General features: G+C 44.2%; 1 protein-coding gene across 1 annotated transcript; it reads left to right on the top strand.

The window, feature by feature from the left end:
- Positions 1-13,838: 13,838 nt before the first annotated feature.
- Positions 13,839-67,581, top strand: NCF1 (neutrophil cytosolic factor 1). The gene is made up of 11 exons (XM_075334234.1): positions 13,839-14,002; positions 16,291-16,371; positions 21,234-21,309; positions 26,682-26,847; positions 28,045-28,103; positions 40,424-40,546; positions 43,063-43,170; positions 49,371-49,488; positions 57,330-57,431; positions 63,579-63,715; positions 65,316-67,581. The coding sequence occupies exons 1-11, from the start codon at positions 13,931-13,933 to the stop codon at positions 65,432-65,434; spliced, it is 1,161 nt and encodes a 386-aa protein (XP_075190349.1). The 5' UTR covers positions 13,839-13,930; the 3' UTR covers positions 65,435-67,581.
- The last annotated feature ends 4,508 nt before the right edge of the window (positions 67,582-72,089 follow it).

The raw sequence follows: 72,089 nt of genomic DNA, 5'->3' as shown, positions 1-72,089 counted from the left end.
CATGCTATGCCCTCATACTGGCCACCATGCTGCCCTTTCTCGATACTGCCTACCTCCTTCACTACCCAGTCACTATACTGCACCTGTCTCTCATTCCCCCTACTCAGCATACTGTGCCCTCCATACTGTGCCTTCACACTGGCCACCATGCTGCCCCTTCTCTATATTGCTTATCCTCCCACACACTACTCAGTCTATATACTATGTCCCCTCACACTTCTCTCCACCAATACTGCCCCCTCACACTTTTCTTTCCCAATACTGTCCTCTCACAATTTTCTCCCACCATACTTCTGCTTCACACTTTCCAATGGTACCCCCCTGATTGCTGTGCAGGGGCAAATGTGCCGTATGCCTCCCAAAGGTACGCCCCTGTACAGTGTACAGGAGAATACATGACTGGTACACAATATACTGTGATACAGGCACCAGATGTTAATGTCATATAATATACACATTATTATATACCATCTGATGTGTGTATACAGTATATCACACTACTCTGTACACTGGATGTTGTATGCCATATACACAGATATACAATGTCCTGCACCGATCACACCCGGACCTACAGGACCTCCCATATTCTATATGTAATATGGGCCATATAGTATAATGTGTGATGTCCTGCAGGCTCAGATGTGATCAGTGCAGGATTCTGTGCAGTGATGTCTGTGCTCTCTGCTGGAGCTCAGTGTGAGTTATTGCAGGGGAGGGACGAGGCCGGAGCCGATGACCCGGCACTGACAGCCCGACCTGATCTGCAGCAGTTCAGACTCCTGCAATAACTCACACTGGTCCCCGGCAGAGTGGCCACTGAGGTGACACTATGGAATCCCTTCTGGAGGTATCAGGATGTGAGCGGCGTCCTGCTACCTCCTCACTGCAGCCTCCTGCCCGGCACCATGATGGATGACCTCATACTTACTGTGATTCACTGAGGCCTCTGCTCCGGTCCTCCCACAAGCTCCTCTACGGCAGGAAGAAGCAGCATCAGGCGCGCGTTGACGTCATCCTTGCAGACGCAGCTCACACAGCGTGCAGTGGGTGTGTCTGCAGCACAGTGACGGCCGGTATTGAAATACATAAAGGCTATGTGCCCACGTTGCGTATTTGCATGCAGTTACTCTGCGTATTGCACTGCAGCGTAACTGCATGCGTCCTGCGTACCCAGCACAATCTATGAAGATGTGCAAATTCCATCCTCACGTTGCGTTTTAGAATGCAGCGTTTCAGCTGTTGCCAAGACGCTGCGTTCTAAAAAGCAACATGTCACTTCTTTTGTGCTTTTTGGTTGCAATGTCGGTCTCTTTCTCTGTCTGTTTGTCGGTCTCTCTGTCTCCCTGTCGGTCGGTCTCTCTCTCACTGACGGTCTATCCCTCACCCCCCTCTCTCATACTCACCGATCACTGACTGGACATCAGCGCGGCGCTGCACGGCTATCACACTGCGGTGACTTCTCCAGCTTTTGAGAATGCCGGCTGCTCATTATTCCATCTCGTATTCACTGCTCCCCCGCCCACCAGCGTCTATGATTGGTTGCAGTCAGACGCGCCCCCATGCTGAGTGATAGCTGTCTCACTGCAACCAATCACAGCTGCAGGTGGGCGGCTCTATGTAGTGCAGTAAAATAAATAAATAATTAAAAAAAAACAGCGTGCAGTCCCCCCAATTTTGATACCAGCCAAGATAAAGCCACACGGCTGAAGGCTGGTATTCTCAGGATGGGGAGCCCCACGTTATGGGGAGCCCCCCAACCTAAAAATATCAGCCTGCAGCTGTCCGGAATTGCCGCATCGATTAGATGCGACAGTCCTGGGACTCTACCCGGCTCATCCAGAATTGCGCTGGTGCAGTGGCAATCTGGGTAATAAGGAGTTAATCGCAGCCCATAGCTGTCACTAAGTGCTATGTTAATCATTGAAGGCGTCTATGAGACACCCACAATGAGTAACCTGTAAGTGAAAGTAAATAAACACATACACCCAAAAAAATCCTTTATTTGAAATAAAAGACAAAAAAACACCCTCTTTCACCACTTTATTAAAATCCCCAAATACCCCTCCTGGTCCGGCGTAATCCTCACGAGGTCCCACGACGCATCCAGCTCTGCTACATGAAGCTGACAGGAGCGGCCGTAGAACACCGCCGCTCCTGTCAGCTCCACGCAGAAACTGAAGTGAGTCGCACTGTCAGCGGAGACGTCACTCATGTTACTCGCGGCCACAGGTCTCGGGTGGAGGACTCGAGCTGGCCGCGGGTAACCTGAGTGACGGCACTGGTGATCGCGCGGCTCACTTGAGTCACTCAGGAGATTTGCGGTCTCCGGTGAGTCCTTCACCTGTGATCGCAAATCAAGCCGCGGCACACGCACAGAGTCGCGCGATCACAATGAAGGTGAGTAAAGTTCAGCCGAGTTCATTCTGATTGCTCAGCTCAGACTCGCAGCTAGCCATGCTCTTTTTGACAGTGTGGTCCCACTCAGCTCTGCTGCAAGTCTATGGGGATGCAGCAGAGCCGAGTGGGACCGTCAAAAATGTGCGTTCTGGATGTTTTTCCAATGGCAGAGCAAGCATCCAGAACGCATGAATTCTGCATGAATTCAGCAGGAATTCTGCAGTTACAATGCGTCTCAGAACGCAGCTTTTCAGCTGCGTTCTGAGATGCACATGCAGTGACTTACACGCTGCGTAATAGAACGCAATGTGGGCACAGCCTAAAGGTACAGTGCGGTCCTCTGGCAGCCCTGAACCACTGCTAGGGGACCAGCCTCTTGCTCCAAGGGCCATTCCGCCCCTACCTGCTACGGCGCCCGGCATTAATAAAATGGTGGCCACACAGATGGTGGTGGGGGCCCCCTCAGAAGCTCTTGTGGTGGGGGCCCTGGGGCTGGAGCGCCGCTTGCCCCACCTATAATCCGGCCCTGTGCACCATACTGTATTAGGTCAACATGCACCAGGCTGTATTAGGACAATATGCACCAGGCTGAATTATGGCACTCTGCACCAGGCTAGGCAGTATGCACCAGAACAGGCTGTATTAGAGCAGTATGCACCACGTTGTATTAGGTCAGCATGCACCAGGCTGTATTAGGACAGTATGCACTAGGCTTTATTATGGCACTATACACCAGGCTGTAATATGGCACTATGCACCAGGCTGTTAGGGCAGTATGCACCAAGCTGTATTAGGGCAATATGCACCAGGCTCAGATGTTCTCAGAATGGCAGTGCAACCCATGATCATGACTTTATACGGGCGGGGTCACGTGGTCCACCGGTCAATCACAGCCATGCCCACAGCCGAAAAGATTGTTCACTTTCTGCACTGCAGCCTTTCAACAGCTTTATTTGGCTGACAAGCTTGAACAGTAACACCAGGTGTCCGGTACCAACCCTGAACTTTACAATTCGGATTCGCTCATCCCTACCAATGATAATAAATGCATAGCAACCAACAATGTTGTTAATTTATAAAAACAGTAAATTAAGGGAAATTCAGCAATAGCATAACTTTCCAATGTTACATCATTTCGAAATAAAGAACTGAAAAGCATTGCTACTCACCAACTCCTATACACAACTTTCACTAACATTATGCTGTGTCAAAGGAATATTTTTATTGTTAGCTTTAACAATACTGATGCTACTAATAGAACCTTTATAAAGCTCCAAGATATTACACAGCACTGAAAAAAAATGAAGACTGTATTAGTGTACAAAATAAGATCAGAATTGGTGCCCTATTCTACTGTATTCTGTAAATTAAAGAATACATTTATAAACATTAGATTTGTTGAGAATTGATATGCACGTCCCAATCTATCACCCATGTCATTGGTCGGTGGCTAATGGACCGCCTCTTACCACAGCTCTTATTTTGATTAACTGACATTTACGTGACATGAAAGTTATACCACGACGTTGATATTACGCAGGCCGTTACGCAGAGGTCCCTGCCCGCGAGGGCTCACAGTCTACAAGGGATAGATGAGGATACAGTAGGTTAGGGTAGAGCTGATTATAAAATGACCCTTAAGAGCCGTGGATGCTGTCAGGTAAGAGGTAGTTCTCCCCTTTCTTGTCAATCGGCCAGAGACAATAAACAATAATTTGTATTGCGCTTGTGAAATGGACTCACTGAGCTAACTACTACCATGGCTGATGATATTGGACGGGCAAATCAAAACTCACTAACTCTAATAAATATAGTATTTTCACATCATCATACAATAATTTAAACCCTATACCGTCAAAACCACATTTTTTACTTTCCTAATAAAGCTACATTTTTCATTACACTTTGAACTTTATGATAAATTTAGGTCAATAAAACTTGTGTTTATTTATGAAAATATGTGATATTTTCCCAAAAATGTAAAAACATTTTTGCAATTCTCAGACTTTGTGCCATTAAAACAGATAAACATAACACTGAAAATAGTTAATAAATGACAGTTATATATGTTGTCTCTACATCTGCCTCATTCCTCAAACATCCTTTCATTTTGTTAGGATAATAGAAGGCTTAAAACTTTAACAACATTTTTCAAACTTAATTTTTTAGGGGCCAATTCACATTTAAAGTGACTTCTAGGAGCTAACATGTCAGAAACACCCTCCAGTTAAGACCCTATTTTAAACACTGCACTCCTAAAAGTATTGAGAACCACATTCAGGAAGATTGTAACTCTTCAGGTGCTTCACAGGAATTAACGTAAACTGAAATGGGAAAAAAATAAACATTTTTTTTCTTTTAAAATGTTACTTTAGCTTAATTTTTTTCATTTTCACAAGGTGTAATAGGAGAAAATGGACCACATAATGTTTACACAATGTCTTCTAAACACAGCAATACTGCATATGTGGTCATAAACTACTGTTTGGGCACACGGCAGGGCTCAGAAAATAAAGAGTACTATTTGCCCGTAATATTTCTTATTCGCCATGTCACATTTGTAGATCACCTAAGCTGCCAAGACAGCAGTAAACTACAAGCGACTTTATCTTAAAAATTACACCTTAGAAGAATTTCATGTGGGGGTGTAGTATTTTTTTTTTACTTCACAGAATTTTATCATTTTGGGCTGTGAAGCTGATAAAAAGAAAAATTTTCCCACTAAAATGTTTGGAGGCAATTTTTTCAGTTTCATTAATGGTAATAGAATAAATTGGAATCCATTGTTTGCTATTCTTTTTCTTCCGAATGCAGCAATACCCCCTATCTAATTGGATACAGCTGTTTGGGTACATAGAAGGGCTCGGAAGAGAAAAAGCGCCATTTGGCTTTTAGAGCACAAGTTTGGCTGGATTAGATGGTGGACGTTGTGTTACATTTGCAAAGCCACTGAGTGGCTGAAACAACAGAATCTCACGAAAGTTACCCCATTTTGGGAATTGCACCAGTCAGGGAATCATCTAGGAATGTAGTGCGCATTTTTACCCTAACAAAATAAGGCATTTAATTAACAATATACATATCAGGCCCCCTTCACACGTCCGTGAAAAACACGCACGTGTGTTATGGGCCGTTTTTCGTGTCCGTGTCCCGTTTTTGTGTCCGTTTTTATGGTCCGTGTGGCACCTGTGTGAATTGCGTATGCTAGCCGTGTTTGTGTGTAGAACGTCCGTGTGTGCGTGTGGAATTAACGTGTATGTGTACGTGGAATGTCCGTGTGGAATGTCCGTGTGTGTGATGCACAATGTCGTTTATAAATGTCGGCTGACAGCAGACAGAGTTGCGCGATGAGAATGAACTCGGGTGAACTTCACCCGACTTCATCCTCATACCGCGGCTCTGTCTGTGTCGAGTACTGATTAGCGGTCACCTGTGAAGGATTCACCGGTGACCGCTAATCCCCTGAGTGACTGAAGTTTCCCCCCCTCTCTCATACTTACCGTTCCTCGATCCCCGGCGCTGCACGGCATTCACACTGCTGCGGCGGCTTTTACTATTTTGAAAAAGCCGGCCGCTCATTAAACAATCTCCTATTCCCTGCTTTCCCCGCCCACCGGCGCCTATGATTGGTTGCAGTGAGACACGCCCCCACGCTGAGTGACAGCTGTCTCACTGCACCCAATCACAGCAGCCGGTGGGCGGGTCTATACTGTGCAGTAAAATAAATAAATAAATAATTAAAAAAAAACGGCGTGCGGTCCCCCCCAATTTTAATACCAGCCAGATAAAGCCATACGGCTGAAGGCTGGTATTCTCAGGATGGGGAGCTCCACGTTATGGGGAGCCCCCCAGCCTAACAATATCAGTCAGCAGCCGCCCAGAATTGCCGCATACATTATATGCGACAGTTCTGGGGCTGTACCCGGCTCTTCCCGATTTGCCCTGGTGCTTTGGCAAATCGGGGTAATAAGGAGTTATTGGCAGCCCATAGCTGCCACTAAATCCTAGATTAATCATGTCAGGCGTCTATGAGACACCCTCCATGATTAATCTGTAAGTTACAGTAAATAAACACACACACACCTGAAAAATCCTTTAATAGAAATAAAAAACACACACATATACCCTCATTACCAATTTATTAACCCCGACAAACCCTCCATGTCCGGCGTACTCCACGGACCTCCAGCGTCGCTTCCAGCATGAAGGTGACAGGAGCTGCAGAAGACACCGCCGCTCCGGTCACCTCCAAGCAGCAACTGAGGTGAGTAGCGCGATCGGCTGAGCTGTCACTGAGGTTAATCGCGGCCACCGCTGGATCCTCCAACAGTGACAGCGGGTAACCTCAGTGACAGCTCAGCCGATCGCGCTACTCACCTCAGTTGCTGCTTGGAGGTGACCAAAGTGGCAGCAGCATCTGTATCGTGTAAAGAAGCAATGTCTGCAAGAGGGAGAAGGGACTGAGAAAGTAAATGTAAATCAAGGTGTTTGATATTTCTGCAAGCGTGTGAAAGTTTATGGAGGGGGGGTTGCATACTTGAAGAAGAGAGGGAAGAGAATGTTAGTAGGCTGTGGTCAGACATGGGGAGAGGTGAGTTAGAGAGGTTAGATAGGGAACAGAGGCGAGTGAAGATGAGGTCCAGTGTGTGGCCATCTTTGTGAGTAGCTGCAGAAGACCACTGGGTGAGGCCAAAGGAGGAAGTAAGTATTAGAAGTTTAGAGATGGATTGTTGTTTGTAGGCTCAATTTATATAACCGTGATCTAAGAATTTTTATTTTTTTTTTTATATAGAGGAAGAACCTGATTTATAGACAACATATGTTTTTTCAATGTACACCTTTACTAGTTATATAAGATGCAATATATTTTCTCTGTATTGATTCCTAATTGTTTAATAAAAAAGATCTGATTTAAAAAGAAGTTTAGAGATGGATGAGTGGGAAGTGTCAATGGGGATGTTAAAGTCACCCATGATGATGGTGGGGATGTCGGTGGAAAAGAAATGAAGTAGCCAGGTGGTGAAGTGGTCAAAAAAGGTGGTGGCTGGCACTATTGGGTGGTAAATGATAGCCAATTGGAGGTTGGAGGGGGAGTAGATGCGAATAGAGTGCACCTCAAAAGAGCGGAGAGTAACAGAGGGTGACAGTGGAATTGGTGTAATGGAGCATTGGTCAGACAGGAGCAAACCAACTCCTCCACCATGCTTGTTACTGGGGTGAGGGGTGTGAGACAGATGGCGACTGCCATAGAAAAGTGCAGCAGGAGAGGCTGTGTCAGAGGGGGTGAGCCAGGTTTCAGTGATGCCAAGGAAGAAGAATTTTTAGTGAGGAAAAGATCATGGATGTAGGTGTACCATCCCGGTGTTGGTCGGGCTGCTCGGATCCGGGATCGTGGTGGCTCGAGGGGCCCGGACCCGGGTTGGTGGACACTTTGATCCGTGAAAGGGGGGTATTTACAGGGGATAAGTTTGTGACGCCACTTGTGGGTTGCGGTAATGGGAGTACCGCCGCTGCTGTAAGGAGTAATGGGGCAGATGGAGTTAAGCAGCCTGATGTTAGTCCCTCCACAGGTAGGGATGGCCCCGGGCTCAGGAGTGTTGGTGATTATTTGGGAGAGCAGGGTGCAGGGGACCAGAGTACTCACTGTGGGTACTTGTGGTGCTGGATGAGGATTATAAAGGAGACACACACGCTGCAAGTAAACCAAGTTCTCTGTGTGCTGCTGCGGCAGCGGGAAGCCCGTCCAAGTACCCGGTCCCACCGATGTCACATAGTAATCCGGAGCCTGCCTCCGTGCACAGTTTCGTGTCCGTGTGGGTCCCTATAGCCTGAAACTATAAGGTCCCGCTTCTTCAGTTTTTAGGTGAAGATGTTCTCCCACTTGAAGCTTTAGTGAGTTACTTTCGCTGGAAAACCCTGGCCCCCATGGTGTGCTAATGCCCTCACTCTCTGAGCTCTCTGAGAAGGTCCCTGAAGGTCCCCTTCCTCTGCAGGTTAATTACCAGGACGTTGAATCGACTCCTGACCTAGCGTCCAGTACCCCATTGTTCTTGGTACCGGTCAGTTTCTTTTGGGCTTGCTGGTGCCGACAGTCCTCCTAGACTATGTCCGTCGCACCCTTTTCCAATGTTACTGCTACCGGTCCCCGACTCCTCTGGTCCCGGATTACTGTCTGCATCCCAACCATGTTATAGCTCTCCGGGAGCTCACTCTCCAGCTCCTCTCTCTTTGAGGGCTCTCACTCAACCCTCTCACTTCCCTCCCACCAGTCTGCCTGACCCCTAGGTGGGTGTCCCTTTTCCACCTAGACCAGTCCACTGGTGTGTCTGACAGGTCATGATATGAGGTGTTGATTGGGATTTGTGGTGCTGATGGAGGTGACACTGGTTTCTGGGAACTTGTAATCATGGGGGGTAGGCCCTGCACCCTGGGTAAGGATACAGTACCCTGTGACAACCTAATGTACTCAGGGGTGCCACATAAGCAAGTTTATTGCAGACACAGCGAGCGTTCCATAGCACTCCTGTTAGTGGGACTGGGGAAACGGGATGGCTATTGGATGGCTGCCGTGTGACGTCGCTGTGACGCCACACGAACCGCCCCCTTAGAAAGGAGACAGTTCGCCGGCGAGAGTGACGTCGCACGGAAGGCAAGTCCGTGTGACGGGTGTTAGCGATGTTGTGCACCACAGGCAGCGATTTGCCCATGACGCACTATCGATGGGGGCGGGTACGCTCGCTAGCGATATTGGTATCGATATTGCAGCGTGTAAAGTACCCTTTAGTGATCCACACGCCGACGATGTCTAAGCCGACAATGTGATGCAACTATATAGTGTTGGAAAAGCACTCAGGTGGATCACAGAAGGGAGGGGCTGGTACTCATCCTTATTACTTAAATCAAAGCTGAGCTCAGTTATAGGATAGCATGGGCAGAAATATCAGGGGGTCATAAAGAAAAGTGAGAAGGGGGGTTCATGGAGCGGTCAGTTACATACATACCAGATACAGAGAAAACAGGGTACACAAAGAAAGGGAGCTCATGGGAAAAGATGGGTAGTTGTCACACATACATGTGAAAAGAGCAGACACGATGATTAGATGATGGAGAGTAGAGATGATGAATGAATAAGTGCATAATATACAATTCAACCTAATTCATTATCTGCCCACTTATAGATCCACACTTAGTGATCCACACACCGAGAATGGAGTAAAATTTAGGAGTAAAATCAAATTTAATTTCGGACTAGTCCACTTCACAACATCAAGTGTATTTTCCAACCTTTACAGTTTCCTGTCTTATCCTTAGGACAGGCCATTATCAAATATGTGGGGATCCATCTATCGGCCAACTATATAGCAGTATTACAGCATTGTACCATTGATGTGAATACAACAATGCGGTAATATCTTCAAGAACCTCTTAGAAAAGTACAAATCAGAGGCAGCCAAAGTAATAATGCCTGATGCTCGCTGAGCACCACAGTGCCTGACGCTAGCTGAGCATCATAGTGCCTGGAAACAGTGGAATCAGCTGCTGCCAGTGAACCACAGGGCGCCAGAGTAACAGGACTAGAAAATAGTCTCCTCCACTCACAACATAAATTTTTACATCTGTTCCTCCCATATACTGGTAACGATTATGACCCCCTTTATAGCCTTAGGAACTAAAATAAAATTCAGTGATGTCACAGCACAGTACAGGGATATAATACACACAGTGATGCCACAACACAGAGATAATACACACAGTGATGTATTATCGGCCAACTATATAGCAGTATTACAGCATTGTACCATTGATGTGAATACAACAATGCGGTAATATCTTCAAGAACCTCTTAGAAAAGTACAAATCAGAGGCAGCCAAAGTAATAATGCCTGATGCTCGCTGAGCACCACAGTGCCTGACGCTAGCTGAGCATCATAGTGCCTGGAAACAGTGGAATCAGCTGCTGCCAGTGAACCACAGGGCGCCAGAGTAACAGGACTAGAAAATAGTCTCCTCCACTCACAACATAAATTTTTACATCTGTTCCTCCCATATACTGGTAACGATTATGACCCCCTTTATAGCCTTAGGAACTAAAATAAAATTCAGTGATGTCACAGCACAGTACAGGGATATAATACACACAGTGATGCCACAACACAGAGATAATACACACAGTGATGTCCCAGCACAGAAGTAATACACACAGTGATGTCACAGTACATGTGTAATACACACATCGATGTCACAGTACAGGGGTAATACACACAGTGATGTCACAGTACACACAGTGGTGTAACAGCGTAGGGGTAAAACACACAATGATGTCACAGTACAGGGCAGTTTCTTTCTTTAGTGTTACAAGCAGACATTTGTACATTATAATATTCTTCTGCTCTTGTGATGTGACAGATCATGCTAGTGGCTCTGGAGACCTGCACTTCCTGTGGTGCATCCTAGCTGTGTTCAGATCCTGTCCTTTGCTTTCTGTTTGTTCTGTTCTCCCCTTCTGCTTGTTAGCTCTACTATTTGCTCTGCTTTCTGTTTGCTCTGCTCATTCTACCCCTTCTCCCTCTTTGCTCTGCATTCTGTTTGCTCTGCTCATTCTGCTCTCTGCTCCTTCTCCCTCTTTGCTCTGCTTACTGTTTGCTCTGCTCATTCTGCTCTCTGCTTCTTCTCCCTCTTTGCTGTTACGGTTCAGTGACTGAGGAGGATCAGAAAAAGGACAAAAAACTCGGAAACCCAAAAAATAACCAGAGTGGCTGGAACCTTAACGGACTGCAGACCTAATACTGACACACAACTAGAAGTAGCCGTGGAGCGTGCCTATGATGACCTGGTTTCCTTGACACAGCCGGAGAACTAAATATTCTTACAGAGAAAAATATTAGAAAAGCTAATCTGCCTCGGAGTAGTCCCCAAAGTTATAGATAGCCCCCCACATGTAAAGACTATGGTGATATAGGAAAACACAATACGTAGCTAGAGAATAGATTCAGCAAAGATGAGGCCCAAACTATCTGCATAGGAAAGGATAGAAAAGAGCACTGACTGCAGCCGTAAAAACCCTAGTAAATACCAGCACGCCTGATATGGAAAAATACTGAGCCTACACAGGCTCTCCTCCACTATATCAGTACTCTGGTGTTACTGGGATCCAAGAAAAACACTGATATAGAGGAGGGACTGAATTTAGTACCAAGCATGACAAAACACAATACATAGCAGAACATGGAGCTAGGTACACAGATACTCCCAGCAGGGAATGATCCAACTCCACCAAGAACTCCACACAGGCAAAATAACAAGAAAGTGAAAACCATAAGCAGAGGTACAAAGACCAACTTATCTGAGAGAAGTTCTGGTAGACACAGAGAAAAGGGCTGGTTTCAGAATGTCCTTAGCACACAGGAGATACATTGAGCACCGGCAAGGAACAAGAGAACACTACTCAGTTATATAGGCCCAGTCAGAACACCCTGATTGCCAATCCTCCCCAGCTGTCTGGTTTCTATTCTGCAAGCCAACTTCACTACCAGCACTGACCACAATAGGGAGCTCCAAACTGGAACCTAGTCCAAATGTATTCACAACACTTTAGTCTGCTTTCTGTTTGCTCTGCTCTCTGCTTCTCCCTCTTTTCTCTGCTTTCTGTTTACTCTGCTCATTCTGCTTCTTCTCCCTCTTTGCTCTGCTTTCTGGTTGCTCTGCTCATTCTGCTCCTTCTCCCTCTTTGCTCTGCTTTCTGTTTGCTTTGCTCGTTCTGCTCTCTTCTCCTTCTCCCTCTTTGCTTTGCACCTTCTCCAGCACTGTTTTCCATTTCAGCTTTTCTTTTTCCCGTGCTGTACAGAACAAGCTCTTCCCCCACTCCTGATTGGCTGTTCTCTTCCTGGTATTTCTCACAGCTCTCAGATTGGAAAAAGATGCTGCCTGGCCACTCCCTCCTCTTCAGCAAAGGCCATGCAGTGTATAGGGTGGGCGAGTTTGCATCTCTCTGTGTTGCGGCCAGCCTGCAGGTATACAAAAAGTGCCGGTCCCCAGTGGCCTTAATCAACTGTTTGGTGATCGGCAGCCAACCCCTGCTGGGAATGATGAAAGTGAAAGCGTATACACCGCTGCCAGCCACTGCCCAGGCCCCCCAGCTCACGGGGCCCATAGCAGTGGCGTGGCATGCCTCTATTGGCAGTGCGCCACTGGAATCACTACAAAAGGCAAGATTTGCATTTGGGCATGCAAATTATCAAGATCCGTTGCTGACAGCTCACTTTGCAATCACTGCTAATGATATCCTAGATGTATGTACTTAATAGAAAACAGGTGGGAAGACGCTGCAGGTTAAGATATCATGTTTAGGCCAGAAAGGCTGATCGCAGAGCAAATGCTGCATGGAGTCATGTTGAAAAACAGCTCATGAGACACTTTGGCAATATTGTGATATTACTGGTTGCATGATTGTTTCATTTTGTACTGGAAGTGAAATTGGACCCATCATTAAACATGAACGGACCCCTGGAAGTTTGGTTCGGTTTGAGACCCAGACTTGACCTGAACCCCAATGGAAGTCACTAATTGGGCAGTTTGAGTCTCCAACTACATGCAGCCTGTCATACGATCACTTATGGGGGAGTGTGGGAGGGGTTTTTCCATTTTTTTTGTTTGATGATGTATCCTGGATCACAGACTATTCCTTTGTGAGTAATATCACTTTATTTTGATGGATTGTGCTATATTTAATTGTGGCAAGGTGGCACTGCCAGTCGGAATACTGAACAGGCTTCTCTTACACCCATCATCCACAGAACACGAACACCTTTCATCCACAACCAGGAAATCGTCAGCTGAATGGCAATTATGTTTTACTCTCCCTTCTTCGCTCCCTTTATTCTAGATTACAGACACATCTGAACACATTTACAAGCGGACACTAATCCAACTTAGGTAGGATTTAATTTAATTTATATAAGGGATTCATGGAAAGAGGTATGTAAGAATTGATTTTAGCTTAGTTTGACTATATATTTTCCTTGGATTTTGCAAGTTACAGCAGATAGCTTTGTGCTTACTGCAGCCTTACTTACCAAAGGGTTGGGAGAGCCAGTATATTTGTATATATAATTTTATATATCTGCAATATTTGCTTTAGCTTCAGAAGATTATCATTGCCGGACTAGGTGTGCTAGAGGTTACTTAGTCTGGCACACCACCTTCTGTGATTAGAAGCTCACTGTCTATAGACATTGACTTTTCTGAGCCCAGTACTTTTTTTGTTCTGTGTCTCTTAAAATAATCTTGATTGTCCAAATTGTCCCCATCATGTACAGTTTCATCTCTTTTGCCTTTTTTTATATCAGGAACTTACTTTGTAAAGGAATAATGCAACATAAGGCCAACCAATTGGCTCTGATACCTGCTGCGTGTCGTCTCCACCCTCCTGTATATAGAGGAACTGTTGCAATTTTACTGTCTTATACTCTTAGCGAAGCCTGACTCTCACATTTGTGAAGGAACTCAGCATAACTCTACTGAACGGATTAGTACAATGGCAGAGCCTTACATTAGGCATGTCCAGCTCCTTGGCTTCGAGAAAAGATTCTCTCCCAGTCAGCATTATGTAAGTAATAATAATAATAATAATAATAATTTTATTCATTTATATAGCGCTATTAATTCCACAGCGCTTTACATACGTAAGTAAAGATATTTCATGACTAAATTCATAATGTGAGATATTATATACTGTGTATATATTCATATAAATTCATAATGTGACATATTATATATGTGCCAATATTATATACTAATATAATATATTTAGATGCTCAACCTTGATGCTTTTCTGCCACATTTAAAGACTATCCCTTATTTTCTTCCCAGAACAGAAGGAAAAATAACTTTATGATAGTAGTGTATATGCCATTGAGGTTCTTGCATTTAGGTTAGGACATCTAGGGCCAGACTGGATATTTTGGTTCGTACTCAGATCATGAATGTTGAAAGTATGATTGTGGGTTTAACTTAAAATTAACCCCATCACATCAAACGTCATTAATAAAAAATAAACCAAAGTCCATATACTTTTTAAAAAATACCCACCTGGTAGGTTGCCAAAATGCAAGTCAGCCCCTTATACGTAAACATATCTTCAATTATATTTGTATAAAGTATGTGGCTGAATGCCTATCCCTTAGATACATAAAACATATTAAAGATGAAAGCTCAAGATGTGCAGTCTATATGTCACCTTTGTCTATTTTTCCAACACACAAGATCATCAAAAATAAGACAGCATAAACCTGTTTTAAGGGGCAAATAAAAAAAAAGTATGAACAAAAACTGGAATTAGACACCTTGAAGAGCAAGTGTACACTCAGAGTCTTTATATATTCTGAAGCAGCTAACCTAATCCTCACCTTGTAGTTTACAGTAATGACCTGACCAATGCCGCTTTGTGACAAAGCAGGTTTTTTTAACCCTAGAACGCGCAATCATAGAAATCTACCATAGAAAACAAGTAACCTAGCAGGCCTGTGAGGCCCTAAGTATGCGTTCTAGGGTTAAACTGTCTAAAAGAAAATCTCTTAGAAAAAGCAGGTAACCCAGTGAAACGCGTGTCTGCGAAGAGAGCCCGAATATGCAGTTCAGGGACAGTACAATTGAGGGATCATCAGCACACATCATGGCATTAGCAGCAGTTGTGTGAGGGACAAAGGGCCATCAATATTTACTTAATACAGTCACGGAGAATGGAGAGCAGAGATTCCATCCACATGGAACGCCTACAGCAGTGTGGCCACCATTGGTTCATGTGCACACGTTGAGTATTTTGTGAGTTTTTTAGCTCAGTAAGCCAAAATAAGGAGTCGAATAATCAGAGGAAAAGTATAATATGGAACTACTATTGCACTTTTACCCACTGCTGGTTTTGGCTTACACATACTGAGGTAAAAACTGACCAAAATACAGCAGTGTGAAAGTGGCCTTAGGCACAGTGTCTCGGCGGTGCTAACATACCACCACAATTAGGTGCATGCTGCAGTAGGCAGAGCACAGTCGCGATATATCCATCTAAGCATACTTTTGGTCCTCATAGTGAGCGCCATGTAATACATAACGTTGGAGTAACATTAATTTCATAAGTTTCTGACTAAAAAAAACCCCATTGTCTGAAAAAACACCAAAATTGTAGAAGTGCTTGGTTTTAAAAGGAATCAGTCTGCAGGTTTTTACTATGTAATCTAAGAACAGCATGATATAGGGGTTAATACACTAAATTCAGTGACGTGTCAATTATTAGGCTGTGTGCTGTTATTTACACACAAGATTTCATCACCAAGAGATTATTAATGTCTGGTCTACAGGGCTTGGGAGCAGTTGTTCTGCCACTCACCCTCCTTTGATTAGCAGCTCATTAACTATAGACAATGTACACAGAGAGCTGTGATGTGGGCGGGACTAGCTTTTTAAACGTTACTACATGATTGTGTCACAACTGCTTCATCCAGTAAACTAAGTGATACATTTTTGGACTCAGCGTAACGTTTCCTACATTTTGCAACTGTCAAATGAAGCAGCAAAAACCTGATGACAGATTCCCTTTAATTTAGAAATGTAGAAATACTACCAAGATCAGCATGTAAGAGATTACTAAATAGGCAGCAACTAGTTCCCGACTTTTGTACATCTCATAATAATAAAAAGTCAATACAAAATGCAAGAAAATATTGATATTTCGGTTTTACTTTTTATGTTAGCTAATTACAGTACATACCTGGCATACGTGTATGTTCTGCATTATTTTAAGCAGCAAACGTCTGCTAACTCCTAAACAAGTTAATACAGGAGCTGTGATGTCATTACAATACATGTTCTCATGTGGTACTGTTTGGTTTCTTTTACTAGGTATACATGTTCATGGTTAAATGGCAGGATCTTACAGAGAAGCTGGTGTATAGAAAATACACAGACATTTATGAATTTCATGTAAGTTTTATTTTACTATATGGTAGTGAGTTGAGTCTGTATACATTTCTTCACATTTACAATGCATTTATTAGCGTTCTGTACTAACTGAACTGAAAAACTGAAGCTTAAATGCAGAACTAAACACTTTGCTTTATATTACTTTCTATTTGATGACGCATGTTTTATTATGCATAAGTAAATATGATGACATCTGGAATAGAAACGGTAACAGAAATGATGGTAGTAATCATACACTGGATCTTTAGTGCTAAAGACCAAATGCTCTTTTGGCTGTTTTGGAAAGATAGAGTAGAATTTTAAGGTAGATACTGATAAGGTTCATTTAGGCTGCACAATTATTGGGAACGACTGTTCTAGAACGCTCATTTCACGATAATCGTGCATTATAAACAGGCTGCTGATCACCTAATAAAAAAACAAAACAAAGCAAAATATTCACTAATTGGGTGATATGATTTTTCTACTGCACAAAAGATTGTTGTTCTCGGCAGCACATCGCCCTGCATAAACAGTACCTGTGCTGCCGAGAACAATGGCAGCCTATGCGCACCGAACAATCAATTTGAGATCATTTTGTTTGCATATAAAGCATGTACGTCTTGTGTAAAAAGGCTATTAAAGAAGCATTTCCAGTAACTCTTTTTCTTCATTAAATGTGAATGTAATGTAGTGTGAGGGTGATAATATACTCATCTACCGCCACTGTCCCAGTTGTCCAGAGCTGTTTTTCTTTTTCTCACTGACGTCTCTGCTCTGCAGAATGGCCGGGTCATGCTGCGTTCTGCAAAACCCGCAAGTCTTTTCTACACTGAAAGCCTATGGATGAGTGTATGTGCCGCCCCCGTGCCAGCAGCCGCCACTGCTCAGATCCGGACCTTCAGGGGTGGTGGCTCGAGGGTCTCCGGACCCGGGGGTCTCGCGGACACGCCGAATAAAATGGGGGATGTAGATGTACGGGCTAGGCCGTAATAGGTTAGTGACGCCACCCACGGTGTGTGGTGAGGTGGGACACCACCGCTGTTGTTACGGGTCACCCGGGGGAGATGTTGTGCAGCAAGATGTTAACCCCTCCTTGGGCAGGGATGGTGGCTCCGGGACCCGATGGCTCTGGTGCAGGGGGAATGATGACCACAGAGGGTGCTGGTGTACTCACAGTTAAGAAAACACACAAGTTTCTGGTAAACCAAGATGGTGGTGGCCGGTGCCGCAGCTAGTTGCGTTCGGGATCCCCTACCTGGCTGGTGGTTTCTATCCTTGTCCTGCACCATTTTAGTAGAAAAGACTTCCTTGTATAAAATGTAGGAGTCCACTCCCGGCTGGATGTGGCCTAAGGAGCCATGCCCGCAGACGCTGACCCGTGGGATCTATGGGCCTTGGCGGTGACCTCTTATCCCTAATCGGTGGGCTGTTGTCTTCTATGAGGGACTTTGGGTGGGACAGGACCTCTAGTCCTGGCCTCAATCGGTTAATTAACCAGTTCCAGTAGGTTCTGGTTCCTGGCTTCAGGGTCCGAGTAACCCCCTTTGTGCTACGGTTTCCGGGTCGGTTCCCCGTGTCGGTACTGACGGGCTACAACCCTGGCCCAGTACACCTCGGTTCCACCGAGCCGTCTTCCCGTCTCCTGTCGATGGAGACCACCATCTGTCTTCTAGCCAGTGGCACCAGGGGTCCTACCCTGGTACCTGTCAGTTTACTTCAGGCCTGACACACAGGCCTGACCTCCACTACTGAACTCTCAAACTGATCTGACGCTTTTCCCACCCCGGGCAGTCTAAACCCCTGGGTGGGCGTGCACCAACCGCATGGCCACGCCAACTGGTGTGTCTAATTTTCCCTAAGGGGGGTGACTAGGGTTTAATGGTTGGCTGTGTGTTTCCTAGTGAGGGAAGGTGTTATGCAGGGGCCTATTTGTGACTACCTGGTTTTGCCAGGGCGTCACATGTACATAGGCTTTTATTGTAAAATTGACTGCAGGGTCATGCGTAACGCATAGAACGAGCCAGCTAGTCAGAATTACAGTGACATCATAGACAAACAGAGAAGAACAGCGATGGACATCGGACACAGTGGCCATAGCTGAATATATTAACACACTCACACTACATTACATACATGTACCTACACGTTTAATGAATAAAATAGTTACATTATTTTTATCCCTTAAATGCTAGTGTAGTGTAATGTAAGTGTGTTAATATTCTCATCTATGGCCGTCTTCTCTGGTTTCCAGTGCCATTCTGTTCCTTTTCTAAGTTACATGACAATGATTGGTTGTCTTACACTGGGCTCTGTGTGAGCTGCAAGTGGAATTTACAATGTAAAATGATTGAGCAAATGTACATTTCTAGATTTACATTAAAAAAGCAACTTCCGGCTTTTACTTAGACCCCAGTGTGATCCAGAGAGTCGAAAGAGCTGTTATGTGATTCAGAAGGGGACTGGAGAAGTGCTGGACACTGGGGAGATAGTGATCACTGAGTATATTATCACATACACTACATTAACATTTACACAGGCATAGGGAATAAAAAAAGAATATCAGGACTACTTCTTTAAAGAGCCACAGGTCAGTAAAAATTTACAGATTGGCGGTCATTTAACACCGCAAAATCGTCCAATGGAAATGCACCTTTCCATGGTTGCTTTCTCACGTGTTTCATTTTCATTGTCAGATTCTACAATTGTATGCAGCACTGAGCTAGGTAGACAAATACTAATACCTGAGTTAAAAGAGGTATGGCTCTGGGTGCTACACATTTACCACCCCAACTCCCAAAAAGTTGGGATGCTGTGTAAAATGTAAAGAAAACAAGAATGCAATAATCTGGAAATTTCTTATAATCACATTTCATTTCCAACAGACTATAAAACACAGATTAGAGGGTGAAAGTTAGACATTTTTCAATTTAATTTAAAAAATTGACTCATTTGGAAATTGAGGGGAGCAACACAGCTCCAAAAAGTTGGGACAAGGTTAACAAAAGGCTGGAAAAATAAGTTGTACTAATGAAAAACAACTGGCCCATTAATTTTCAACTAAGTTACATGAAATGGAAAAAAGTCTGTCTGTGTTTTAGACTCTGTTTTTTTTGCAGACAGCTGGTCCACATGAATGATGCTAGTGAGTGACTATACGCGAGACACACCATGATCACATAATGCCAACGCATGGTGCCACTGGGTTGTGTAGGTGAGGTCTCAGGTGTCATTGATTAGGAGCAAACATTGTGCTCTGTTGTAAAGGAGTAGTCCCTCAATTAAAAGTTATCTTAACCATAGGATGACATAACTTACTGATCATTGTGGTCTGACCTCTGTGGCACCGGCGACCACAAGGGATCTCCGGAGCCCTATCAAAATTAAGCAGAGGTGTGCTAGCTCACATCAGCTCCTTTCTTTGCCTATGTCAGTGCTGGAGAAAGCTGAGAAAAGTGTTTGCTATACCAAGTAGTCTCTTAGACAATGAATGGAGCACATACTCCATTCAGACAGAGCTCCAGAGAGCCCCTTTCGCGGGATCTAGACCCTCATTCTTGAAATCTCTTGGGTTTCCAGTTGTCGAGTTCCCCGTGATCATTTAGTTATTCCCTATAAATAGGAGATAACTTTCTATTCCTATTTTTCAACATTATAGGTCAGGCACATGCAGCCTACACCCCACTGCAGTAGAGTACGACAAAAAGAGAGAGTCCTCTTGGGAATACGTTTTAGGTTACTCTGTAACAATCTATGTAAATATTCCTCATCTGAAAAGTCATAGTATTAGGTTATGTGCCCACATTGCGTTTTTGTGTGCTTCTTTTCTGCACATAAAAATACATGTTTTGGCAGCGTTTTTATTGTATTTGCGCATTGTTTCACTTGTATTTTTTCCTGCTTTTTTGTGCTTTTTTTTAGTCATGGCGATCGCGGGGGTTCAGGAGCTGTACCGCCGCGATTGCCGCCGAGTCTCCTGCTGACGTTACAATCAGGACTTAGCTCTCACTGACCAGAGCGGTGCCCGAGCCGCTCTTGGCAATTTAACCCCCTGAATGCTGTATTCAATGCGATTGCAGCATTCAGGGGGCAGGGAGAGGAATTGCTTACCTCTCCTTGGCGATCAGGTCCCTGTAATGTGATCACATGGACCGATCGCTACCATCGTAACCCTGGGTCATCGAGATAGGGAGAGCCTCTCACACCATGCTGTATGCATAGTGTGTGAAGTGAAGTGCTGCATTATAATCCACTGATGTGATAAAGCTTTGCAGGGGATTATAGAAACGCAGGAAATAAACGCAGAAACAATTGACATGCTGCTTCTTTTTTCAGCAACAAAATCTGCAAGCAAAAAAGAAGCAGCATGTGCACAGCAAGTCAGAATTCTCATAGATTTTGCTGGGATGCAGTTTTTCTTGCAGTATTGATTAAATTCTGCCAGGAAAAACGCATAAAAAAACGCAAAAAAAAGCCACTCGATCTCGAGACATGTTACTTGATCAATGAATGCTCTGTAGGAAGATCAGTTATGTGCAAGCCTAGGAATGTCCAACAGTGCCTTCTCTGCCATTATCTTGATAGTATCAAGCCATTAGTTTACTGGTCTTCTTTTTCGCCTTGTTCCTTCTTCAGACCATGATGTCCTTCTCTAGTGATTGCTCTCTTTGCAAAATGTGTCCAAAGTAGGCGAGTCGTTGCTTGGTGATCCTTGCTTCGAATGACATGTCTGGCTTGGATTTGCTCCAAAATTAGTTTGTTCTTCTTGCCATCCATGGTTTTGATAACATCCTTCTCCAGTACCACATTTTGGAGGTGTTGATTCGTCATACATAAGGCATGATTTACCAAAACTTACATATCAGATTTTTTTTTATTTCTAGAAAGCACTGAAGGAAATGTTTCCTATTGAGTCTGGGGAAATCGACAAAGAACATAGAACAATCCCTCACTTACCAGGTATATACTGAAAAAGTTAGCATATGTGACTTGTGCAAAAATGTGACCAATATTCCTGAAATTGTCCATATCAGTTATTGAAATGATTTGGAGTATTTCTCGCACCAATTGCTCCTAGATTGCAGATGATTGCAACGGGAAACAAAACAAAGCATGTACATGGCAAATGTGCATTCCCTATTACCAAATCTGAATATCATGACAACATAACAAGAAAACAAATGAAAAATAGAGTGGGATTGTTATTTTTTCATCTCATGACATCTTACAGCAACCACACGATCACAAACACTTCCTAAAAAAGTAGACAGATATTTATATCGTTAAAACCCAAAATGTTGCAACACGGTAAATCCAAACTATTTATAACACCAATAGAAAATCTGCAGATGTTCACTGATAATATTAGGAGTAACGTGTAATTTATAGAAGGTATTATTTAATTGCTAGATCTCCTAAAATATGTCTTTTAGTAATTATTTGTACTGTGCATCCAATGTAGGATCTAATTTTTTATACACCAGTAGTATATGATTTTCCTCTTAGAAATCTATGATTGACTACCAGGTTTTAGAATTGCTCCTTTTGAAGTGATGTGTCCCTATTTTGTATGATATAGGTTGGACATTGTCAGAGATTGTAGGGAAACAAGCCCAAGTGATAGCAGTCATCTGTCAATTTATTCATACATATCAAGAGAAACGGAACAGCACAAAAGTCCTACAATCAGACATTTCAGTATTATTGCAGCATGCTGAATAAAATTATAGAATTGAATAGTCAAGTTTGTAGAATTTTCCATCAAGGGCTTGTGCAGAAGACTGTATTTTTGGTCCAAGTGCTATCCGATAAAAAATAGGATTGCACTCAGACCAATGTTATTCAATGAGGCAGTGCTTTTATTTCCCCCGTTCAAGTGGTCCAAGGAAAAAGATCCCAGCATGCATCATTTGCTAGTCAGTCATTCAAGTCTATGGGTCCATGAAAAAATTTGTTACTGCACTAGGATGTCAACCAAGTGCAGACCAATTTTCACAGACTGATATAACGGAGAAAGTTGAACCTTTTTTTTATTCTCCACCTTTATTAAAAACAGATCCCACACTGATAAAGACCGTTTTTCTTGGATGGAGAAAATATGGTCATGTGACCATAGCATACTAGTGACTGGGAAGTTTATTGCTGGGAATCTCATTGATCACTAACATAGGATAGGAGACAGGTGTTAAAGGGTTATTCCCATCTCTAAGATCCTATCCCAATGTGTAGTAGGTGTAATGATATTATTAGCAAATACAGTACAGACCAAAAGTGACACCTTCTTATTTAAAGCGTTTTCTTTATTTTCAGGACTCTGAAAATTGTAGATTCACAATGAAGGCATCAAAACTATGAATTAACACATGTGGAATTAAATACTTAACAAAAAATTGTGAAACAACTGAAAATATTTCTTATATTCTAGGTTCTTCAGAGTAGCCACCTTTTGCTTTGATTACTGCTTTGCACACTCTTGGCATTTTCTTGATGAGCTTCAAGAGGTAGTCACCGGAAATGGTTTTCACTTCACAGGTGTGCCCTGTCAGGTTTAATAAGTGGGATTTCTTGCCTCACAAATGGGTTGGTACCATCAGTTGTGTTGTGCAGAAGTCTGGTGGATACACAGCTGATAGTCCTACTGAATAGAGTGTTAGAATTTGTATTATGGCAAGGAAAAAGCAGCTAAGTAAAGAAAAACGAGTGGCCATCATTACTTTAAGAAATGAAGGTCAGTCAGTCCGAAAAATTGGGAAAACTTTGAAAGTGTCCCCAAGTGCAGTGGTAAAAACCATTAAACGCTACAAAGAAACTGGCTCACATGAGGACCACCCCAGGAAAGGAAGACCAAGAGTCACCTCTACTGCAGAGGATAAGTTTATCTGAGTCACCAGACTCAGAAATTGCAGGATAACAGCAGCTCAGATTAGAGACAAGGTCAATGCCACACAGAGTTCTAGCAGCAGACACATCTCTAGAACAACTGTAAAGGCCACTTTACACGCAGCGACATCGCTATCGATGTCGCTGCCGATCGCACCCGCCCCCGTCGTTTGTGCATCACGTGCAAATCGCTGCTCGTGGCGCACAATATTGCTATTACTTGTCACACGGACTTACCTTCCCAGCGATGTCGCTGTGGCCGGCAAACAGCCTCTTTTCTAAGGGGGCAGTTTGTGCGGCGTCACAGCGATGTCACACGGCAGGCGTCCAAAAGAGTAGGGGCAGAGAGCAGCCGCATGAAAGACATGCCCACCTCGTTTCCAGAGGACGCAAGTATGGTGCTGTTTGTCGTTCCTGGGGAGTCACACGTAGCGATGTGTGCTGCCTCAGGAACGACGAATAATCTGCGTCCAAAAGCAGCAACGATATTTGGGATTAGAATGACGTGTCAACGATCAACGATTAGGTGAGTATTTTTGATCGTTAGCGGTCGCTTGTACGTGTCACACGCAACGACGTCGCTAACGAGGCTGGATGTGTGTCATGAATTCCGTGAGCCTAACAACATCTCATTAGCGATGTCGTTGCGTGTAAAGCGGCCTTTAAGAGGAGACTTTGTGCGACAGGTCTTCATGGTAAAATAGCTGCTAGGAAACCACTGCTAAGGACAGGCAACAAGCAGAAGATACTTGTTTGGGCTAAAGAACACAAGGAATGGACATTAGACCAGTGGAAATCTGTGCTTTGGTCTGATAAGTCCAAATTTGAGATCTTTGGATCCAACCACCATGTCTTTGTGCGACGCAGTAAAGGTGAACGGATGAACTCTACATGCCTGGTTCCCACCGTGAAGCATGGAGGACGAGGTGTGATGGTGTGGGGGTGCTTTGCTGGTGGCACTTTTGGGGATCTATTCAAAATTGAAGGCATACTGAACCAGCATGGCTACCACAGCATCTTGCAGCGGCATGCTATTCCATCCGGTTTGCGTTTAGTTGGACCATCATTTATTTTTCAACAGGACAATGACCCCAAACACACCTCCAGGCTGTGTAAGGCCTATTTGACTAAGAAGGAGAGTGATGGGGTGCTACACCAGATGACCTGTCCTCCACAGTAACCAGACCTGAACCCAATCGAGATGGTTTGGGGGTGAGCTGGACCGCAGAGTGAAGGCAAAAGGGCCAACAAGTGCTAAGCATCTCTGGGAACTCCTTCAAGACTGTTGGAAGACCATTTCCGGTGATTACTTCTTGAAGCTCATCAAGAGAATGCCAAGAGTGTGCAAAGCAGTAATCAAAGCAAAAGGTGGCTACTTTGAAGAACCTAGAATATAAGACATATTTTCAGTTGTTTCACACTTTTTTGTTAAGTATTTCATTGCACATGTGTTAATTCATAGTTTTGATGCCTTCAACGTGAATCTACAATTTTCAGAATCATGAAAATAAAGAAAACTTTTTGAATGAGAAGGTGTGTCTAAACTTTTGGTCGGTGCTGTACCTACAAATAAAAATGTAGTATAGTTCTCCTGATTCACTATGTCGCTTAGCTCATATTCAGAGCATTGAAGGACCTTAGGTACCCATGGTTACAACCACGTATATAGCCACAGTTAGTTAGTTTCAAGTGGTTGTAACCATGGATACCTAAGGTAATGCAATGCCCTGAATATGTGCTCAGCGACATAGTGGATCAGGATAACTATACTATTGTCGCACTGTACTATGGGAGAGACTGAAGCAAACAGGGATTGTTGATTCAGGGAGTAGTTAGCAGACAAACCGCTACAGGCGATAGGGTAGTAAGCATGCCTGCACTAATGTAACGCTGCCCCAAAGGGAAGCAATGCAGCTCACCTAAATGGACAGCAAGCTGGAAAGCCCGCTAGAGGGCAGTAGAGTAGTCAGCAAGCCGGGTCTGAAACTGGAGGTTTCGTCAATGGTACAGGAGAAGGCAAAGTGTGATCAGGTGATGGCCAAAAGGTCAGGAATCAGGAAGTCACGAACACAGGGGTGGGAAAGACAGGGATGAGGACAGGAATGGCGACACAGGTCATAAATCGGGCAAAAGGCAAAGGACGGACGAACAGAGGAGGACTACAGACCGGAGGGGAACAGAGGTAGAGACTAGGACAAGACGGGAGCACAGGTCAGGTGGGGTCCGGTAGGAGACAGAGGTTAGATCGGGTCAGGGGGAAGACGGAGGTCAGCTGAGGTCAGGGAGGAAACAGAGGTCAGTTTGGGACAGGACAGAACACAGGTCACTAACAGGAACATAATGCAGCTGAGCCGATAATATCACTGGCGAAGCACAGGCGGGGCAGTGCCAGGATATACCGGCCAGTAGATCAGAGCAAGGGAACAAGGATTAACCCCTCATGACCTGGAACCCTGAGAAGGAATAGCTGATTCAGGCATAGGTCAACTATATTTTTAATTGGAGGTATTTGCTAATGTTATTATTATTACACTTACTACATATTGGGATAGGATCTTGGAGATGGGAGTACCCCTTTAAATGTTAAATCTGGTGTCTAATGAACGGGGCCAACTGCTGATCTTTGCACAGCCCAGCACCCATGGGAGCCACTGTGGGAAAAAAAACGTAATGGGAACCTGTCACATTGTACCTGCAGTCTGATCTGTGGACAGCATGGTATGGGAAAGGAGAAGCTGACCAGAATAATATATAGGTTTGTATTTTATTAATACAAAATACCTGCTGTTTGTAATACCTATGGAGCCTAAAGTGCGGTCCTAGTGGTGATTATGAGTTATCTCAGCACATAGATATACAGGGAAGACTGTCAATTCCTGATAAGACCACCTACTAGATCTCTGGGCATAAAAACACCAATATTCAATATTTTAATGTATAATAACTAAGTTTTACAGAAACTTTTACTCCTTCTCCACAACATTCAGCCTGCAGATCAGATAGCATTTTCACCATGACAGGTTCCCTTTCAAAAAGTATGCATGATTAAATCAATGCTTCCACCAACTATACAGTGATGGCATATCTGGGGCATCACTTATTAGGATAGGAAAATGCCTTTAATCTGTATAACACTTTCACACGTTCTGGTTCCTTCATTTACCGTAACCCCATATTCTAACTCTAGACACATTTACATAATAAGTGCAAAAACGAGAAGTGAAACATCACCTAAACCATCTGTTATATTTTTATCTCTAAAACTCTGTTTGTCAGAGAGATAAAATAAGTTTCCAAAGTGCTAAAGTAAATAAGTATATGGCCAAAAATATAACAAGGTGTTACCTTTCTTGTGCCCAGTAAACCTCTAATTTTTAGTATGACTAACTCATATTGAGGAGTTTTAGCTTGATCAAGATATCTAATAATTGCTAAAAAATGTTTATTGTCAGCACCAAAATGGTTTGATGGCCTGAGGTCCACAGAGAACCGACAAGTTACGCTGGCAGACTATTGCTCATCCCTACTCAACCTACCACCTAAGATATCTCGTTGCCCTCATATTCTCACCTTTTTCAAGGTGAGACCTGATGATGTGAACCCCACAGCAAGCTCCAAGTACGTATCATCTATCATTTATACAATAAGGAATGGTTTTATCTAATATATATATTTACATACATATATATCTATATACACAGTGTGTCCACCCATATCCTGTCCACCGCCATTAACTTGAGAACGGCGGCAGCTATAGGCATAGAAGTGGTGTCTAGGTATAGTAAAGTAGCCGCGTGCTACGCAATGAAACCACCTATGGCACTACCTAGTGGAAAACAACTGAGTTAGCATTTTTTTTTTCCCGAAAACTGAACGAGATAGAGGAAAAAAAGTGAATTACAAAGTTGTAAGGCATCATCAATTCAATACGAATCGACACCTTGCATACAGATATGCTATAATTAGAATGTGTAAAACTCACAAGGTTGCGGACGTGAAGCGATTCCTCATGGAGACCTTCCTACAAGTCATTGGGTATGGTGGCTGCATGGAGTGGCCTCCACACTCACCTGACCTGACCCCATTGGACCTCTTTCTGTGAGGTCACATCAAACAGCAAGTGTATGCGACCCCTCCACCAACATTGCAGGACCTACGATGACGTATCACAGATGCTTGTGCAAACGTGTCACTTACCATAATGCACAACATGCAGCAAGATACAGTATGCTGTCCAGAGTCCAGATGTGCATTGCAGCTGACGGTGGCCACTTTGAGCATCACAGTTAAATGAGCACCATATGCGTGACCTGCATTCAATGTTTTCGGGGGAATCATGGGTTTCATATCATAGTATATCTGTATGCAAGGTGTCGATTCGTATTGAATTGATGATTCCCTACAACTTTGTAATTCACTTTTTTTCTCTATCTCGTTCAGTTTTCGAAATTAAAATGCTAACTCCGTTGTTTTCCACCAGGTGGCACTATAGCACTATAGGTGGTTTCATTGTGTAGCGCATGGCTACTTTACTATACCTAGACACCAATTCTATGCCTATAGCTGCCGCCGTTCTCAAATTAATGGCGGTGGACAGGATATGGGTGGACACACTGTGTGTATATATACACACACACACACACACACACACACACACACACACACACATATATATATATACATATATATATATATATGTATATAAAGCATAATAATATTCAGTGCAAATGGAAATAGTTTATTTATATTTAGTTTGTATATAGAATTTTGTTTTTCTATATTTTCAGTATATGTTTATATTTGCTTTATTGTCAGTGGTCGTAAGCCTGAAACCTTCTTGTTGAAGACAGATGACACCAAGAAAAATGTGTCGGGTAGGACATTAAATATTTCTTAAACATTACATACAAAAATTATGTTTCAGTCTACCTAGAATGTTATTCAAAAAAGTTAAAGGATTTTCCCACAAACAAAGTTCATTTTAACCCCTTCACCCCCGGCCACTAAAACACCCTAATGACCGGGCCATTTTTTGCAATTCTGACCAGTGTCACTTTGACAGGTTATAACTCTGGAACGCTTCAACGGATCCTGGCGATTCTGACATTGTTTTTTCGTGACATATTGTACTTCATGTCAGTGGTAAATTTAGGCCGATATTTTTTGCGTTTATTTGTGAAAATTTAGGAAATTTGGCGAAAATTTTGAAAATTTCGCAAATTTCAAACTTTGAAAATTTATGCCCATAAATCTGAGAGATATGTCACACAAAATAGTTACTAAATAACATTTCCCACATGTCTACTTTACATCAGCGCAATTTTCGAAACAAATTTTTTTTCCGTTAGGAAGTTAGAAGGGGTCAAAGGTCATCAGCAAATTCTCATTTTTCCAACAAAATTTACAAAATAATTTTTTTAGGGACCACATCACATTTGAAGTGACTTTGAGAGGCCGAGGTGACAGAAAATACCCAAAAGTGACCCCATTCTAAAAACTACACCCCTCACACTGCTCAAAACCACATCCAATAAGATTATTAACCCTTTAGGTGCTTCACAGGAACCAAAGCAATGTGGAAGGAAAAAATGAAAATTTTACTTTTTAAACACAAAAATGTTACTTTAGCCATAAAATTTTCATTTTTACAAGGGAGAAAAGAGAAAGTACACAATACAATTTATTGTGCATGTTCTCCTGAGTACGCTGATACCCCATATGTGGTAAAAATCAATTGTTTGGGCGCACGGCAGAGCTCGGAAGGGAAGGAGCGCCATTTGAATTTTTGAACGCAAAATTAGCTGCACTCATTAGCGGACGCCATGTCGGGTTTGAAGACCCCCTGAGGTGCCTAAACAATGGAGCTCCCCCATAAGTGACCCCATTTTGGAAACTAGAGGCCTCAAATAATTTTTCTAGATGTTTGGTGAGCACTTTGAACCCCTGGGGGCTTCACAAAAGTTTATAGCGTTGAGCCGTGAAAAGAAAAAAAAAATTTTTTACCACAAAACGGTTGCTTCAACTAGGTAGCTTTTTTTTTCACAAGGGTAACAGGAAAAAATGCACCATAAAATGTATTGTGCATTTTCTCCTGAGTACGCAGATACCTCATATGTGGTGGAAATCAAATGTTTGGACACACAGCAGTGCTCGGAAGGCAAGGAGCGCCATTTGAATTTTTGAGTGCAAAATTAGCTGCACCTGTTAGCGGACGCCATGTCGGGTTTGAAGACCCCCTGAGGTGCCTAAACAATGGAGCTCCCCCACAAGTGACCCCATTTTGGAAACTAGAGGCCTCAAATAATTTTTCTAGATGTTTGGTGAGCACTTTGAACCCCTGGGGGCTTCACAAAAGTTTATAGCGTTGAGCCGTGAAAAGAAAAAAATTTTTTTTTACCACAAAACGGTTGCTTCAACTAGGTAGCTTTTTTTTTCACAAGGGTAACAGGAAAAAATGCACCATAAAATGTATTGTGCATTTTCTCCTGAGTACGCAGATACCTCATATGTGGTGGAAATCAAATGTTTGGACACACAGCAGTGCTCGGAAGGCAAGGAGCGCCATTTGAATTTTTGAGTGCAAAATTAGCTGCACCTGTTAGCGGACGCCATGTCGGGTTTGAAGACCCCCTGAGGTGCCTAAACAATGGAGCTCCCCCACAAGTGACCCCATTTTGGAAACTAGAGGCCTCAAATAATTTTTCTAGATGTTTGGTGAGCACTTTGAACCCCTGGGGGCTTCACAAAAGTTTATAGCGTTGAGCCGTGAAAAGAAAAAAAATTTTTTTTACCACAAAACGGTTGCTTCAACTAGGTAGCTTTTTTTTCACAAGGGTAACAGGAAAAAATGCACCATAAAATGTATTGTGCATTTTCTCCTGAGTACGCAGATACCTCATATGTGGTGGAAAGTAATTGTTTGGGCGCATGGCGGGGCTCAGAAGAGAAGGAGCGCCATTTGACAGCAAAATTGGTTGGAATCATTAGCGGACACCATGTCACGTTTGGAGACCCCCTATGGTGCCTAAACAGTGGAGCTCCCCCACAAGTGACACCATTTTGGAAACTAGAGCCCTCAAATATTTTTTCTAGATGTTTGGTGAGCACTTTGAACACCTGGGGGCTTCACAGAAGTTTATAGCGTTGAGCCGTGAAAAGAAAAAAAATTTTTTTTACCACAAAACGGTTGCTTCAACTAGGTAGCTTTTTTTTTCACAAGGCTATCAGGAAAAAATGCACCATAAAATGTATTGTGCATTTTCTCCTGAGTACGCAGATACCTCATATGTGGTGGAAAGTAATTGTTTGGGCGCATGGCGGGGCTAAGAAGAGAAGGAGCGCCATTTGACAGCAAAATTGGTTGGAATCATTAGCGGACGCCATGTCACGTTTGGAGACCCCCTATGGTGCCTAAACAGTGGAGCTCCCCCACAAGTGACACCATTTTGGAAACTAGAGCCCTCAAATATTTTTTCTAGATGTTTGGTGAGCACTTTGAACACCTGGGGGCTTCACAGAAGTTTATAGCGTTGAGCCGTGAAAAGAATTTTTTTTTTTTTTTACCACAAAATGGTTGCTTCAACTAGGTAGCTTTTTTTTTCACAAGGGTAACAGGAAAAAATGCACCATAAAATGTATTGTGCATTTTCTCCTGAGTACGCAGATACCTCATATGTGGTGGAAAGTAATTGTTTGAGCGCATGGCGGGGCTCAGAAGAGAAGGAGCGCCATTTGACTTTTCAAACGCAGTGCACTGATCGGCCGCTGCAGGACGCACGGTCGGATGCGATAAAAAAAAGCGTCGGGGATACGTAAAAAAAAAAAGTCACGCCAAAAATTGACCATGGATGCAGATACGTTATGTGCATCCCTGATCAGCGCTTGGCGGGACGCACGGACGGATGCGATACAAAAAGCGTCGGGGATACGGAAAAAAAAGTCACGCCAAAAATTGAGCAGGGATGCCGATCCGTTATCTGCATCCCTGATCTGCGCTCGGCGGGACGCACGGACGGATGCGATACAAAAAGCGTCGCGAATACGGAAAAAAGTCACGCCAAAAATTGAGCAGGGATGCCGATCCGTTATCTGCATCCCTGATCAGCGCTCGGCGGGACGCACGGACGGACGCGATACAAAAAGCGTCGGGGATACGGAAAAAAGTCACGCCAAAAATTGAGCAGGGATGCCGATCCGTTATCTGCATCCCTAATCAGCGCTCGGCGGGACGCACGGACGGATGCGATACAAAAAGCGTCGGGGATACGGAAAAAAAAGTCACGCCAAAAATTGAGCAGGGATGCCGATCCGTTATCTGCATCCCTGATCTGCGCTCGGCGGGACGCACGGACGGATGCGATACAAAAAGCGTCGCGAATACGGAAAAAAGTCACGCCAAAAATTGAGCAGGGATGCCGATCCGTTATCTGCATCCCTAATCAGCGCTCGGCGGGACGCACGGACGGATGCGATACAAAAAGCGTCGCGAATACGGAAAAAAGTCACGCCAAAAATTGAGCAGGGATGCCGATCCGTTATCTGCATCCCTGATCAGCGCTCGGCGGGACGCACGGACGGATGCGATACAAAAAGCGTCGTGAATACGGAAAAAAAAGTCACGCCAAAAATTGACCATGGATGCCGATCCGTTATCTGCATCCCTGATCAGCGCTTGGCGGGACGCACGGACGGATGCGATACAAAAAGCGTCGGGGATACGGAAAAAAAAGTCACGCCAAAAATTGAGCAGGGATGCCGATCCGTTATCTGCATCCCTGATCAGCGCTTGGCGGGACGCACGGACGGATGAGGTGTAAAAATGGACAGGGGATACGGAAAAAAAAAAAAAAGTTATACTCACAGTACCCAGAGGACTAGCAGGAGGATCACTGACCAGAAGAGCTGCAGAGGAACAGATGGCAGAGAGATGGACAGCTTTACAGGAGCAGCAGGCAGATCAGCAGAATGCCCAGGAAGGACCCAGCGATGGACGCAGATGTGATCAGGCCGGTGAAGACAGGTAAGAGGACGTCGGGGGAGAGCAGAGGGGGAGAGGGGGGGGTGAGAGCAGAGGGGGAGGGGGGGGGAGCAGAGGGGGAGGGGGGGAGAGCAGAGGGAGAGGGGGGAGAGCAGAGGGGGAGACCGGAGAGGGAGCTGCAGAAGCAGAATAGAAATAATGGGGGAGGCAGTCAGATCGCAGGGGGAGCGGATCGGGATGTCGGGGGGGGGGGGTGGTTGGGGGGAGCAGATCGCGGGGGGGGCACGGCAGGGGCTATCACGGCAGCGCGCAGGGGCACCACGGGAGCGCGCACGGGCTGCAAAGTGAGCACAGTACTCACTTTGCAGCAGCAGCGGTGGTAGCAGATCGGGATGCCGGGGGGGGCAGATCGGGGCGTAGGGGGGCAGATCGGGGCGTAGGGGGGCAGATCGGGGGGGGGGCATGGGCAGGGGCCTTCACGGGAGCGCGCAGGGGCCTTCACGGGAGCGCGCAGGGGCCATCGCCGGAGCGCAATACTTACCTTTGGAGCTGGCGCGGTGACAGCAGAGGCGGCGTCTGCGGCGGCAGCAGCGGTGGCGTGGTACCAAAAGTACCAGCCACTCCACGCTGCAGCCATGTTGGGGGAGGGTCCCCAGAGCAGCACAGGCCTGGGGAGGGCGGCCACCGGCAGATCAGACCGCCCCACTGCACACTGATTGGAGCGATTGCGCGTCATAGCACGATCGCTCCAATCAGTGCTGCAGGGGCTGGGGGCGGCATGTTTGAGGTCCACCTATGATATGCTGCAGCAGCTGCGGCATCTCATAGCCGGATCTCACAGGATCGCACTAATTCGGGCATTATTTTTGCCGAAATTAGTGCGATCGATGTGGTTGGCGGTTCAGATTTGAACAGCCAATCACATCGATCGTCGATAGGGGGTGGCGATGCCACCCCCCCTGGGGTCAAGCAAAGGTCCCCTGCTGTAAGAAACAGCAGGGGACATCATTTGAAAGCCGTTGCTATGGCCACGGCAATCAAATGAAGTTTAGGCCGTAAAATTACGTCCCTGGTCGTTAAGTCACGTTAAAATAGGACGTAATTTTACGGCCCGCGGTCGTGAAGGGGTTAATCAATAGATCTTGGAATGATAATAAATTCCACAATTTCACAATTTGATGTGTTTAAAAAAAACAAACAAAACAATCCTGTGCTGAGAAAATCTTATATATGAGTCCCTGCTATGTACTGTGTAATTGTGAAGCCCCACAGGTGTTGTGTCGGTGCATTACCTTCAGGGACTCCACTCGGCTGGATCCTGTCACTGGTAGGAAATCTTCTATTTGTCGTGACGCCACTCTCAGAATTGCGGTCAGTGGGGACCGCCACTGCAGATTAAGGGATGCCTGGGGCTGATGGTATGTGCAGTCAGGTGTAGTAGCCTCCTGAGAGTGAGGCAAGCCCCAGGGTCCTATGTAGATGTGTAGAACTACAAGGCGCAGAATAACTCCACACAAGCAGGATGTCTTTCAGGGGTTTTACTCACAGTTGATGGCAGGGTGAGTAACCCGGGCGTAGCTGGGATGAACCAGGCTGGAACCAGGTATCCTTCCGGCTGACTAATGATGGTGACTACCGACTCGCCTTCCTTAGCCCTTGGTGGTTTGGGGTAACCCCGACTTTTAGTCCCTATGGGGGTCACCCAGGGAAGTTGCTGGAGCCTCTCTCCCCTTCGGTTGCCGTTTGCTTGTCGCCTGGGCCAGATCACTCCAGCTGCTTGCCTCCTGTGAACTATGGGCCCTAACTGTGGCTACGTGGCTGCGGCTTTTGTGGTGTTGTGGTGTGGGCTTTGAGGGCCCCACACCGGCAGGTTTAGCAAGGAAAGGTGGATCTATCCCCGCTCCGGGATCTGCCGCCCGTTTGGGCCTGGTACTCCCTAGCAGTCTCCTTACTTCCCACTCCGTGCTCTCTCTTTAGCTGAAGATGGATTTCGGGTAGCACTCCTAGGTGACCGTTCTCCCCCGTCGGTAGCCACTGCGCGGGCGCTGTTAGACTGCAACAGCCCCAGGGGTCTGCTCCTCTCTGAGCTCCCTGGACTCTGCACTAAACCGGCTCACTTGAGGGACCTGCACTTCTGCTCCTGTCAGAGCTCCACTTTCCTGCTCCTCACTCCTCCACACTCTGCTGCAGACTGTTTACTCCTCCTTCTCTTTTCCCTTTGTGCCTGCCTACGCCACCTAGCAACCAGACTCTCTTACCACACCCCTTGAGAGGAGATGGAGGCTTTTGGCCCCCTCCACTATTCCAGTGGAGGTGAAGGCTTTTCCCCCTCCTGGGATCCCCAGGGGTCCTCTCATAGGTACATGTGTGAGACCTGATCACTATGCGCCTGTGTAGTCACACCTCGGTCAGCCTTCTGGATTACCTGTATTGTACTGTCCCCAGCATGGGTGCAGTACTCAGTGGTGCCTGACCAGGTCAGGGGCGCCACATTCCCCCTTAGTTATCACCAGCACGTCCTCGGGCTGCAAGACAACATTTTAAAATGCATAAAACATTAAAACATTTTTAAAAGCACCAGGTACCATACATCACCACCCTCCACCCACAAGTCCGTTAACCCACCCAAAACCCTCTCACGTTGGCCGCGCCTTCAGCCACTTCTGGCAGGATGTAGAGGCGGCTTTCATGGTCTGGTGGTCTTCAGGGTATACCTGGCCTGGTGAAGCCGCGCCTTCAGCCACTTCTGGCAGGATCCAGAGGCGGCCTTCACAGTTGGTGCTGACCAGGTACCCTCTTTGTGGTGGAGAGCCAGGCCCCATAAACAGGCATGCTCTCTGGTCGCAGGTGAGCCAAGGCCCCATAATGGACGTGCTCCCTGGTTGCAGACGAGCCAAGCCCCTAAACAGGCTGACTGTGGTGGTGGTGCCTCTGGTGTAACTATTTACACTGCGAGAGTTTGTGGCTATAGCCAGTTCATAGCCTTAAGGTTTATTTCTCACATTAGTTTATGTGGGCACATTGCTTAAACTTGAAAACGTTGCAAAACTTCAAAACTGGTAACTTGCTTTACTTTACATGAACTTTATGCAGATTCCTCTTCACCAGGGCTTGGGCCTGTAGGGCTGCGGCACCTGTTGCTTCCTTGACCTTTTTCTTCATCTGTGGTAGTCTCGTCAGTAGGTCCTTTGTCTTTTCTTTCTTTATCGCTGTCTCTCCTTTCTTCTTCTTTAGGACATGGTACTACATCTAGCGCGTACCAGCCTCTTTCTCCTTGATGCATGGTAAATTGTACGGAGTCTCCCATCTTTAAGTTTCTTCCAGGATGTCCTCTGGGCAGATGAGCTCTCACATCTCTTCTATTGACGAAGATACCTTCCTTTATGCCGGGTGCAACGATGAATCCATATCCTGACTTTAGGCTGAAATCTTCTACTACTCCTCTACAAAGGGGTCCTCTGACCTGTGCTTTGGCTCTTCTCAGGAACCGTTTTTCTTGTAGGTCTCTGGCCGTGGCTTCTCTCTGCTCTGGGGATGGCGGGGCAGGTGACAACTGGTTTCTGCTACGGCGCCGTGTCTTGCGGGCTTGATTCTGCTGGGTGGCTGCTTCACTGCTGGCAGGCTCCCAGGTGAGGTTGCTGGACAAGTCTTCCTCTTCATCCCAGCGAGAATATGGCAACATCTCTGGCTCGGGGTATGGATCCACTGCTGGTGGCTCCTGAGTCAGCTCCTCAGCTTCCTGGCCTCCTCTCCCCCTTAGTTCTTCTGAGCACTCCTTTGGTGGCAGTGCTGGGGATGGACTTTCTTCAGCAGACCCAGACGGGGAACTCTTTGGCGTGGTTGCTGCAGGGGTTGCCGGAATCCTCTTGGGGGTGTGCGGAGGGAGCATGTACCGGTCCACCATCCATTGTGGAAACTTGGCCTCCATGTCAGCCTTCAGCTGCCAGTATGCGGGGTCCTCCCCCAGCGTGGGCTTTCCAGCAGGGACCTCTTTGGACTGGGGAGCGGTGTCTGCTCTGGCCTTGCAGGCCGGGGTAAATGGTGATGCAATCTCTTGGCGGGCCGCGCCTGGCATGGCGGCGGCCTGGTCTTGGCGGGCCGCGCCCTGTATGGCGGCGGCCTGGTCTTGGCGGGCCGGGCAGGGCATCGCTGCGGCGGCCTGGATCGGCGTCGCTGTCGCGGCTTGGATCGGCGTCGCTGCAGCGATCTGGGCTTGGCGGGCCGCGCCCTGTATGGCGGCGGCCTGATCTTGGCGGGCCGCGCCCTGTTTGGCGGCGGCCTGGATCGGCGTCGCAGCTGCGATGGGATCTGTGCAGGCTGGGCTGGGCGTCGCTGCAGCGATCGGAGCTTGGCGGGCCGCACCGGATGTGGCTGCGGCCTGGTTCAGCACCTCACTTGCGGCGCGGACGAGCGTTGCGGTGGCAGCCGGTTCTTTGCGGGCCGGGCAGGGCATCGCTGCAGGGACCGGGTCTTGGTGGGCCGAGCAGGGCATCGCTGCGACGGCCGGGGCTTGGCGGGCCGCACCTGGCGTGGCTGCGGCCTGCTTCAGCGTCGCCGCGCCGGACGCCTCTTCAGGGACCGCGGACGTGGCAGCAGGGGTCGGGGCACTCGCGCTGGCAGGGGCATCACTGGACTCACCCATCGGTGGCAGCATCGGGGTCTGAGTCGTCACCGCCCGGTCTGGCACTCGGCGCGCAGCTCTCCCTTCATAGGCCCGAACCGCGGCAGCCATCTCCAGAAGTTCCATGCGTTCTTCTCTGATCTGCTCCACGACCCGGGTCTCCAGTCGGTCGCAGAACTGGGCCAGCTCCCGATGCCACCAGGCAGCGGAGCCCGGTTCTGGGTTTCTGCGGTCAGACGCCATTTCCTCTGCGCCTTCTTCTGCACGATTTCCCAGCAGTGGACTCGTCGCTGCCTCCAGTTGCAGGCTCTTCAGTTTCCGCTCTGCCTCTTTCAGCAGCTCCTCTCCCAGCAGCAGGCTTCTGGCTCCCTTTCTGTCCCGACGTCTCTGGACGCTTCCGCTCTCTTCACAAGCGAGGTCAGAACTCTGCAGGGGATCTCTGGGTAGCCACACCTCTTCGTGGGCGGTAACTTCTCCCAGCGCGGGCTGCTGTTGTTTTTCAGCGCGCTTTTCATGGTGGCAATATGGCGGCGCTTCCAATTTTTCAAGCGGACCGCCCAGGCACATGGTCACCTGTCTGAACAGGTCTAGTCCTTATCCTGTTCGTGACGCCAGATGTGAAGCCCCACAGGTGTTGTGTCGGTGCATTACCTTCAGGGACTCCACTCGGCTGGATCCTGTCACTGGTAGGAAATCTTCTATTTGTCGTGACGCCACTCTCAGAATTGCGGTCAGTGGGGACCGCCACTGCAGATTAAGGGATGCCTGGGGCTGATGGTATGTGCAGTCAGGTGTAGTAGCCTCCTGAGAGTGAGGCAAGCCCCAGGGTCCTATGTAGATGTGTAGAACTACAAGGCGCAGAATAACTCCACACAAGCAGGATGTCTTTCAGGGGTTTTACTCACAGTTGATGGCAGGGTGAGTAACCCGGGCGTAGCTGGGATGAACCAGGCTGGAACCAGGTATCCTTCCGGCTGACTAATGATGGTGACTACCGACTCGCCTTCCTTAGCCCTTGGTGGTTTGGGGTAACCCCGACTTTTAGTCCCTATGGGGGTCACCCAGGGAAGTTGCTGGAGCCTCTCTCCCCTTCGGTTGCCGTTTGCTTGTCGCCTGGGCCAGATCACTCCAGCTGCTTGCCTCCTGTGAACTATGGGCCCTAACTGTGGCTACGTGGCTGCGGCTTTTGTGGTGTTGTGGTGTGGGCTTTGAGGGCCCCACACCGGCAGGTTTAGCAAGGAAAGGTGGATCTATCCCCGCTCCGGGATCTGCCGCCCGTTTGGGCCTGGTACTCCCTAGCAGTCTCCTTACTTCCCACTCCGTGCTCTCTCTTTAGCTGAAGATGGATTTCGGGTAGCACTCCTAGGTGACCGTTCTCCCCCGTCGGTAGCCACTGCGCGGGCGCTGTTAGACTGCAACAGCCCCAGGGGTCTGCTCCTCTCTGAGCTCCCTGGACTCTGCACTAAACCGGCTCACTTGAGGGACCTGCACTTCTGCTCCTGTCAGAGCTCCACTTTCCTGCTCCTCACTCCTCCACACTCTGCTGCAGACTGTTTACTCCTCCTTCTCTTTTCCCTTTGTGCCTGCCTACGCCACCTAGCAACCAGACTCTCTTACCACACCCCTTGAGAGGAGATGGAGGCTTTTGGCCCCCTCCACTATTCCAGTGGAGGTGAAGGCTTTTCCCCCTCCTGGGATCCCCAGGGGTCCTCTCATAGGTACATGTGTGAGACCTGATCACTATGCGCCTGTGTAGTCACACCTCGGTCAGCCTTCTGGATTACCTGTATTGTACTGTCCCCAGCATGGGTGCAGTACTCAGTGGTGCCTGACCAGGTCAGGGGCGCCACATAATGGCCGTGTCTGACCATACAGGGATATGGTCAGATCATACCACATCTCCTGGACGGGGAGTAAAATGTATACAGACATTACAGCATGAGATTGCAAACAATTCTTTCTTTGAGGTAAAATGTTAAAAAAAAAAAAAAAAAAAGCCAGGCAGAAAAATGTTTCACCTCACAGAAAAAAAAAAAATCAGCTATGATGCCCTGTTCTAATATCTGTATACTCTCTTATGCATCATCTTCTGCCCTGGAGATTTGGCATGAGCAAACCATGTGTAATGTTTGTCACTACCTTACGGGGTTGCATGAATGTAAGGGTAGTCAGGAGAGCTGGGGTCTGGTAACAGGAGGTGACGTATAATAATTAGGGGTAAACAGAGATGTAGTCAGGGCACAATCCGAGGGTCACAAAACCAGGAGAGCATGTAGTAGTAAAAGGGAGTAAGCAAAAAGTAGTCAGATAATGGTCCGGGATCCAAGACAGGAATGCATGACAGGAATAGGGTGCAGACAGAGGGAAGTCCAATAACAGTCTGTGGTCAGAATACCAATGTCAGGATACTAGCAGACACTAAACTATGGCAACACAGCAGAGCCAGAGAATACAACTGGCAGAGCTCTGGGGGAGCATGCTGAGTAAAGAAGCCTGACCAATTACCTAGAATATGGAACAGCTGAGTAACCAGCACCTCCCAGACCCAACCTGGACTCCAGTATAGTGATCAAGCTGCTACTTCATTAACATGGATGGCGCCGCAGAGCATCTCCAAGGGCAAGATGCTCTGCACAAAGGAATAAACACACAGCCAGATCTGTAAGTGCCGCAGAGCATCTCCAAAGTCAAGATGCACTGCACAAGGAATGGACACACTGTCAGATCTGTAAACGCCGCAGAGCATCTCCAGGTCTGTGAGATACTCTGCACAGAGAATTGTGACACCATGTTCCTGTACGGTCAGACACGGCCATTACACAGTATAGAGCAGGGGCACATTTATATATAATATATATCTCAGCATCGGAACATTTTTTTTAAACACATCTAATTGTCAAACTTATTATTATTCCAAGATCTATTGAATAAAATTAACTTTAAAATAAACTTTGTTTGTAGCATAATCCCTTTAAGACACACAACACACTGTATGTTTTCTTCACTCTATGGTTTCATGCCTTTTATTTCCGATGTTGCATAAATTCTATGGATTGTTATAAAGATTTGGTTATTGTTTTTCTACCAGTATAAAAACGGACGTAAAGAGATAATTATTTTGTAATAGACTTTGGTATAACTGTACAGTTGCAGCGTTCCTGGAGTTTTCATCTCCTGCCAGGTTCTGCAAGTTACCTAGATGACATATCTGCTTAGACAACCATACAATAATCAAAGCCTCTCCTGTAACCACTGTATAGCACCGTACGTCATTATTGCCAAGCTCTTGTGCAGGAGGGGTTTCAACATTGTGGAGTTGTCTCGTTAACATTACTGCCCAATTTCCTGTCTGAATCTTCTGCTTTTATATTAACTTGCGTCAGAAGACAAAAAGTCTAGCAACAAAGGATGTACAGTTTATAAAATGTATTAAAAAATTACTAAAAAAGAGATAAAAAATAAATAAATAAACATGTCCACATACTAACAGATAAAAATAGATTTTAAAAAGTGCTTTCCCACTGACATTATTTCACTGAAAAAAAAAAGATATTTTTGTTGTAAAATTAGTAACACAATTTGTATTATTACTGTAGATATAACTGGTCCTATTATTCTACAATCATATCGAGCCATCGCAGACTATGTAAAGAATTCCAAGACGGAGCTGTCTGTTAATGCTGATGATGTTGTCGATGTGGTGGAGAAAAAGGAGAACGGTAATTTTATAATAGCATAAATTAAAAATTGGAGAGGTAGGGTTTACCCTATAATAGCTAATACAATGTGGCACGAGAATAGGATATAAATTGACATATCCTGCGTAATAGAGATACATTATTAATCATATAATCAGATGATGCCAAGGCAGAAGAGCTTGGAGAGAAATGGAGTAACATGATCTCTGTGCCTGTAACACACATATCTACATGAGGTCCTGGACTAGTGCAAAGTATATTACTTAAGTGTTTAAGGTGGCTTTACACGCTACGAGATTGCTAAAGTGATCTCGTTGGGGTCACAGAATTTGTGACGCACATCCGGCCGCGGTAGCGATGTCGTTGTGTGTGACACCTATGAGCGATTTTGAATCGTCGCAAAAACGTTCAAAATCGCTCATCGGTGACATGCCCCCCTCTTCCCAATTATCGTTCCTGCTGCAGTAACGATGTTGTTTTTCATTCCTGCGGCAGCACACATCGCTATGTGTGACGCCGCTGGAACGAGGAACCTCTCCTTACCTGCGTCCTCCGGAAAAGGAGGAAGGATGTCGGTGGGCAGCATGTTCCGGCTGCTCATCTCCGCCCATCCTTTTCTATTGGGCAGCGGTTCAGTGACGTCGCTGTGACGCTGAACGAACCGCCCCCTTAGAAAGGAGGTGGTTCACCGGTCACAGCGACATCACAGAGGAGGTATGTGCATGTGACGCTGTCGTAGCGATAATGTTCGCTACGGCAGCGATCACCACATATCGGCCGTACTATGGGGGCGGGTGTTATCACACTCGACATTGCAGCGTGTAAAGCCCGCTTTAGTCTTTTTTAATGGCAAAATGATATCTATGTTGTAAAGAATAATATATATACAGTGGGGAAAATAAGTATTTGATACTTTACCGATTTTGCAAGTTTTCCCAACTACAAAGAATGGAGAGGTCAGTAATTTTTATCGTAGGTACACTTCAACTCTGACAGGCAGAATCCTCCAAAAAGTCCAGAAAATCAGATTGTATGATTTTTAAATAATAATTTGCATTTTATTGCATGAAATAAGTATTGGATCACTTACCAAGCAGCAAGAATTCTGGCTCTCACAGACCTGGTATTTTTTCTTTAAGAAGCCCTTCTACTCTGCACTCATTCATTGCATTAATTGCAGTTGTTAGAACTCCTTACCTGTATAAAGACACCTGTCCACATACTCTATCACACTCGAACCTCCCAACCATGGCCAAGACTAAAGAGCAGTCTAAGGACACCAGAATAAAAATGTAGATCTGCACAAGGCTGGGATGAGCTACAGGACAGTAGGCAAGCAGCTTGGTGAGAAGGCAGCAAATGTTGAAGCAATTATTAGAAAATAGAAGAGAAAATGATTATCAATCTTACTTGGTCTGGTGCTACATGCAAGATCTTGCCTCATGGAGGAAGGATGATTCTGGGAAAGGTCAGGAATCAGCCCAGAAATACAAGGGAGGACCTGGTCAATAAACTGAAGAGAGCTGGGACCACAGTCTCAAAGATTACCTTTAGCAACACACTATGCCGTGATGGATTAAAATCTTGAGATCCCCCTGCTAATGCTAGTACATGTCCAGGCCCACTTGAACTTCACCAATGATCTGAATCTCAATGATCCAGAGCAATCATGGGAGCAGGTCATGGTTTTAAACAAGACCAAGATAGAACGTTTTGGTATCAACTCCACTCGCTCTGTTTGGGGGAAGAAGAAGAATGAATACAACCCAAAGAACACTGTCCCAACCATGAAGCAAAGTGGTCAGGACAACAGCACCGTATTGAAGGGAGGATAGATGAGGTCATATATCATGAGATTTTCGCCGCCAACCTCCTTCACTTAGTAAGAGCATTGAAGTTGGGGCGTGGCTGGGTCTTGACCCGAAACACACAGCCAGGGGAACGAAGGAGTAGCTCCGTAAGAAGCATTTTAAGGCCCTGGAGTGGCCTAGCTAGTCTCCAGACCTGAACCAAATAGAAAATCTTTGGAGAGAGTTGAAACTCAATGTTGCCCAGCAACAGGCCCAAAACCTGAAAGATCTGAAGATCTGTATGGAGAAGTGCACCAAAACCCCTGCTGTAGCTTGTGCAAACTTGGTCAAGAACTACAGTAACAGTCTGAACTCTGTAACTACAAACATACTGTAGATTTCTGTACCAAATATTAGGTTCAGTTTTTCTATTGTATCAAATACTTATTTCATGCAATGAATGCAAATTCATTATTTAAAAATCATATAATGTCATTTTTTGGATTTTTTTTTCTATTCTGTCTGTCACAGTTGAATAAAAATTTCAGACCTCTCCATTCTTTGTAGGTGGGAAAACTTGCAAAATCAGCAGTGTATCAAATACTTATATTCCCTGCTGTATATATGCAACACAGTTTATAAATGGAGTCATAGGCTTATGTACATCTGATATCATAGAACACAATTTGGTACCATGATGATTTTACCAAACGGATAATATTTTTAAGAATATTTCCTTTATAACAGGTTGGTGGTTCTGTCAAATGAAGAACAAGAGAGGATGGGTTCCAGCTGCTTATCTTGAACCACTTGATAGCCCTGATGAGTCTGAAGAACAAGATCCAAACTATGAAGGTGAAACAGCATTTTATAAATAGCATAAACTAGAAGAAAAAAAAAAACTAAGTACATTTCACAGTAACACTCCCCAAATTTTGTTTTGAACATATAATTGTAGCGCCCCTGAGCCACTTGGGACACTACTGGGAACTGCATCCTCCCGGGTATGCAGGACCTATCCCCTTGGTCCTGTAACACCAGTGCCAGCAACAGCAACACACACCTAAATTCCCAGTAGCCACTCACACCAGGGCATAGAGGGTTAACCACGTAAGGGGGATGGTTTCCATGGGAACGAGTCCCTGGGATTAGCTGGCCTGGTGGGAGGGGACAGGAAGAACAGGGAGCAGTGTGCAGAAATATAGTGAAGGGAGCAGACGTGCCTCAAGCTGGGTCTGTATGGCGGTGACCCGGGGGAGCGGGAGTCAGGTTGCCAGCAGAGAGCAAACTAGTATCTCTAGACCGGAGTCAAGACCCCCAGGGACGCTATGAGGGAGCACCGCTGGAATCTGGGCATGCGCGGGGCACAGGGCCCTAGGTCAGGTGTCAGTTTCATGCGGCCTGGCAGTTACCTGCTCGGTGGGATCTCCAGGGGCCTCGCTGACCTTATGGATCCGGGGGCATAGGCGGTGGACTGGGATCAGGGTTCGGACACTTGCCTCCCCGCAGGGTCCGCACTGCCAGCCGAACGGTCAGACCGTTGTATCACAGCTGGGGGACCCCCAAAGTTCCAGGCTTCGGAGTCTCAACTAAACTGAGAGTGTCGGGGATAGAGAACCGGGTCACCAACTAGCACTGGCAATACTGGGACCGGAACCAGCACCCGAGGGTCCACAGTGAATAAGGACTGTTTAATACAATCTACAGATTGATCTCCGTTATTGCCCCCGTTGCATCTCCCAGGCACGGCCCTACCTGCGGAGGGCCTACCATCACAGCTGCCACTACCACCAGCCCTGGGAGTACCCACATTCAGCAGCAGCGGTTCTCCATCCTTGGCCGCAACCCGCAGGTGGCGTCACATGACAAAAGCTCTTATCTCCCCTGTAAATACCCCCCATTAACAAAAGGGGCCCAGAGCACGGGATCGGGCTCGGGCAATCGGGATCGGGCAATGAGCACCAGAGTGACATTCCCATTTGTTACTGCCCGGGACAGAGTACCCCCTTCTCTGGGCGTGACATAATACTACCTCAACCGCTACATATCAGTAGTGCAATTTATTTAAATGCAACTCAGTTATATCTAAAAATTCCCTCCTCCCTTCATTGTAGATAGTTGATTGTGTGATCTTCATTGTGACATAGTTCACTACATGATTTCCTGTGAAGTCAATGACTTACATTGCATCACATAGGATACCAAGAATTGGCAGTATGAAGCCCAAACACATAGGATACAATGGGACTGTGCAGCATGAAGATACTTCACACAGCATATACTGAGACTCTGCAGTATGAAGATGCTTTACACGGCATATACTGAGACTGCAGTATGAAGATGCTTCACACGGTATACACACGGCATATACTGAGACTCTGCAGTATGAAGATGCTTCACACAGGATATACTAAGACTCTGCAGTATGAAGATGCTGCACACAGGATATACTAAGACTCTGCAGTATGAAGATGCTGCACACAGGATAAACTGCTACTCTGCAGTATGACGATGCTTCACACGGCATATACTGAGACTCTGCAGTATGAAGATGCTTCACACAGGATATACTAAGACTCTGCAGTATGAAGATGCTTCACACAGGATATACTTAGACTCTGCAGTATGAAGATACTTCACACGGGATATACTAAGATTCTGCAGTATGAAGATGCTTCACACAGAATATACAGAGACTCTACAGTATGAATATGCATCACACAGGATATACTGCAACTCTGCAGCATGAAGATGCTTCACACGGCATATACTGAGACTCTGCAGTATGAAGATGCTTTACACGGCATATACTAAGACTCTGCAGTATGAAGATGCTTTACACGGCATATACTGAGACTGCAGTATGAAGATGCTTCACACAGGATATACTGAGACTCTGCAGTATGAAGATGCTTTACACGGCATATACTGAGACTGCAGTATGAAGATGCTTCACACGGTATACACACGGCATATACTGAGACTCTGCAGTATGAATATGCTTCTAACAGGATATACTAAGACTCTGCAGTATGAAGATGCTGCACACAGGATAAACTGCTACTCTGCAGTATGACGATGCTTCACACGGCATATACTGAGACTCTGTAGTATGAAGATGCTTCACACAGGATATACTAAGACTCTGCAGTATAAAGATACTTCACACGGGATATACTAAGATTCTGCAGTATGAAGATGCTTCACACAGAATATACAGAGACCCTGCAGTATGAATATGCATCACACAGGATATACTGAAACTTTGCAGCATGAAGATGCTTCACACGGCATATACTGAGACTCTGCAGTATGAAGATGCTTCACACAGGATATACTAAGACTCTGCAGTATGAAGATGCTTCACACAGGATATACTAAGACTCTGCAGTATGAAGATGCTGCACACAGGATATACTTAGACTCTGCAGTATGAAGATACTTCACACGGGATATACTAAGATTCTGCAGTATGAAGATGCTTCACACAGAATATACAGAGACTCTACAGTATGAATATGCATCACACAGGATATACTGCAACTCTGCAGCATGAAGATGCTTCACACGGCATATACTGAGACTCTGCAGTATGAAGATGCTTTACACGGCATATACTAAGACTCTGCAGTATGAAGAAGCTTTACATGGCATATACTGAGACTCTGCAGTATGAAGATGCTTCACACAGGATATACTAAGACTCTGCAGTATGAAGATGCTGCACACAGGATATACTAAGACTCTGCAGTATGAAGATGCTTCACACGGCATATACAGAAATTCTGCAGTATGAAGATGCTTTACACGGCATATACGGAGACTCTGCAGAATGAAGATGCTTTACACGGCATATACTGAGACTCTGCAGTATGAAGATGCTTTACACGGCATATACTGAGACTCTGCAGTATGAAGATGCTTCACACAGGATATACTAAGACTCTGCAGTATAAAGATACTTCACACGGGATATACTAAGATTCTGCAGTATGAAGATGCTTCACACAGAATATACAGAGACTCTACAGTATGAATATGCATCACACAGGATATACTGAAACTTTGCAGCATGAAGATGCTTCACACGACATATACTGAGACTCTGCAGTATGAAGATGCTGCACACAGGATATACTAAGACTCTGCAGTATGAAGATGCTGCACACAGGATATACTAAGACTCTGCAGTATGAAGATGCTTCACACAGGATATACTAAGACTCTGCAGTATGAAGATGCTGCACACAGGATATACTAAGACTCTGCAGTATGAAGATGCTGCACACAGGATAAACTGCTACTCTGCAGTATGACGATGCTTCACACGGCATATACTGAGACTCTGCAGTATGAAGATGCTTCACACAGGATATACTAAGACTCTGCAGTATGAAGATGCTTCACACAGGATATACTTAGACTCTGCAGTATGAAGATACTTCACACGGGATATACTAAGATTCTGCAGTATGAAGATGCTTCACACAGAATATACAGAGACTCTACAGTATGAATATGCATCACACAGGATATACTGCAACTCTGCAGCATGAAGATGCTTCACACGGCATATACTGAGACTCTGCAGTATGAAGATGCTTTACACGGCATATACTAAGACTCTGCAGTATGAAGAAGCTTTACACGGCATATACTGAGACTCTGCAGTATGAAGATGCTTCACACAGGATATACTAAGGCTCTGCAGTATGAAGATGCTGCACACAGGATATACTAAGACTCTGCAGTATGAAGATGCTTCACACGGCATATACAGAAACTCTGCATTATGAAGATGCTTTACACGGCATATACGGAGACTCTGCAGAATGAAGATGCTTTACACGGCATATACTGAGACTCTGCAGTATTAAGATGCTTCACACAGGATATACTAAGACTCTGCAGTATGAAGATGCTTCACACGGCATATACAGAAAATCTGCATTATGAAGATGCTTTACACGGCATATACTGAGACTCTGCAGTATGAAGATGCTTTACACGGCATATACTGAGACTCTGCAGTATTAAGATGCTTCACACAGGATACACTGAGACGCTGCAGCAGGAAAAAGGGGTTAACGAATCAAGAAATTGCAGGAATTGTCAAATTTGATGGAGGAATCCTGATGCTATGGGGTTGTGTCACAGGCAAAGGCATTAGATGCTTGACCAGGATCGATGGTGGTCTCATTGCTGAGCTACAGTATATGTGAGTACCCTACAATAGGAGTTACTTCATACACTTGAGTACTATGTGTATGAAAAGGACGACATAATGTTCCAGCAGAATAATGACCTGAAGCATAAGTCAAGATTAGCGAAGAAATGTTTCAATGACAATTAAGTACAGGTGCTAGATTGGCTCCCACAGTCCACAGAGTTAGGATACACTGAAATTCTGCTGAATACATCACATAGATGACAGTGAAACTCTGCCATATACGTAACATAAAAAACATTGAGACTTTGCTGTAGATATCATATAAGATACACTGAGACTAATTAGTAGATATCACATAGAAGACAGTGATTTTCTGCTGTATACATCACACAAAATACATCGAGACTGCTGTATACATCACACAAGATACACTGAGACTATGTAGTAGGTATCAAAGCTAGAAGCTCTGTCACTGATCTATCACTGGCTGTCATTAGATAGAAGCAAAAGCAATGCCCCTCTGCAAAGCCAGAGGTATCATGGGAAATGTAGTTTGCATTAAAAAACATATCATAGAGGAAGAAAGAATCAAAATGTCAAACAAAAATGAAATTTCAAACACAGGTATATACAAGACATTCACAAAACAAGTACAATATTGACTAACAACAGCCTCTGCTGCACTATATAAAAAATTAAAGTACTTCTTTAAGTTTAAGCATGTAGGTCACTCTAGATTTAAAAATAAATTCTAAATTTGTTTTTGTGTAAAGATGGGTGATTCTGTGGCATATCAGGATATCACAGTTCATGGGTCATTCCTGTGAAACTAGATACTATAACTTATTGAAGGCATGAATATAACTCACATTCGAACACTATTACTTGCTAGTGTCGGTGGCTGTATACACTCCATATTTTGCTCTAACATCTGGAAGTGGACATGATTCCAGCCAGGAGCTTGCAGAGGTATGGAGTTCAATCTATCAGCCCATTACCTCCCCTGCAGTGATATCAGGGTGCGCTGATGGGTGTAAACTTATTAGGCAAAGCATGCACTGTAAAGGCCATGTCTCACTAAGCAACATCGCTAGCAACATTGCTGCTGAGGCACGACTTTTGTGACGTAGCAGCGATCTTGCTAGCGATGTTGCTGTGTGTCACATCCAACAACAACCTGGCCCCTGCTGTGAGGTCGCTGGTTTTTGCTGAATGTCCTGGACCATTTTTTAGTTGTTGCTCTCCCGCTGTGAAGCACACATTGCTGTGTGTGACAGCGAGAGAGCAACAACTGAATGTGCAGTGAGCAGGGAGCCGGCTTCTGCTGACGCTGGTAACCAATGTAAATATCGGGTAACCAAGAAGCCCTTTCCTTGGTTACCCGATATTTACCTTCGTTACCAGCATCCGCCGCTCTCACGCTGTCAGTGCCGGCTCCCTGCTCCCTGCACACATAGCCAGACTACACATCGGGTAATTAACCCGATGTGTACTCTGGCTAGGAGTGCAGGGAGCCAGAGCTAAACGGTGTGCGCTGGTAACCAAGGTAAATATCAGGTTGGTTACCTGATATTTACCTTAGTTACCAAGCGCAGCATCGCTTCCACGCGTCGCTGCTGGCTGGAGGCTGGTCACTGGCTGCTGGTGAGATCTGTTTGACAGCTCACCAGCAACCCGTGTAGCGACGCTCCAGCGATCCCTGCCAGGTCAGGTGGCTGGTGGGATCGCTGGAGCGTCGCTTAGTGTGACGGTACCTTAACACTGGCAGGTGATAATGCTAGTGGTGGTTTGTCATTGTTACTCTTATCTGTCTGAGATCCTAACTTATGCACTATACTAGTACTTTTCAGTACTTTCATGTTTATTGGACAATGTGTGCATACAGGTGAACTGCATGTCTCGACAAGAGATTATTCAGGAGATTTAGAAGACGAATTGTCCGTAAAAGAAGGAGAAACTGTTGAAGTCATCCACAAACTTCTTGATGGTTGGTGGGTTGTAAGGTAAGTGTAAACCTTTGGTAAAAATTAATATATTCAAGTTAGGAGCAATCTAAAAATTTGTAACTCTAAATCTTCTTACTTTATATACCAAATTATTTTTTAAAAAAACATCTGTATAATTTCAGGGTTTTATTTTGCATTGTCCCTATAGTGGAAGAACAATAAGGTTTATCATTTGTTTTCATTAGCTGCATCTTTGTGCACAGCGGTCACTGGACTCCATTGGCAAGTGTGTATTGCTCCTCCGATGTTATTTCTACTGGTCACATGGACCAGTGCTTCTAGAGCAATGCCCAGTCAACAGGATACTTCTCCCGCTTGAACTAAATAGGCAGGATCAGCTTTGAGAGCAGATTAAAACAAAGAAAAGGACATGATTGAGAGGAAGGAGTTACAAAATACTAGACAGAAACGCGCTGGGAAGATTAGAAAGTATAGTTTTAGCAACATGCCTTTCCGCCACTTAGATCAGAGGAAAACTAGTTGTAGGATTCATGGGAACACTGGGCAAAGGAAGTTATGAGGGCAACTGAGCTACTAACGAATAGGTTCATCTTGACTATACAGCACATATTTGTAGTGAAAAGGTTGAAACAAAACATTCCCTTTAATTATTACACTCATGTGTCTACTTTATAATTCCTAATATTAAAGGGTTTTTCTATCATTCCTTGGATATGTCATCATGTTATGATTGGTCTGATCTTTGTGACCTCTATAGGTCTTAAGAATGAAGGGAATTCCGTGCGCCACTATAGTTGTTACGTCCTACACAAAGGGTGGTCAGTGCGCCCCATTTAGGGGTGAACTGGAGTTAGGCTGTACAGGGAAAAACCAAGAAGGGGATGCAGCTCTAATCTAGGACTACATTCACTTTAATTGGAATTCCACAGATCTTAAAGTCATATTCTAGCAATATGTCATCACTTTCTAAAAAAAAACCCCCAACTTCTTAAATTATGAATTAAATGAGTTTTCCTAGCTCCCCAAAAATTATCTGGCCCTCCCTGTAATGAGACCCTAATCCCACCTTGTTACATTTCTTTTCTTTTTTTAGCTTCACTTCAGCCCCTACTGCTATACTTGTGTCAAGTTATAATTTATATTACAAACTCACCCTAAGGTGCATTGCTCTATAGCTTCTATGCCAGACTTGTATCCACCCCACACACTCCCACCCTAAGGGGCACTTTGCACACTACGACATCGCAAGCTGATGCTTGCAATCCCGAGCGCGATAGTCCCTGCCCCATCGCAGCTGCGATATCATGGTGATAGCTGGCGTAGCGAACATTATTGTTACGCCAGCTTCACATGCACTCACCTGCACTGCGACTTCGCTCTGGTCGGCGACCCGCCTCCTTATTAAGGGGGCGGGTCATGCGGCGTCATAGCGACATCACACGGCAGGTGGCCAATAGAAGCAGAGGGGTGGAGATGAGCGGGACGTAAACATCCCGCCCACCTCCTTCCTTCCGCATAGCTGGCGTGAGCCGCAGGACGCAGGTAGGAGATGTTCCTTGCTCCTGCGGCTTCACACACAGCAATGTGTGCTGCCGCAGGAATGAGGAACAACATCGTAACATCGGTCATTTCCAAATTATGGAAATGTCAGCAAACCTCAAACAGAGGGAGGCCACTTATCAATTAATAGTGAATAAAAAAAAAAAAAAAAAAAAAAGAAACAACAAAGAGCCAGCACCAATGTGCACTAAGGCATCAAACATTCCAAACTGCATTATAAAATTTTTTTTTTTTTTTTTTTTTTGAGATTTTTGGCAAAAAATTGCAATTTCTTGAGCTGCTTCGCCACGTCACGGCAAATCTCATTTGAAGCAGTCCTACACTAAAATATTTTTATAAAATGTGCCATGCGGCCTCACATATAAATAGCAGAACTGCTCTCAGCAGCACTCACCTGGTCTATTGCAGTCCCGTACCCATGACTGAGTCATGGCTGTGGGCGGGACAGGTCCAAGCAAATGCTGCATGAAGTATATATATAGCCTGTGGACAAAGCCTGATGACCCAATGTGAACAGTCACCAAACGCCAAAATCTATACAGATGGAATACATCCCAAATTGGGGTGCATAGCAAGGTGGAGGTCAACCACCGACCAATTCAACAAAGAAACAACAAAGAGCCAGCACCAATGTGCACTAAGGCATCAAACATTCCAAACTGCATTATAAAATTTTTTTTTTTTTTTTTTTTTTTTTTTTTTTTGAGATTTTTGGCAAAAAATTGCAATTTCTTGAGCTGCTTCGCCACGTCACGGCAAATCTCATTTGAAGCAGTCCTACACTAAAATATTTTTATAAAATGTGCCATGCGGCCTCACATATAAATAGCAGAACTGCTCTCAGCAGCACTCACCTGGTCTATTGCAGTCCCGTACCCATGACTGAGTCATGGCTGTGGGCGGGACAGGTCCAAGCAAATGCTGCATGAAGTATATATATAGCCTGTGGACAAAGCCTGATGACCCAATGTGAACAGTCACCAAACGCCAAAATCTATACAGATGGAATACATCCCAAATTGGGGTGCATAGCAAGGTGGAGGTCAACCACCGACCAATTCAACAAAGAAACAACAAAGAGCCAGCACCAATGTGCACTAAGGCATCAAACATTCCAAACTGCATTATAAAAATTTTTTTTTTTTTTTTTTTTTTTTTTGAGATTTTTGGCAAAAAATTGCAATTTCTTGAGCTGCTTCACCACGTCACGGCAAATCTCATTTGAAGCAGTCCTACACTAAAATATTTTTATAAAATGTGCCATGCGGCCTCACATATAAATAGCAGAACTGCTCTCAGCAGCACTCACCTGGTCTATTGCAGTCCCGTACCCATGACTGAGTCATGGCTGTGGGCGGGACAGGTCCAAGCAAATGCTGAATGAAGTATATATATAGCCTGTGGACAAAGCCTGATGACCCAATGTGAACAGTCACCAAACGCCAAAATCTATACAGATGGAATACATCCCAAATTGGGGTGCATAGCAAGGTGGAGGTCAACCACCGACCAATTCAACAAAGAAACAACAAAGAGCCAGCACCAATGTGCACTAAGGCATCAAACATTCCAAACTGCATTATAAAAATTTTTTTTTTTTTTTTTTTGAGATTTTTGGCAAAAAATTGCAATTTCTTGAGCTGCTTCGCCACGTCACGGCAAATCTCATTTGAAGCAGTCCTACACTAAAATATTTTTATAAAATGTGCCATGCGGCCTCACATATAAATAGCAGAACTGCTCTCAGCAGCACTCACCTGGTCTATTGCAGTCCCGTACCCATGACTGAGTCATGGCTGTGGGCGGGACAGGTCCAAGCAAATGCTGCATGAAGTATATATATAGCCTGTGGACAAAGCCTGATGACCCAATGTGAACAGTCACCAAACGCCAAAATCTATACAGATGGAATACATCCCAAATTGGGGTGCATAGCAAGGTGGAGGTCAACCACCGACCAATTCAACAAAGAAACAACAAAGAGCCAGCACCAATGTGCACTAAGGCATCAAACATTCCAAACTGCATTATAAATTTTTTTTTTTTTTTTTTTTTTTTTTTTTGAGATTTTTGGCAAAAAATTGCAATTTCTTGAGCTGCTTCGCCACGTCACGGCAAATCTCATTTGAAGCAGTCCTACACTAAAATATTTTTATAAAATGTGCCATGCGGCCTCACATATAAATAGCAGAACTGCTCTCAGCAGCACTCACCTGGTCTATTGCAGTCCCGTACCCATGACTGAGTCATGGCTGTGGGCGGGACAGGTCCAAGCAAATGCTGCATGAAGTATATATATAGCCTGTGGACAAAGCCTGATGACCCAATGTGAACAGTCACCAAACGCCAAAATCTATACAGATGGAATACATCCCAAATTGGGGTGCATAGCAAGGTGGAGGTCAACCACCGACCAATTCAACAAAGAAACAACAAAGAGCCAGCACCAATGTGCACTAAGGCATCAAACATTCCAAACTGCATTATAAAAATTTTTTTTTTTTTTTTTTTTTTTTTTTTTGAGATTTTTGGCAAAAAATTGCAATTTCTTGAGCTGCTTCGCCACGTCACGGCAAATCTCATTTGAAGCAGTCCTACACTAAAATATTTTTATAAAATGTGCCATGCGGCCTCACATATAAATAGCAGAACTGCTCTCAGCAGCACTCACCTGGTCTATTGCAGTCCCGTACCCATGACTGAGTCATGGCTGTGGGCGGGACAGGTCCAAGCAAATGCTGCATGAAGTATATATATAGCCTGTGGACAAAGCCTGATGACCCAATGTGAACAGTCACCAAACGCCAAAATCTATACAGATGGAATACATCCCAAATTGGGGTGCATAGCAAGGTGGAGGTCAACCACCGACCAATTCAACAAAGAAACAACAAAGAGCCAGCACCAATGTGCACTAAGGCATCAAACATTCCAAACTGCATTATAAAATTTTTTTTTTTTTTTTTTTTTTTTTTTTTTTTTGAGATTTTTGGCAAAAAATTGCAATTTCTTGAGCTGCTTCGCCACGTCACGGCAAATCTCATTTGAAGCAGTCCTACACTAAAATATTTTTATAAAATGTGCCATGCGGCCTCACATATAAATAGCAGAACTGCTCTCAGCAGCACTCACCTGGTCTATTGCAGTCCCGTACCCATGACTGAGTCATGGCTGTGGGCGGGACAGGTCCAAGCAAATGCTGCATGAAGTATATATATAGCCTGTGGACAAAGCCTGATGACCCAATGTGAACAGTCACCAAACGCCAAAATCTATACAGATGGAATACATCCCAAATTGGGGTGCATAGCAAGGTGGAGGTCAACCACCGACCAATTCAACAAAGAAACAACAAAGAGCCAGCACCAATGTGCACTAAGGCATCAAACATTCCAAACTGCATTATAAAAATTTTTTTTGAGATTTTTGGCAAAAAATTGCAATTTCTTGAGCTGCTTCGCCACGTCACGGCAAATCTCATTTGAAGCAGTCCTACACTAAAATATTTTTATAAAATGTGCCATGCGGCCTCACATATAAATAGCAGAACTGCTCTCAGCAGCACTCACCTGGTCTATTGCAGTCCCGTACCCAGATATGTTAATCTGGGAGCGAGGGCTTAGGACCTCTGGCCTCTATCTAAACACCGGAGTCCCCTGATGAGTCTTATATGACGAAACGCGTCGGGACGTGGATAGGATCGGTGTAGGGGTATATAGAGAGGGCCAGCTGTGGTCTGTCCTTGTCAGGACAGAAGTTTGGGCAACAGGTTTAATCTATCTCCTAGGTTTATGTAGGGTCAGTGACAACCTGACGACACAAAGAGGACCTACACGGAGGAGATCCTGTTTTGCCCTAGACCACTGAACATGGGTGAGATTGTTCTCATTTATTTGTATTTTGAGCAATAGTAATTGTACTGGTCTTTCCATTGAGGACCAATATTTAGCTCTTGATTTAGGTATATTGAGTTTTTTTGATTATTTTTTCTTCCCTAGTAAGTGGACCACTGTCCTATGGGTGGATATAATCTACTCAATTCATGATTTATGTATTTTGTGTTTTTTTGTTATGTTTGTTATACATTATTGACTCCTTGTGCTATGACAAGTTATTATCTCATATTCTAGAGCACTGGAGTTTCATGGTTACATATATCCCTCTTGGGCTTTTAATATTTTAGAATTAAAAGTTAAATTTTAGCCTCTTATTGCTACATTCACAAATCATGGAAATGACCAACGCTACACCGATTTCCAAATTATGGAAATGACCAACGCTACACCGATGATGCGATTATGACGATTTTGCGCTCGTTAATCGTATCAAAAAGGCTTTACACACTATGATATCGCCTGCGACGCCGGATGTGCGTCACTTTCAATTTGACCCCACCGACATCGCACCTGCGATGTCGTAGTGTGCAAAGTGCCCCTAAGTGTCTGCCCATTAACCCCTTAACGACCGCGGGCCGTAAAATTACGTCCTAAATGACATAATCTTACTGCCCGCGGTCCTCCGGCGGCAGCATGCCGCGATCGGCACACATCTCAGCTGATTTTCACAGCTGAGATGTGTGCCTGCTAGGCACGAGCAGAATCGTTATCTGCTCGTGCCGATTAACCCCTTATATGGCGCTGTCAATACATGACAGCGCCATTATAAGCGCAATCGCGGTAAAGTTTTTACTTACCGCCGAAACCGGAAGTCACGTGACGCGATCACGTGACTCCCGATAGTTGTCATGGTAGTACAGGGTCATGTGATGACTCCTGTACTACACATGAATTGGTTTCACTTTCGCTGTGCCCGGGGCACAGCAAAAGAGAAAGACAGCGTATCTGCTGTTTACAGCCTTCCAGCTGTGATCAGCAGATACTGCAGAGCGATCGGAATGCTGATCGCAATAGCCCCCTAGGGGGACTAGTAAAATAAAAAAAAAAAGTAAAAAAATAAGTTTTAAAAAATTAAAAAAAAACCTAAAAGTTCAAATCACCCCCCATTCGCCCCATTGAAAATTAAAGGGTTAAAAAAATAAAAAATATACACACATTTGGTATCGCCGCGTTCAAAAACGCCCGATCTATCAAAATATAAAATCAATTAATCTGATCAGTAAACGGCGTAGCGGCAAAAAAATTCCAAACGCCAAAACGACGTTTTTTTGTCGCCACAACTTTTGCGCAAAATGCAATAAGAGGCGATCAAAACGTAGCATCTGCGCAAAAATGGTACCGTTAAAAACGTCAGCTCGAGACGCAAAAAATAAGCCGTCATTGAGCCTAAGATCCCGAAAAATGAGAACGCTACGGGTCACGGAATATGGCGTAAAACGTGCGCCACTTTTTTCGGACAAACTTCCGATTTTTTTTTAACCCCTTATATAAAAGTAAACCTATACATGTTTGGTGTCTACGAACTCGCACTGACCTGAGGCATCACACCCACACATCAGTTTTACCATATAGTGAACACAGTGAATAAAATATCTCAAAAACCATAGTGCTATCGCACTTTTTTTGCAATTTTTCAGCATTTGGAATTTTTTTGCCATTTTCTAGTACACAATATGGTAAAACTGATGGTTTCATTTAAAAGTACAGCTCGTTCCGCAAAAAATGAGCCCTCACATGACCATATTGACTGAAAAATAAAAAAGTTACGTCTCTCAGAAAAAGAATGGCGAAAAAAAAAAACGGAAAGCGAAAAATCGGCCGGTCGTGAAAGGGTTAAACAAACAAATCACCATCCTGAGTATGATGATAAAAAAGTTTATTCAACAGTGCTATAACCGACAATGACTACCTTACAATAAGACAGCTCATAATAAATGTGGTTATGTGGATTGGAAGGGACAGCTGTTTTGTGCAAAGAAGGATAATATTACTGGTTCTAACCCTTGCTGTAATGGAACCATGAGTCATATTTTATATAGCTGCGTTCTGCATTTGTTCCCACCCTGTACATCCTCTTTTGAGGAGCACTGGCCACGTTCCCAATGAGATTAGTAATCAGAGCCTGAATGCAAGTCTGTGCTTGACTGACAGGCTACGTTCTTTTCAAAGCACAGACTGGAAATCTCTGTACTCTGTGCTTTGAATGGACTGTTGCAGGAAATAAAGAGCAGAAGGTCACATAATCACATGTGCTTGCTTAGGAACAGGGTATGGAAAGTAAATTATAAAATGTCTTAATAGCTCACTTCTTTACAATGTTTTAATAATCTGTGTACCTGAAAAACCCTTTTAAAATTAACTATTGCATGATGCATATACTTACAATTTCTTCTTAGTACAGTAAATATTCTTATTTTCCAGGAGAGGAAGCATAACTGGATACTTTCCTGCAATGTACCTTCAAAAGTCAGGAGATGCTCCTGCTGCAAATGGAAAACAGACCAAGAGCTTGCCACCTCGGAGGTAAAAGCTTGAAATAGCAGATAAAATATATTGTTTGAAACATTGGCCACTGTCTTACCACTACGAGCTTATTACCCAACAACATAACCTATGTGAAACCAAGTGAGGCCAATAGTAACTATTTTTTTATTTTAAACAATGAATACATTTTCATTTTTTAAACATCATGTGCTGGTCATTTTCTCCTCCCTACAACTCTCCAATTACTAGAAATCCCCACATCCGCTCTAACCTAAAACCCATCTACTTGACCACTGCAAAATCACTCCCTCTTTCTGGAGCACTATGGAATTCATCCATCTGTAATAAACTCCATTTATTCATTTCCTCTTTATCATATCAATTTATCTTTCCTTGGATTCAGAGACATGACTGACACGCTTTGTCACAGGCACCCATGCTGCTCTGTGTTACAGAGGCTTTCACTTCGCTCACACTCCTTGCCTGGCAACAAGTATAGTGGCGGAGTTGTCCGCCTCCTGTCTAATGACTGCAAATTTGACCCAATCCTACTTCTACCTACCATTCCTGGCTTCTACATTTATCTCTGCTTCACATTGTCATCATGGATGACTTCAACATCCCCTTTGAAATCCAGTAGCTTCCACACTGTTGTCCTTTGGTCTCACACATTGGGCCTCCACAGCCACCCATAAAGACAAACATGCACTAGATCTCACTTTCACCCTACTCTGTTCCCTATCTAAGCAAATAATCTCATCTCTCTGCATAACAAACCATGTACTCACATTCTTATCCCTGTTCTCTTCAGCTTCCCTCAAAGTCCAGCAGTTAGTACCCCCTAGAGAAACATATCTAGCCTAGACATTTACACACCTTCTGACTTTCTTATACCATTGTCCACCATATTTTCACTCGATGACACAGAAGCATCCATTGTTTTGTACAACACCACATTCACATCAACTATTAACTTGTTCACCTTCTTGGGCATAGCCGTATCAATAGACAACGTTGACATACCAATCTCCCAAAAGAGCTGCAGCAAGAGTCCAGGATTGCAGAGCGCCGCTGGAAAAAATAGTTTCACATGAAGACTTTATGACAATCAAGCCAGCAATTTTTCTATTGAATTCTGCCCTCACTTTTGCTAAATAGGACTGCTTCACAACTATCATATTTTCTCTATCCCAGAACCCTAAACAATTACTCAACACTTAATTCTCCCTCTGTCCACTGTCCTCTCACATCTCTAATTTATGCAGACTTCTCACATTTCAAAAGAAGAAAGACCACACTAAACAAAATGTTAAAGCAGACCTTTCACCTATTTGAGCATTTTAAGTTGGCTAATAATGGAATAATGGCTTCAGAGCAGAGTAAAATCTAGTTTTTATTTCTTACTTTCTCAATTTCAATAAGATATTAGTTTGTAAAGTTTAGATTATTGCTCCAGTGGGTGTCTGTGGGAGTTTGTACTTTTTTCCCTGCATGATGTTGGATAAGCATGTAGCAACATACAAGAAAGAAAAGAACCAACCCTTTTCTCCTCCTCCACTCACTGATCTATGCATACTGTGTAGAGCTACAACTGGGCTGAGTTACATATCAATAAAAACCCTTCCAGATCTCATCTCATGGTAGTCAGTGTGTGGACAGGTTGTAAGCTCACAGCATTGTGATGCGAAATCTAGAAGTGTTTGTAATGATACATAACTCTGCTTTGCTGTATTTCTACACAGTTGCCACAGAGTTATGTATCATGACAAACTTTTCCAGATTTCATCTCACAGTACTGGCAGCTCTTACCTTCCCCTCAGACTGACTGTTGTGAGATGAGATCTGGAAGGTTTTATAATGAAATATAACTCAGTTCTGCTGATTCTTTGCACAGTGGGTGCATGAGATCAGTGCAAACAGGAGGGCATGTTCTTTCCTCCCCAGTATGACCATGCTTATGGTTGGTCAACTTTTGGTTGGTCAACCTCATTATCGAAGTCACATTGCCTGCATTCTATATCACTTCCTTTACCACTTTACAACTGTGCTTATTCCATACTTAACCTATCTCTTCAACTTATCACTACCTCTGGTGTCTTCCCTTTCTTTTTCAAACATGCAATCATTACATCAGTCATGAAGAACCTATCACTTAACCCATGTTCAATGAACAACACAACCACATAGAACATTCCTCCCCCATCTCATCTAACACACTCTTCAACAACATACAATCTGGCTTTCGTCCCAACCATTCTTCTGAATCTGCCCTAACGAAAATTACAAACTATCTGTTGTGTGCCAAAGTCCTCTGCCTTTGATATAGTCAAACACTACTTTCTAATAAAGTTCCTCTTATCCCTTGGCATCAAAGATATCCACATCCCTCACTAATCACACTTTTTGCATCTCCCATTCCTATACCACCTCCTCATCTCTCTTTGTTGGTATCCCCCAATACTCTTCCATCTTCCAAGATAGTAATTTCTGTACATTGTCCTGAGGAAGGGGACGGATATGTCCCTGAAACGCGTAGACCTGTGAAAATAAAGAAAAAGGGATTTACTTTTAACATTTTTGACTTCTGTGGTGTGGCGCGGTATATTAACCTGCTTTCCTATACTTTTTGACCTGTAATATACAAATTAGGCACACTGAATACAGTTTTATGGTAAAACAATAATGTAACAATTTATTGAGATTGCATCAGGATAATGTTCAATTATGGAATGGCAGAAACAATATTACCCTGTTCTATTGATTCAATTAATGTAAATCATACATTCAATGTAAATCATAGTATATAGAGAAATAAACATCAATACATTACCAGGTATTGTAGCATCACTTTTCCACCGGAGGGACCTCAGTCAACGAGAAGGAACAATACTCTGGTCTTAACATCACAGAAGAAGTGTGTCTACTATACCTTCTGGAACGTCCCTAACTCGTTGAGCAAAATCCCTCCCTTTTATACACAGCTCCCACATACCCCTCTCCATCGCAGCTGCGCAGTACATTTTAGTCAAATCATCAGTATCTTGCAGTTGCACAGTACAATTTAGTCAAATCATCAGTATCTTGCAGTTGCGCAGTACAATTTAGTCAAATTATCAGTATCTTGCAGTTGCGCAGTACATTGTTTTTCTCAGCAAAAAACACTGACCACATTGCACAATATGCTGTTTCTCTCAGCATAAAACTTCAAGGTTATCATAGTTATTTTACTCTGATGTTCCCGAATTGTTACTTTTTCACTAATTACAGCACAATACCTCAAGGTTGCTTGCCACTGATTATGGCATAACAACTTCAAGGTTTTCCAGTATGTTCCTCTTTGCAAAGCTGAATCTTAAGGCCCCGTCACACTAAGCAACATCACTAGCAACATCGCTGCTAACGAACAACTTTTGTGACGTTGCTAGCGATGTTGCTGTGTGTGACATCCAGCAACAACCTGGCCCCTGCTGTGAGGTCGTTGGTTGTTGCTGAATGTCCTGGGCCATTTTTTAGTTGTTGCTGTCCCGCTGTGAAGCGCAGATCGCTGTGTGTGACAGCGAGACAGCAACAACTAAATGTGCAGGCAGCAGGAGCCGGCTTCTGCGGAGGCTGGTAACCACAGTAAACATCGGGTAACCAAGAAGCCCTGTCCTTGGTTACCCGATATTTACCTTTGTTACCAGCCTCCACCGCTCTCACTGTCAGTGCCGGCTCCTGCTCTGTGCACATGTAGCTGCAGGACACATCGGGTTAATTAACCCGATGTGTGCTGTAGCTAGGAGAGCAAGGAGCCAGCGCTAAGCATTGTGCGCTGCTCCCTGCTATGTGCACATGTAGCTGCAGCACACATCGGGTAATTAACCCGATGTGTGCTGTAACTAGGAGAGCAGGGAGCCAGCGCTAAGCAGTGTGCGCTGCTCCCTGCTCTGTGCACATGTAGCTGCAGTACACATCGGGTAATTAACCCGATGTGTGCTGTAACTAGGAGAGCAGGGAGCCAGCGCTCAGTGTGTGCTGCTCCCTGCTCTCTGCATGTGTAGCTCCGTGCGCTGGTAACCAAGGTAAATATCGGGTTGGTTACCCGATATTTACCTTAGTTACCAAGCGCAGCATCTTCCACGCGGCGCTGGGGGCTGGTCACTGGTTGCTGGTGAGCTCACCAGCAACTCGTGTAGCGACGCTCCAGCGATCCCTGCCAGGTCAGGTTGCTGGTGGGATCGCTGGAGCGTCGCAGTGTGACATCTCACCAGCAACCTCCTAGCAACTTACCAGCGATCCCTATCGTTGTTGGGATCGCTGGTAAGTTGCTTAGTGTGACTGGACCTTTATGCTCACCATATAATGCTCTAACCTTTTAGCACATAGACAATCATGACTTCCATAATCACCTATTCTGAAGACTGGATACCTATCTTAGCCCAGTCACTCACTCATACTTGTCTCATTTGTATCACAACATTCAATCCCCCTTACCCCCTCCTGCTATCTTCAACTCAAAAATATTTCCAGTATTCATTATTTCCTAAATCTCATGTGATTACGGAAAAAAACAGCATATAATGACTTAGAATGCATCAAATCCAAATCTGCTCACCTTTGTCCAATGCCCCACCTTTCTGGCTCACAGGTGAATATGAAAAAATAAGGAAAGAAGAAGTTGCATATCCAGGACTAAAATCCAATCACTTTTATTTAATCATATAAATATTCATATACCGCAGGTATTCAGAGATCTCTGAATGCTTGGGCGATATGAGTTTTTATATGATTAAATAAAAGTGTTTGGATTTTAGTCCTGGATATGCCTGATCTTCTTTTCTTGTTTTTTGAAATGTAATTGCATGCCATCATCATCTTCCATCCGGGCTTTTTCAACACTCTCCTTTGTGACCTCCAAATAACACACTTGCATCTCTCCGTCAATCCTTAACCCTGGTGTCCCATTAATCCACCTCTTCTCTTGCTATTCCTCTGCCTCTCCTCTCTGCTAATTCCTTCACTGGCTTCCAATTCAGCAGTGAATACAGCTTAAATTACTAACACATTGCTGAGAATGACCTTGTTGGCTGTCCGTAATCTGTCTCCTCCATACATCTGTGAACTAACCTCCCAAAACCTCCTCACATGTAATTTCTGGTCCTCACAAGATCTTCTATCGTTCCTTCTCGTATGTTCCTCACCCAACCATCTCCCACATCCCCACTCTCTGGAATTCAGTGTCTTAACACCTCCGATTGTTTCCCACAATTGAAATCTTCAGGCAGAACCTGAAAACACAACTCTAAAGGTACCGTCACACTAAGCGACGCTCCAGCGATCCCACCAGCAACCTGACCTGGCAGGGATTGCTGGAGCGTCGCTGCACGGGTTGCTGGTGAGCTGTCACACAGGCAGATCTCACCAGAAACCAGTGACCAGCCCCCAGCCAGCAGCGACGCATGGAAGCGATGCTGTGCTTGGTAACTAAGGTAAATATCGGGTAACCAACCCGATATTTACCTTGGTTACCAGCGCACACCACTTAGCGCTGTCTCCCTGCACTCCTAGCCAGAGTACACATCGGGATAATTACCCGATGTGTAGTCTAGCTATGTGTGCAGGGAGCCGGCACTCGCCGCGTGAGAGCGGCGGACGCTGGTAACGAAGGTAAATATCGGGTAACCAAGGAAAGGGCTCCTTGGTTACCCGATATTTACATTGGTCACCAGCGTCCGCAGAAGCCGGCTCCCTGCTCACTGCACATTCAGTTATTGCTCTCTCGCTGTCACACACAGCGATGTGTGCTTCACAGCGGGAGAGCAACAACTAAAAAATGGTCCAGGACATTCAGCAACAACCAGCGACCTCACAGCAGGGCCCAGGTTGTTGCTGGATATCACACACAACAACATCGCTAGCAACATCGCTGTTACGTCACAAAAGTCGTGCCTCAGCAGCGATGTTGCTAGCGATGTTGCTTAGTGTGACGGTACCTTAACTTACAAACACTGGAGCTGCACCAAGCCTCTCGACCTACAATCTTATCACATTACTGTGTGTAAAATACGTATGTTTTATATGTACGCAAACCCTATTTACAACTACATTATCATGGAATCAATGGTACTTTAAAACTAATTCTTAAAGATATATATGTAAGCCTATTTTTATAATAAAAAATATTAAGAAAATGTAATTTCTTTGCAGGAGAACAATTTCAAATGCTAATAGTATTCATACACAAAAGCGTAAAGAAATTAGTCAAGAAACTTACAGAAGGAACAGCAAAAAATATTTAAAAAAACGTCAATCAGCTAGTGATGCTTTGAAATCTCTAATAATTGGTAAGTACTGTACATGTACATTCATGGGTGCAAGTCTTCAATTCATTAATTTATTTAACATTAAGAAACAATATAACCTCAATCTAAAGCAACACAAATTGTAGACTGAGCTTGAGAAAGTACAAGCAAAAATCAAAGAGGTAAGCCTATTACCAAATGTGGCCGATAATCAAAACATACGAGGGGCTGCTGATAAGTATTTGGCTTTACCCAGAAAGAAACATGATAGGATGATGAAACATTCCATTTATTTCACATACTCTCCACTAATGTCAACGTCTAACGTCTTACATTGGCATTCTAAGTTCTGTAAGTCTAACAAAAAGAAGGATTTCGGTTGTGCCTCAAACCAGGCATCCGTAGCAGCCATGGCATTAGAAATGGTGTGAAATTTGGTACCCTTGAGGTGTTTCTTCAGGTTTGGAAACAGATGATAGTCGGAAGGAGCTAGATCTCGTGAATAAGGTGGGTGGTCAACCAGCTGGAAGCCCAGCTCTACCAGTTTTGCCGTGGTCACTTGTTCAGTGTGAGCAGAGGTGTTGTCTTGCAGCAACAAGATTCTTTTGGACAGCTTGCCACGCCTTTTGGCCTTCAGAGCTGCCTTCAATTGGTCCAAAAGTTCAATGTAATACCTTGCATTGATGGCGGAACACTTTTGAAGGTAATCCACTAGTAGCACATCCTCCTTATCCCAGAAAACAGACGCCATCACCTTAGTGTCTGATTTTTGCATCCTGAACTTCTTTGGCCAAAGAAAACAACTGTGCCTCCACTCTTTTGACTGCTCTTTAATTTCAGTGTCATATAAAGAAATCCAGGTCTCAGCCATAGTAACCAGCCGATCCAGAAAGTTCTTACCAGTCCGGAAATGCTGACAAATGGACCGGGAAGTTTTCACTTGCATGCTTCTCTAATCTGTTGTCAAACATTTGGGGACCCACTTTACAGATAGCTTCTTCATGTCCAAATGTTCATGGATAATGACACAAACACATTCACGGGAAATACTCATGATGTCTGCTATTGCTTTACCTGAAATTTGTCGATTCTCCAGTATGAGGTTGTGCAAAGCATTGACAATCTCTAGAACAACAACCACTCTCGGTCGTCCAGGACGTTCCTCATCATTGGTGCTGAAGTGGCCCATTTTAAATTTGGCAACCCAGTTCTTAACTGTGGAATATGAAGGGCATTGATCCCCCAATGTCTGCAACATATCACCATGAATATCCTTTGTGGACTTTCCTTGCAGAAACAAAAATTTTATCACTCCTCTGCTCTCAGTTGCTGTGAATATTGCATTAGACTCCACCATTTTGTTTTCCCACGTGCGTAGAACACTGTTGCTATAAGCAACAAACACAAAATTTTGAAAACATATATTAGACACATAAGGCTTTCATGTGATGTAACATTCATTACCATAGAAACAAAAAAAGATCACAAAGCCAAAGACTTATCAGCAGCCCCTCGTACAATCCAGTGCAAGAAACTAAATTATATTATCTTACTTTTAAGCCTCTGCTTTTAATCATAAAAGTGATTCTCTGCATTCTTAGTGTTACCTATAACTATATGTTATGTCTTCTCTTATTTATAGAGGAACAACATGAAATGAAACATAAAGCCGAACCGGCAATCCCACCAAGACCCAGTAAAGAGCTCATCCTCGACAAATGTTCAGAACATACAAAAAACAAAATCCAAAAAGTTAATTAATAAAACTGTGGTGAATTATTGAAATCAATACTCAGCAATAAAGGAAGAACATAAAAAGCCACAGATAATAGACTTTACCAACCTTTAAACGGAGGCTGGTAGGAGATCTGATGTGAACTGTCTTATTTTTAATTTTTAGCATTGCTAATTTAAAATTTTTAATGCTAAACTTTTTGTTGCCAAACTCTGTTTACCTTAAAGGCAACTAATCAGCAGGTTCATGCTGCCTTAACATAAAATAATGATAGAATAATGATAGGCTCCCTGATTAAAATAAATAATGTTTACCGGTAAGGCTGGGTTCACACATAGCGACAGCGACAACGACGTCGCTGTTACGTCACCATTTTCTGTGACGTAACAGCGACCTAGTAAGTCGCTGTTATGATTGCTTCTTAGCTGTCAAACACAGCGACGCAGCAGCGATCATAACGTCGCTACATGTGCAGAGAGCAGGGAGCCGCGCACACCGCTTAGCGCTGGCTCCCTGCTCTCCTAGCTACAGTACACATCGGGTTAATTAACCCGATGTGTACTGCAGCTACATGTGCAGAGACCAGGGAGCCGTCCCTGGCAGCGTGAGAGCGGCGGAGGCTGGTAACGAAGGTAAATATTGGGTAACCACCTTGGTTAACCGATGTTTACCCTGGTTACAGCTTACCGCAGCTGCCAGATGCCGGCTCCTGCTCTCTGCTCAGTTCATTTCGTCGCTCTCTCGCTGTCACACACAGCGATGTGTGCTTCACAGCAGGAGAGCAACAATAAAAAAATGAACCAGGGCTGTGTGTAACGAGCAGCGATCTCACAGCAGGGGCCAGATTGCTGCTCAGTGTCACACAGTACGAGATCGCTAATGAGGTCACTGTTGCGTCTCCAAAACCGTTACGTAGCAGCAATTTCGGTAGCGATCTCGCTATGTGTGAAGCACCCCTAACTCTGAAGTGCTGTTATATTTCAGAGAACACAGACCCCAATTAATCAAGCCTGGCGTTTTGCATGACTCTTGATGAAGTGTGCCCTGGACAAAGACAATAAGAGATATGCTCTTATTAATTAATCTGGTGCATATTTCAGTTACTTTAGGCCACCGCAATAAATGTTCTCCAGTCAGATAATGTGGTATATTTGCCGTTCTCCATCATGTCCCATCCACTTTTCAAAAAGTTGGCAGACCTGACTGGGGCTTGCATAATACTGCTAAAAGTTATACAAAATTTGATGCACAACTACGATTGACATTTTAAGCAGAACACTGGAAAAAACTGCTGGATGAATTGTGGCTAGAGTCTTAAAAAGTACTGGGATTTAGAAGAAATATCCCCTTAAGGCCGCTTTACACGCAACGACATCGCTAACGAGATGTCGTTGGGGTCACGGAATTCGTGACGCACATCCGACCTCGTTAGTGACGTCGTTGCATGTGAAACGCACGAACAACTGTTAACGATGAAAAATACTCACCATATCGTTGATCTTTGACGCGTCATTTCATTCCTGATTATCGTTGCTGTTGCAGGACGCAGGTTGTTCGTCGTTCCTGCGGCAGCACACATCGCTACATGTGACACCACAGGAACAAGGAACATCACCTTACCTCTGGACGACCGCAATGAGGAAGGAAGGAGGTGGGCGGGATGTTTGCTTCTATTAGGCGGCCGCTTAGTGACGCCGCTGTGATGACGCACGCACCACCCCCTTAGAAAGGAGGCGGTTTGCCGGCCACAGCGACGTCGCTAGGCAGGTAAGTATGTGTGATGGGTGTAAGCGATGTTGTGCGCCACGGGCAGTGATTTGCCCGTGACGCACAACCGACAGGGGCGGGTACGCTCGCTAGCAATATCGATAGCGATATCGCTGCGTGTAAAGTGCCCTTTAGAGTTACCTTCCAGAAAACACTTCTATCCAACTCTGGCACTAAGAATAAATCTGAGGTTGTATGTTATCATTGTAGTTATCAGGTATATAGTAATTAACTCTCTGTATATCATAGTCCAATAAAAGTTTTTGTTTCATCCATATCAAATCAGTCTTTATTTTGCTGTCAAAAAACAAAAATAGAGTAACATGGGCGTGCATAAAAATATTTGTAAAACATAGCAGTCTTTAAAAAGAAAGCACTGTTATTTAAATATGTTTCATCTACCTGTATATATATACAAAAAAAAAATTACATTCATTAAATGGTGTGTGGTTGTGTATTATTTTTGTTACATTAAGGTTACGTTCCCTCCACGCGAATATAGAGCATAATCTGTGGCGAAAACCATAGCGAAGTAGATGTGACACTTTAATGCAGGTTTGTTACAAACAATTGAAATCTAATATACAGTATATGTAATTAGTTTTCTGCTCTTAACAAGTAATTTTATCTGTTGTAACTGGGAACAAGCTTGTTTTAATATTTGGAGGGAAGATGAAGTAATTGTCCAAAATTGAGGCAAAGGCAAGTAATTCAACAAAGTAAAAAAGTCCAGTTCAACGTTGGTATCACTAGGAGGCAGTTTGAAGCATGAAGACGATCCAGCCGGGAAGTGTACAATATTCCAAAAGAATTCCGGCTTCACAAACTTGTGGTCTCCTTTATTCATTAAAATTCTTCCAGTAACAATATTGCCCAAGATTCAGTAGTTAATTATCCATGCGTTTCAGATGTTGCAGCATCCTTAGTCATAATCTAAGCATGCTGTGACATCCAAAACTCATGGATAATTAACTACTGAAACTTGGGCAATGTTGTTACTAGAAGACTTTTAATGAATTATGAAGAGCACAATTTTGTGAAACTACAGTTTCTTTTGTATTATAGGCAAGTAATGCTTTAAAATAGCAAAATAAGCATTTCTTACCTCTTAAAGGCTCTGTTGTTGCAGTTACTTTTCCGCTGCTTTTTGCCAATCTTTTTTTGATAGGGCTTCAGCGCTAACATCCTGTCTACTACACATGACTACTGTAGGAAATCACTGACCTAGGTGGTCTCATACCACCTACCTCACCAAAAGTCTATTGGATTGGCCACAGCAATCTTGTGTTATAAATTAGATATCATTACAACATCCCTGTAAAATGAAACTATTGGAAAGCAGCAGAGAGGCCATGTTGGAGCTATCGGTGCTTCATTAGGTAAGAAGAGTTGGTGTGAATCAATTCAATTAAAAAATCCTAAGTCTTCAACGCTACTGTTCCCCCTGTGAGAACTTAGAGGTCTAGGAGACGATCAGTAAAAAATGCAGTTCTTCTGGCTGCCTTAATGTACAAAAAGGACTCCAAATGGATTAAGTTGAAAATGGTTTATTAGTCTACGTATTTCAAGGCAATCTTGCCCCTTCCTCAGGACAAAACCATAGTATCTCATCCCTACCCCTAGTATTAACCAGTTAAGACCACATTGTGCTTGTTTCCTGCCTTAGTTTCTCCTAACCTAGGGGTCCTATGAACCATGAATAGTGCAGAGGAAGGTCAGGAATAACAAAGCGTTGCCAAATGGGACAAACTGTCTTGTATCAAAAACTTAAAAAGTGAATTATGATTAAAAAGATACAACACGTTTTGATACCGATTAATTTTCTTCTTCAGTTATGACCCGTTTTCAGGCATGTCATACCTGAGAAACCTGATCAGTTTTTAAACACATTGTATATTTTTAATTATAATAGATTATTTATTAATTTAACAAGATAGTTTGTCCAATTTGACAGCGCTCTCTTATTCCTGACTTTCCTCTGTACTATTCACAACACCTACCTGTTGGCATCTTTGGCTCTTTTTTTTTTTAGCCAGCCTACAACGATGATGTCGTGCCAGGCTGGCTAATCAAAATAATAGCTACGTCTTCTGGGAGGTTGGAGGTGGTTCTCAGCGCTCCTTTCCAGCGGCTACATATTACTGAAGTGCCTAAAGGATTGGCTCCTACAAGCAAATTTGCAACAGCTCTACAAGTAATGCATATTTTGTTATTTTAGAGAATTACTTGCCTTTACCTCAATTTGTCCTAGCCTTGACGATCCCTTCAAACATGTCCATTACAACATAGACAGCTCAGTGACAACACAAACTTCCTGGCATGCTGGTGTCTTTTCGGTTTGACAGAGTTCTAAGGCAATCTCCTGTTTACTGAATGTTGTAATTTATGTTGTAACATACAAGTAGATCTATTTCACTAATTACTATATATCTGGCATAAGATCCTGATCTTTTGTCATATTGAAGGTGTATAGCACTTTTCTCTTCTATCTGCAAAGTCGTATTATTGAGCCATATACTGTATGTAATACATCACAGAATTCTGCATCTCCATACTGTACCCATAGCCAATCTGTGTGTCAATAAACAGAACCAAACTGCCATGTGCAGAAGCCCTGAAATTAATATCCCATTTGTATCACTTGTTAATTTATTGTTTAACAGTGAACATCATAGCTTTAGCTATTTCCACACAATTCTTTCTTAAAAATTGTGGAATTTGTTTTGAGCCATTATTACTTTGGATGAATTGGTTAACTGGGGATGTTAACATCAGTTAATTCGTTTCAGCAAATTTGACTGTATTGCAAAAATGTGGCAAAAATAAGTTATGCCAGGGGTAAAGTGGACAGCTTTATGTAAGAGGATTGCCATGCAAGAAGCAGTTATACAATATCATAATATCTACATGAACCAGAATGTATTCAAATGTATTCAGAATCTATTCTTAGAAAGATAATAGTTTTCTAAAATTTGTACTGACAAATTCAAACAATTTGAAATTTGCTAATTTTCGTACTAAAGAAAAATACTGAAACCAAGACTTGCCTGTCAGAGAGCGTGAGTTTCCTGGCTTGTGAAACAGATAAGTCATGAACTATATGATTTTTTTTTTCATTTTTTTTTGTAAAAGGTGTGCTTTATCAAAAAACTAAATTTAAATATTATCTTGGGGCAGGAGGACTGGAGGACACAATTCATAAGCCTAGCTGTGTTGCTGGCTCTGTCTCTGGTGTGAGGGGCACTGTTGGGCACTGTTGGGGTAGCGGTACTCTTGAGTAAGGACAGGGAGCTCAAGACCTTTCTCACACTGCAGTGTTCAGGTTCTGCTATTACAAAAAGTCATGAACATCCTGGTACATACTGACTAGGAACTGTGTCTCCATTAGCACATAAATATGCATCACCTGTTCACATTGGGAAAGGAAACTGATCAGCAAGATGAGCAAGGCTCAAGCTGTCCTCCTTTTCCTTGTGATCATCTTTTTTTATAGATTGTCTGTACCCAAAAGTATTGCCACTACCTGGTTGTTGTTATCCACCCCATTACCATCTTCATCTACTGCTTTCTGTATTATTTCTGCTCTCCCTCTGTTGTATTCTCAGTTAGCCTTTTCTAAGCCCAGGATACGGCGTTCAGTCATCTTTTTGTGTAAATTGTAATCCCACATGTCCTAGATCACCAAAATCAACACCAATCCATATGGATTGTACTGCCTTTTACAAAAGAATCACATGTTCTTAGCCTCAATGGAAGAGACCTAGGTACTATTATTTCTTGAATAAATGCATATTTGCATTATACTTTAACGTGGACTGTTCCTTTGAATTGATCTTGAACTGCTTATTTCACTTTTCCGTCAACAGCAGTAGTTATGGCCAGAAACTGTACATGTAATTTATGGCCCATTAAGTCAATATTTTGCACTACTAAAATAGCCCCATTGTTTACAGGTGGTGATACTTATATACCATGGAAGGCTTATGCTCTTCCTCCACAGTCACCTCAATGGATATCTCCCAGTCTCCACCAAAAATAGGGCATAATGATGTGTAAAATAACAAGCAGGATGACTCCTAGACAACTCCTATGTCTCTACCTGTGACCTCTGTACTTGGTACTCCTGCCTTGACTCGTCAGTCAGACACATCAGACCCCAGGACTGACATGGAGTAGTACTTGGTGACTACATGCGGTGCAGCCTGTCCTCACCATCAGAGGCCCTAGTGAAGACCAGGTAGTCACTTAGGTACGCCCCTAAAGGGTAAACCCGACCCGTGTCCACACCAATCTGCTGTCACATCCAGGAGTTAGCCATTTAGCTGATTCAAAATAAGATAAAGTGTTATTCCTCAAAGGTTAATTTAGCTGCGAGTAACTCGCAATTCCCCACATCATAATTTCTTTCAGCCCACAAAAAATTTTTGGAGAAAAATGCACATGGCCCAAGTTAGTCAGAGTCTTAGAACACTGAGATCAAAACAGCTCCTACCTCAATCTTCGAAGCATCCACCTCCACAATAAAATGTTTTTAAAGACTGGGTTGCATTAGAATAGGAGCAGAAATAAAACATTTCTTTGATTGTTACGAGCCCCAGTAGACTCCAGTGACCAAACCTTGAGATTCGCCACCTTACTTATGAGATAAGAGGTTTAGCAATCTGATAAAAATCCCTAATGAATCTTCTATAATGGTTGGCAAATCCTAGAAAACATTGCAATGGGTTCAACCTAGTGAACTCAAAGCAATCTGTTAAACCTTGCACCTTTTTAGGATGCATTATAAACCAGAAGGCGAGAGCCAGGTGATGGCCGGCATTGCTACTTTTCCCTTTCTCACTCCAGTGTTGTGCATGTGTTCCACCCTGCCTGGGGGGTGCAACAGTTACTTGCGCCTTCGATGGCTTGTCTGGA

Source organism: Anomaloglossus baeobatrachus, chromosome 2 (assembly GCF_048569485.1).
Source record: "Anomaloglossus baeobatrachus isolate aAnoBae1 chromosome 2, aAnoBae1.hap1, whole genome shotgun sequence".
In the NCBI taxonomy this organism is placed as follows: domain Eukaryota; kingdom Metazoa; phylum Chordata; class Amphibia; order Anura; family Aromobatidae; genus Anomaloglossus; species Anomaloglossus baeobatrachus.
The sequence above is the reverse complement of the archived record's forward strand: the minus strand, read 5'-3'. Positions and strand labels throughout refer to the sequence as shown.

Bases quoted from the DNA above. Each gene is read 5' to 3' on its own strand.
- NCF1 (XM_075334234.1), top strand. From the start codon at position 13,931: ATGGCAGAGCCTTACATTAGGCATGTCCAGCTCCTTGGCTTCGAGAAA. The intron at 40,547-43,062 runs GTAATTTTATAA...CCTTTATAACAG, and splicing joins GGTGGAGAAAAAGGAGAACG to GTTGGTGGTTCTGTCAAATG. The intron at 49,489-57,329 runs GTAAGTGTAAAC...CTTATTTTCCAG, and splicing joins GATGGTTGGTGGGTTGTAAG to GAGAGGAAGCATAACTGGAT.